Consider the following 72,089-nt stretch of genomic DNA (forward strand, 5'->3'; position numbering starts at 1 on the left):
ATTCCTGCAGCTCCCAAATTACATCAAGGGTCAGGAGCAACAAGCAGACTGGAATACCTGGTCTGGGGGTGTGTGTGTGTGTGTGTGTGTGTGTGTGTGTGTGTGTGTGTGTGTGTGTGTGTGTGTGTGTGTGTGTGTGTGTGTAAAGGTGGATGCTCACCTTGTGCCTGAACAGGTGCTGCTGGTAGTTGCCCGGGTTCTTCATCACCTTCAGGCAGAAGACGCAGAGCAGGAACGGCGTCTCTCTGTGGAAGGTGGCGAAGTGCTGCACGACGTCCGAGTAGAAGGATGAGCGAAACGAGCACACCTGGAGACACACCTGAGGTCACAGCCAGCGACCAGAGAGGGAAGCTGTGGCAGACGTGCAGACTCACCTGGCAGACGTAGGGCATTTCGCCCGGCTTGTGGTTGGACTTCATGTGGTTGAGGAAGGCCGGCTCGCTGTCGAAGGCCCACTCACAGATCCGACACAGACCTGAAGGAGAGGACAGACAGGATGAGATAGCGCCAGGAGAACACCTGGCTGCTGCAGGTGAGGCTCGTACAGGTGGACTGGGCGGAGCCGTGGACCTGGTCCTGGTGATCCCTCAGCTGGATCTGGGATGAGAACTGGCGGTAACAGAACCGACAGCACTGACGCTCTTTACTCTCCACTACGAGCTCCGAGTGGTGCAGGACGTGCTGCATCAACCTGGAGGCACAGGTAAACAGATGGGTTCCAGTGGGTTCAGGTGAGTCCAGGTGAGTCCAGGTGAGTTCAGGTGAGTTCAGGTGAGTCCCGGTGTGTCCGGGTGAGTCCAGGTGAGTTGAGGTGAGTCCAGGTGAGTCCAGGTGAGTTCAGGTAAGTTCAGGTGAGTCCAGGTGAGTCCAGGTGAGTCCAGGTGAGTTCAGGTGAGTTCAGGTGAGTTCAGGTGAGTCCAGGTGAGTCCAGGTGAGTCCAGGTGAGTTCAGGTGAGTTCAGGTGAGTCCAGGTGAGTCCAGGTGAGTCCAGGTGAGTCCAGGTGAGTTCAGGTGTACCTACCTGAGGTTGTTCTCTGCCCTGAAGCAGCAGATGTTGCATGTAAAAGAGAAGATGGCGGCTCCAGGCGGCGGCGGCCTCCTCAGGCTGACGTCTCCGCTGAACCTGCCGTAATAAAACTCCTCCACACTCATGACCACCCGGGGGGCACAGCTGCGGTTGCCGTGGTAACCACACACTGGGTGGGGCCTGGAGCTGTGGGCAAGGAATTGTTAGTCTGAACCGGTTTGGTTGTTATCGGTTACAAAACCGGATCAGAACCGCTCCAGGTCAGTCACTGGACCTGGGTGTCTCACCTGTGGTGGCACTGAAGGGCGTGGCCTTCAGGACTCCGTTGGTGGAAGCGGGCCGGAGGCCCGGCAAACCGGCAGGCTTTAGGGAGCCGGCGCCGCCCACAGGCGCCACCTGCAGGTTGACTGTAAAACAGCAGCAGAGTGGTGAGTCCAGCTGGTGGGTTCAGAATCTGGCCAAGCGTCCGCGAGGCTCACCGGATCCCGGAGCGCCGGTTCTGATGGTCAGAGTGGTGAAGCCAGATCCCGGGTGGGCTGGACTGGGTCCGGTCTGGTTCTGAGACAGCACTGTAGACACGGCCACAGCGGGTCGGACCAGCTGGCCCAGAGTTGGCGCTGTGGAGACAAGGGGCAGGTGAGCAGGGTCAGAGGTCAGCGGCGTTCGTTCCGGGCCGAGCGGACCTACACTGGATCAGCTGGACTGTCTGCAGGTTGGGCTGCAAGTTGAGAACCAGCGGCGCGCCGGGAGTCATCACTGCGGGAACCTGGAAGCCCTGCAACAGGAAGCATGCCATCAGCGTCCAGGTCGCCATGGAAATGGGTCGGTGGCCTCGGGCACGACCTGTACCTGCGCGGTCAGGAGGATCGGCTGGGTGGCACCGGCGCCGGGCCCGGCCGGCAGAAAGAACGTTCCACCGGCGGTCTGCGTCAGGATGAGGGGCGGAGCCGAAGCCCTGAGGGGCGGGGCCGAGGTAGAGGACTTGGAGGTGGAGACGGAGAGAGGAGGAGGAGGGGCCGAGGAGACGAAGGGCGGAGCGCCTGAGAGACAGACAGATGAGCACTGGTGCACCTGCACTCACCTGGGGGGCGGGGACACTCACCTGGGAGAGGTGTGCTGGGCAGGGGAGACCTTGGGGGCGGAGTCTCACAGGGTGAAGAATCCTCCACTGTGGAAATAAAGCGTCAGGTCAACCTTTGATCCCGCTGCGCCTGTCCAGATGGACCAGCGCCTCCAACCACGATGCAACCCCCTTGACCTTTGCCCCTTCTACTAAATACAATGTTGGTGTTAAGCTTTAGCGTTAGTTCCTGCTAAATCTAAAGATCATGATCAATGATCTGCTAAAAATTATTGATCAGTTAAACCTGATAGTTCCATCATTAGCTTCTGTTAAATATAATGATGATATAGCATTTTAGCATTAGCTTCTGCTAAATCTAATGATGATATAGCATTTTAGCATTAGCTTCTGCTAAATCTAATGATGATATAGCATTTTAGCATTAGCTTCTGCTAAATCTAATGATGATATAGCATTTTAGCATTAGCTTCTGCTAAATCTAATGATGATATAGCATTTTAGCATTAACTTCTGCTAAAGCTAAAGATGATATAGCATTTTAGCATTAACTTCTGCTAAAGCTAATGATGATATAGCATTTTAGCATTAACAAGCTAAAGATGATATAGCATTTTAGCATTAACTTCTGCTAAAGCTAATGATGATATAGCATTTTAGCATTAACTTCTGCTAAAGCTAAAGATGATATAGCATTTTATCATTAACTTCTGCTAAATCTAATGATGATATGGCGCGTTCCGGTTCGCAAATCCACTGTAGAAGTTCTGAAGCTGAATTGTTCTGGTGTGTAGCTGAAACCCCAGTCCGCTTAAGACCATCGCTAAAGACACAGTTCTGTTCAGATTCTTCCAAAAAATGTGTAGGTACTTGGAACCCAGCTCAGGTCCAGGAGAGTCCTGATCTGGACCAGTACCAGCAGAGCGTTTTTGTCCCACCTGGCTCTCCATAGTTGTCTGTGTACTCCATGTCGTCTTCCTCCACGCTGTCGTCCACCTGTTGCCACGGTTCCAGCTCCTCCTCCTCACTCCATAAACAGCTCAGTGTCCATGTTGCTATGGAGACAGAACAACCCGGGTCGGGCTGACCCGGTTATAACTTTATTACAAAGTAATCTGAACAAGTTCAAAGGTCATATGGAGTCAGTATAAGAACGATTAATGTCAATAAAACACAACAACATTAAACGGATCCAGACGTCTGGAAAAATCTGGAAACCTTTAACCAGCAGGAGGCGCCACAATCACGCTGAGATTGATGCTGGAAGTCACATTATTCACTACTGAGACACGAAGAATCAATCATCATCATATTACGTCACTGCAGCAGGAACCTTTTCACATTTTCTGTCAATTTGACCTGAGATCATTTCCTGAGTGGTCTGACCGTACGGCTAACAGCTGTAATCATAATAATGATTAAATCACAGAAAGAGATAGAATTACTAACCAATTTTGTGGCTCTAACCAACCTAAGACAACTCTCTTTCATGACATGAAAGGTTCTATAATGACTAATAATGTCATGTCTTCTTTGTTAATGCTGATTGAAAGAGCTGCTGTAACTCTGCACTACTGCCATCAACTGGACTGGGGGATGACAAGAAATTAATAGAAATAAGAAAAAAAGATATTTTGTCTCCTTTGTGATTCATGTGCAATATCTTCCATAAACTCATGATTATTAAGGCCTGTTCCGATACATGTAATCATTGACTCTAGCTCCATATTTCCACATTAATGCTACGGAAATGTCTCCCTGTATCAACTATGTTACAGTTTTCATGCAAGGTTTTCTTAATATTTATTAGTCATCATTTCACATCTAATTTTGAAGAAACTATGTTTGTTGTACGCCCTCACTCAGGCTGAGGTTAAACTTGTCGCTGCAGTACCAGCAGCAGCCGCAGGGGGCGCCCGCGCTCCCAACGTCCTGTTTGTTCCTTTGATTCTCCTGTAGCTTCTCTGTTCCGGCGGGAACAAACTTCCAGTCCAAACCGGAACACCATTGGAGGAGACTGCGGGTCACTGTGGACTCAGAAACGGTGCTGAGTCCGGTAGAACCGCAGCCGTACGGTTCTCCGGTCTGTGTCCGCCCGCCCCGCTCCTCCAGCGCTGTCCACATACACACCGAGTACACCCTCCCACCGCCCGGCTGGCTCTGTCCGTGAGCTCCGGGTCAAACCGAACCGCTCCTACCTGCAGCTGGGGCGTCGCTTCGGCAGTCGGACCGAACCGATTCGGACTGTTCTACTCCTTCTTCTTCACGCGCGCTGCAGTTCGACACGCAGGAGGCGGGCCTTCCTCCTCATAGTTTGTTTCAGAGCCGTGGATTGGCTCTCTGGGGTCTGACGTTACGTCCCCATCAGACAGCTCTGCCTGTGATTGGTTGATGAGAATTTTTCTGGAGGAACCAACGTGAGCTGCGGGTTTTCAGAAGATCAAGGATTACCCGGCCCGGTTCGACCGGAGCGGGTTCTGTGACCCGGAGCGGTGCAGTCCATAACCTTTTACACACAAACAAACATCAACTGTGGCCTGTATGGCGGCCTGGCAGCGCCAAAGCCCGAGCCCAGGGACATCCAGAGACGCCATATTGGTTTTGGTGTTTTGAAGGGGCGTGGTTACGAATCGCGACGTCACGAGTTAACCTGAAAAGGACTTCCTCTTGTTAAACAAAGACAAAAACACACAAATAGAAACCAGAGGCTGTTTGGTGTTTTATTCATTTGTTTTTAAAATAACTTTAAATCAAATGAAGACGAGACAACCTCAAGAAACCGATTTCAAATGGATTTTATTTGCTGGGGATAAAAAGACTCTCCAACCGGATGTTGTGTGAAAAAGTAATCACATCCTAAAACCTCTAGTGCAGGGGAGCTCAAGTCCAGTCCTGGAGAGCTACCGTCCTGCAACTTTTAGTTGCAGCCTTACTCCAGTAGACCAGGCTCAGCTCTGAACAGGCCTGGTAACGATTCATTTGATTCAGGTGTGTTGGAGCAGGGATGCATCTGACAGTTGCAGGATGGTAGCTCTCCAGGACTGGACTTGAGCACCCCTGGTCTAGTGTCACTGTGGATGAACTTTGAGGTCACTTTTTATGAGCAGATAAACCACAGATTGTCTACAAAGGGCCTAGTTAAAACCTGAACTTCCCATAAACAGGTCGGTCCTCCTGGAAAATATGTCTGATTGAAATTAATTCATCAGAGTGAGTCAAAGTCATAAAGTGAAGGTCGTCCAGCCCATAGCATGACACTGCCACCATGATGTATGACTGTTTCGTTTCACTGCAGATGAAAGTGGACTGAACTCATAGGACCACAGAACTTTCTCCCTGGTTTCTGACCAGAACCGGAACCAGATCTGACACCCTTTCCAGACTTTGTGTCTCATCAGGTCCAAACTTGTGCTGTCTGTTTCCTGTTGTCAGACGGGTTCTGGTTCTGGTGAAATGGTCACAGTTCTGCATTTACTTGTCTGATGTTATTATCTGTCTTAACATCAAAAAAAGAAAACTCAAAAGGAGATAAATAATCAGACAGGATGAAAAAGTTAAATTATTGGTTTACAAAATGCAAAAACAACATAAAACACTGACCACCCAATTATTTTTAATTTATTGTTGTAAACTACATTTAATATTTTGATTGTCTCTGAGTCTTCTTTGGATTTTACATGTCAGGATAAATCAGTTTTTAATGGAAATATAATATGTCTGTGTTAGAATCATGGCAGCAAATCAGCTGAAGGCAAAAACCTCAGCACAGGTTTTACCCCAAGCTAACAGAGAGCTGATTAATGCTGCTGGAGGAGTCCAGCATGAATAAAGATTGAATTCATATTAACTGGCGCCACCGGACGCCACCGGACGCCAGGAACCTGAACGTGCCAAGTCAGTATTTAGAGATTTATCTTTAACTGCTGTCTTGAGAAAAGTCACAAGCTAAAGCTATCTAGCTGAGTTGGCAGTGGTGGTTCTCTCATCAATCAATCAATCAACTTCATTAGTGTAGCACATTTTAGCAAAAAGGCATTTCAAAGAGCTTTACATCATAAAATCACAAAAAACAAAAGTCAGAAACGCAGGAACAAATGTCAATTTTCATCGTTAACCATCAGATGCCCAGACATTCATCTTCTGGAGGGTCAGAGGTCAAAGGTCACCAGCATGTCTGTCCAGGAGACAGCTCCGTAAATGTCCAGCAGATCCGGTTCTAGTTTGTTGTGGTACCGGTCCGGTTCTGTTTGTGTGGTTTCCTGCTGTTCTAATCCTTCCTGTTCTTCAGATGGTAACTGATCCCAGAGGAGCTCTGATCCATAATCTGCTCTAATCTGTTAATCCGTCCTCCTCTGAGCCGGTTCTGCTCTGCTCTGCTCAGTCTGCGCCAACCTGCAGGGATGGAAGCCGCTGCTCCAGAGGAGTTCCTGGTTCTGCCGTGGCCCAGCGACGGCGGGTCGGACCCGGGGCCCGGAGGCGGCGGCGTCCTGCTGACCTGTGGAGCCGCTGTGGGAGTCACTCTGATCTGTAAGAACATTTTACCGGACCGGAACCAAGAGACTAGAAAGAACCAGAATGTTTGTAAACGATACATTAATTATAAATAGGAATTATTTTTGATCTCGTTTAGATAAAAACCTTCGGAGGATTTTCTCCCTCAAAGTTTGATGACTCATGTTTTCACATCTTACTGTAATCATTGTAATAAACACATAGCCACCAGTTACAGTAGAATCTGAAAAGTGTGGCATGAGTTTATATCTAAACCATCCCATAATATCAGGCTGGTTGTCCAGTCAGCATGATGCTGCCACCACCTGCAGGCTTGTTGAGCTAATTTCTCCCTTAAAGTGTTTTCCACCATCCCGTCGAGCCGGTCCAGTCTCATATTGGTCCCAGTCTGGTCCAGTCTCATATTGGTCTCAGTCTGGTCCAGTCTCATATTGGTCCCAGTCTGGTCCAGTCTCATATTAGTCCCAGTCTGGTCCAGTCTCATATTGGTCCCAGTCTGGTCCAGTCTCATATTGGTCCCAGTCTGGTCCAGTCTCATATTGGTCCCAATCTGGTCCAGTCTCATATTGGACCCAGTCTGGTCCGGACTCATATTAGTCCCGGTCTGGTCCAGTCTCATATTGGTCCCAGTCTGGTCCGGTCTCATATTGGTCCCAGTCTGGTCCAGTCTCATATTGGTCCCAGTCTGGTCCAGTCTCATATTGGTCCCAATCTGGTCCAGTCTCATATTGGTCCCAGTCTGGTCCGGACTCATATTAGTCCCAGTCTGGTCCAGTCTCATATTGGTCCCAATCTGGTCCAGTCTCATATTAGTCCCAGTCTGGTCCGGTCTCATATTGGTCCCAGTCTGGTCCAGTCTCATATTGGTCCCAATCTGGTCCAGTCTCATATTGGTCCCAGTCTGGTCCGGACTCATATTAGTCCCAGTCTGGTCCAGTCTCATATTGGTCCCAATCTGGTCCAGTCTCATATTGGTCCCAGTCTGGTCCGGACTCATATTAGTCCCGGTCTGGTCCAGTCTCATATTGGTCCCAGTCTGGTCCGGTCTCATATTGGTCCCAGTCTGGTCCGGTCTCATATCGGTCCCAGTCTGGTCCGGTCTCATATTGGTCCCAGTCTGGTCCGGTCTCATATTGGTCTCAGTCTGCTCCAGTCTCATATTGGTCCCAGTCTGGTCCTGACTCATATCGGTCCCAGTCTGGTCCGGTCTCATATCGGTCCCAGTCTGGTCCGGTCTCATATTAGTCCCAGTCTGGTCCAGTCTCATATTGGTCCCAGTCTGGTCCGGTCTCATATTAGTCTCAGTCTGCTCCAGTCTCATATTGGTCCCATTCTGGTCCAGTCTCATATTAGTCCCAGTCTGGTCCAGTCTCATATTAGTCCCAGTCTGGTCCAGTCTCATATGGTCCCAGTCTGGTCCAGTCTCATATTGGTCCCAATCTGGTCCAGTCTCATATTGGTCCCAGTCTGGTCCGGACTCATATTAGTCCCGGTCTGGTCCAGTCTCATATTGGTCCCAGTCTGGTCCGGTCTCATATTGGTCCCAGTCTGGTCCGGTCTCATATTGGTCCCAGTCTGGTCCGGTCTCATATCGGTCCCAGTCTGGTCCAGTCTCATATTGGTCCCAGTCTGGTCCAGTCTCATATTGGTCCCAATCTGGTCCAGTCTCATATTGGTCCCAGTCTGGTCCGGACTCATATTAGTCCCGGTCTGGTCCAGTCTCATATTGGTCCCAGTCTGGTCCGGTCTCATATTGGTCCCAGTCTGGTCCGGTCTCATATTGGTCCCAGTCTGGTCCGGACTCATATCGGTCCCAGTCTGGTCCGGACTCATTTCGGTCCCGGTCTCATATTAGTCCCAGTCTGGTCCGGTCTCATATCGGTCCCAGTCTGGTCCGGTCTCATATTGGTCCCAGTCTGGTCCGGTCTCATATTGGTCCCAGTCTGGTCCGGTCTCATATTGGTCCCAGTCTGGTCCGGTCTCATATCGGTCCCAGTCTGGTCCGGACTCATATCGGTCCCAGTCTGGTCCGGACTCATATCGGTCCCAGTCTGGTCCGGTCTCATATTGGTCCCAGTCTGGTCCGGTCTCATATTGGTCTCAGTCTGCTCCAGTCTCATATTGGTCCCAGTCTGGTCCGGACTCATTTCGGTCCGGTCTCATGTTAGTCCCAGTCTGGTCCGGTCTCATATCGGTCCCAGTCTGGTCCGGTCTCATATTGGTCCCAGTCTGGTCCGGTCTCATATTGGTCCCAGTCTGGTCCGGTCTCATATTGGTCCCAGTCTGGTCCGGTCTCATATTAGTCTCAGTCTGCTCCAGTCTCATATTGGTCCCAGTCTGGTCCGGACTCATATCGGTCCCAGTCTGGTCCGGTCTCATATCGGTCCCAGTCTGGTCCGGTCTCATATCGGTCCCAGTCTGATCCGGTCTCATATTGGTCCCAGTCTGGTCCAGTCTCATATCGGTCCCTCTGGTCCAGTCTCATATCGGTCCCAGTCTGGTCCGGTCTCATATTGGTCCCAGTCTGGTCCAGTCTGATATTGGTCCCAGTCTGGTCCAGTCTCATATTGGTCCCAGTCTGGTCCGGTCTCATATCGTCCCAGTCTGGTCCGGTCTCATATCGGTCCCAGTCTGGTCCGGTCTCATATTGGTCCCAGTCTGGTCCAGTCTCATATTGGTCCCAGTCTGGTCCAGTCTCATATTGGTCCCAGTCTGGTCCAGTCTCATATTAGTCCCAGTCTCCGGTCTCATATTGGTCTCAGTCTGGTCCAGTCTCATATTGGTCCCAGTCTGGTCCAGTCTCATATTAGTCCCAGTCTGGTCCGGTCTCATATTGGTCTCAGTCTGGTCCAGTCTCATATTAGTCCCAGTCTGGTCCGGTCTCATATTGGTCCCAGTCTGGTCCAGTCTCATATTGGTCTCAGTCTGGTCCAGTCTCATATTAGTCCCAGTCTGGTCCGGTCTCATATTGGTCTCAGTCTGGTCCAGTCTCATATTAGTCCCAGTCTGGTCCGGTCTCATATTGGTCCCAGTCTGGTCCAGTCTCATATTAGTCCCGGTCTGGTCCGGTCTCATATCGGTCAAAGTCTGGTCCGGTCTCATATCGGTCCCAGTCTGGTCCGGTCTCATATCGGTCCCAGTCTGGTCCGGTCTCATATTGGTCCCAGTCTGGTCCAGTCTCATATTGGTCCCAGTCTGGTCCAGTCTCATATTAGTCCCAGTCTGGTCCGGTCTCATATTGGTCTCAGTCTGGTCCAGTCTCATATTAGTCCCAGTCTGGTCCGGTCTCATATTGGTCCCAGTCTGGTCCGGTCTCATATTGGTCCCAGTCTGGTCCGGTCTCATATTGGTCCCAGTCTGGTCCGGTCTCATATTGGTCCCAGTCTGGTCCAGTCTCATATCGGTCAAAGTCTGTTCCGGTCTCATATCGGTCAAAGTCTGGTCCGGTCTCATATCGGTCCCAGTCTGGTCCGTTCTCATATTGGTCCCAGTCTGGTCCAGTCTCATATCGGTCCCAGTCTGGTCCGGTCTCATATTGGTCCCAGTCTGGTCCAGTCTCATATTAGTCCCAGTCTGATCCAGTCTCATATTAGTCCCAGTCTGGTCCTGTCTCATATTGGTCCCAGTCTGGTCCAGTCTCATATTGGTCCCAGTCTGGTCCGGTCTCATATAGGTCCCAGTCTGGTCCAGTCTCATATTGGTCTCAGTCTGGTCCAGTCTCATATTAGTCCCAGTCTGGTCCGGTCTCATATTAGTACCAGTCTGGTCCGGTCTCATATTGGTCCCAGTCTGGTCCGGTCTCATATTGGTCCCAGTCTGGTCCAGTCTCATATTAGTCCCGGTCTGGTCCAGTCTCATATTGGTCCCAGTGGTCCAGTCTCATATTGGTCTCAGTCTGGTCCAGTCTCATATTAGTACCAGTCTGGTCCGGTCTCATATTAGTACCAGTCTGGTCCGGTCTCATATTGGTCCCAGTCTGGTCCGGTCTCATATTGGTCCCAGTCTGGTCCAGTCTCATATTGGTCCCAGTCTGGTCCAGTCTCATATTAGTCCCGGTCTGGTCCAGTCTCATATTGGTCCCAGTCTGGTCCAGTCTCATATTAGTCCCGGTCTGGCCCGGTTTCTTATCGGTCCGGTCCTGGTTGTTGTCAGCGGGGCGTGAGCAGCAGCCTTCAGGTCCTGGTTCTGATGATGTTTGATTTAGTTTTCATTCGGCCCAAACAGGATAATAAAGACTCAGATCGTTGATTATTTTGCTGTCGATGTTAATATAAAGACTTTCCAGCCCGTCTGGATTTACGTACTGTAGATAGAATGTGAACATTAGCCACACCTGGAATTTTTTAATCCAAAGGAAAACTAAAAATCACATGGAGCTGATATGATATAGTTCTGGTGTTTCACATTGTTAGGAGAAAGCTGAGCAGCTGCTCCGTTTGTCTCTTTATCCTTCAGAGCAGCTCTGCTCAGACCAGGCCGTGTTGCTGCTGTCAGCATCTCAAAGAGCGTCCAGCAGTAACTGTCTCAGCTCAGCATTTATTGTGAGCTCGTTTAAGGTATCATCACCTGTTACAGCTTGGTTGGTTCTGCTGGTGTTAATGAGTGTGGAGAAATATCCAGGTCCAGATTGGTCTTGGTTGTGTTCCTCTCCTCTGTCTCATGATCCAGATTCCCTCAATTTTTTTTTTTTGTCACAGTGACACAGTGTGGCTTTATCAATAATGACACCAGTCAACATGATCGACATCCACTGGGGTAAAATCAGCCTTGCTCTGTAGATCCAGTACAGAACAGACCTCATGACATCATCAACCCATTGGTGAAAACATGGCTGAAAGATAAAACTCATAATATACATTTTTGAAGCAATTATGAGTTTGGGATTACCACAAACAGGAATATATTACTTTTTAGGAAAATTACATCATATTTAGGCCAGCATGCCTGAGCTTTGATTTTAGGGTGCAGCTGCTCCAGGGAACTATGAAGACTCTGGTAGTAGCGCTCTGAAAAGTTCTCTGGAAGGAAGAACCACTGCCAGACCTCATCAGTCTGTCAGTGCCGTCTTTTCTCTACTACCACAGACTCAGTCAGTGGAAGGGTCAGAGGTCATCTAGAGACACAGAGCTAATCCTTTAGCATAGAGAGGTGCTGTAGTTCTGCCTGAGCTCCAGTAGGGGGAGCAGAGCTGTTGCTTCAGACTTTCGCTCCGCTTCTATTCCGCATGTGAAGCTGATTTGAGCCGAAGTTTACTGCAGAGACATCAACCTCTGCCCCCTGGTGGCTTGAAAAGGTATCTGCACATTTCTATGAGATCTGAAGCACAGAAATGTTCCAGATCCATCTGATCCAGCTGATCCTCACGATCTCACCTGTGCCTGTCTGTCCTTCTCCAGGTGTGGTGGTGCTCAGGAAGTGGATTGCTGGTGGAGTGTGCCGCTGTTCAGTCCGGCTGGATGGGAAAACAGTTCTGGTGACCGGAGCGAACGCGGGCATCGGGAAGGAGACCTGCAGAGACCTGGCAGGGAGAGGTGAGACGGCTGCTGCTCACCTGGTGGACAGGTGTGCTCCGGTTCAACCTGACTGCTTCCAAAAGATGTTCTGACTGGTCCAGAACCCAAATCAATAATTTACTCTCATTATGAACCCGGCCAGAAATGGACCTGAGAATGATGAAACGCTGTTTTTATGTGAACATTAAAATGTAACTAAACCAGATTATACTGCTGATATTTAGGGTTCTGTCTTTCCATGTCAGTTTGTTTAGTTCTGCAGGATTTTATGTAAAGCTGTCTCAGTGCTGCCCTCTTAGTGTTAAACTGAGGTACTGCAGGCGAGTCTTCCTGTTTTGAGGTGGTCCAGATTTCTAGTTCACTCACATCTGATATCTGGGAAAACATTTAATGACCTAAAAAAACTTTGAGGACACTGTATTTATCTGTGTTTATAGGAAAATGGAGATTTAGGGTTCCACGCATTACATTGTGCAACAAATGATGTGACGATATTTTCACAAACTCGGTTTGACACGATTCCTAATCGACTCATGTTGTATTAACTTTATTATGTAAAACTCAGTTTGAAAGCAGTTCAACGCATGGATGGACCTCCTGGCTCCACGTTTGATTCCTAACAGAAAGTGCTGGTTGATTTGGAGCATTCTGATTGGCTGACAGGATTTAGCTTGAAACTGCACTTCCTCCAATGGGTTTGGGATGTTTAAAGCAACGCTAAGTGGCAGATTGGGTCATGTGGATCAAAGCTTCCCGTAAACTAATCCTTTGTGTGTGATGTGATTTTCTTAAATGATGTGGTGGAGATATTTATCTTTAGAAACACCTGGCTACGTGTGGAAAGTCCCCAGATACACAGTGCCACCCTGTGGAGAGTCAGGAGGAAGCACAACTAAGAACCATATCACTAGATCAGTTGTTTTTGGTAAGAAGTCATTCGAGAGTCGTAACAAAATTTGTAAGTTTTCAACAGTCCTCTCTTGACCAGCCCCACACTTAGCCACACACCTCTGTCTCTTGGCTCCGCCCACTTTGGTGGAATGTTCACTAATTGTCAGAGGCGGATTTCCCTTTCAAAAGGGTTTAAAGTTTTGACTGGTTGTCATTGGACTCTGGTCTCCAGTCCATCACCAGCAGTTATGAGGCAAAGATCCTGAAGCTGGGATGAGTTTCCTCCACAGGAAACTCCATCATCCAGCAGGATATCAGAGCTAATCCGCTCTGCTGGGCTTATCTCCTGGGCATGAATCGCTGTCAGGTAAATCCATAATCAGCTCCTGAACAGCAGGGTATGTGGGTTCGCCAGGTGCCCGGGTGGTAATGGCCTGCAGGGATCTGAACCGGGCCGAGCGAGCAGCGGACGAGATACGGAAGTCTACCGGAAACGGGAACGTGGTGATCAGACACCTGGACCTGGCTTCCGTCTACTCTGTCTCACAGTTCGCCAAGGACTTCCTAGACAGTGAAGACAGACTGGACATCCTGGTCAACAATGCAGGTGAGCTCATCTGTCCTTTTTCTCTCCTTGTCTGTTCCTGTGCTCACCTGTCTACATTCTGCAGGTGTGATGATGTGCCCTAAATGGATCACAGAAGACGGCTTTGAGACTCAGATAGCCGTCAATCACCTGGGTCACTTCCTGTTGACCAATCTGTTGCTGCCATTGCTGAAGAGCACCACCTCCAGCCGCGTGATCAACGTGTCATCCATTGCCCACTGGGGAGGTGTGACCTCTAACCTCACCATCTTAACGTATCTGATCCCTGCAGACAATTGAAGTCTGTTCTGGTACCCAGGGAAGATCAACTTTGATGACTTGTTCTTCAGCCGGCGACCATACAGCGCGCTGGAGAGCTACAGGCAGAGCAAGCTGGCGAACGTCCTCTTCACCCGAGAACTGGCTCGACGTCTCAGAGGTTCACGCAAGTCCACACACACTAGAACAACCTTGGATCCAGAGGTGACCTGCTCTCACCTCTGGTCCAAGGTAAGAGAATATCTCCAGAGGAAGTCCAGTCCTTTAACTAGACCCTAAGAAGACTGACTACCTGCATGGCTAATGCTTCTGAGCACATTCCTCCTGTATGTCTGACAAAGTCTGACAAAATCTCCAGACAACCAACACCCTCCACCCCATCTGATTCCCTTTTCCCCCACTTCATTAACACTGAAGATGATGTGATGATGTCATCAGCACTGTGCTAAGATTGGTTCATAATTGTATCTTCACTTGTTCTACAGGATCTGGCGTGTCAACCTTCTGTCTTCATCCTGGGGTGATCCGGACTGAGCTGGGGCGGCATGTTGAGGGCTGGTTTCCCCTGCTGGGGGCGCTGCTGAGGCTTCCTGCCCTGCTGCTAATGAAGACTCCCTGGGAGGGCAGCCAGACCACCGTGTTCTGTGCCGTGACGCCAGGCCTGGAGGAACTTTCAGGCCGATACTTCAGGTAGGAGGCGGGCTTACCTGGTCAGATGGACTTTCGACTGTTTTGGGGAGGTTTTGTCCTGGTGGACCGAGTGACATTCAGAACCTTCTGTGTCCACAGTGACTGTGGAGAGAAGGAGGCGGCGCCGGAGGGACAGGACGACGAGGCAGCCCGGAGGCTGTGGGAGGAGAGCGCCCGATTGGTCAGACTGAAGGACACCTGCTGACCTGTGACCTGCTGGCTGACACACCACAAAAAGAGACAACAGCAGTGCCCCTCTGCACAGAGCGAGGAAGACCAAACAGGACCAGTGCTAGAACCTTAAGTGGTCCGGTCATCCCCAGTAAAACATCTTTTCTCTAGTCTGGTACCAAGTTGAACCCGGGGTCGTTGAACCGGCCCAGAGTTCTGACCGGCTGACAGAAAGAAACCAGCTTAACGTTACTCTGAAGCTTCCTTGTCCAGCTGTGTTTGATTCAGCATCCAAATTGCTTCGTCCAGAACTGTGGCGGCCCGTTCACCCCAGAACCGCCTGGTACCTTCAAATGGACCACAGTCTGTCCCTTCTGCTGTCTGAACCTTTGAACTCTAGTCCAGCTGAAACCTGGTGCAAGAAACAAATGGACAGGAAGTGATGTCTGATTCATCGATATAGATGTAAAACGTGGCCGGTTTCCACGGTGTGGGACATCCAGCCCGACTCTTCATGGTCCCTCCAGAATCTTCTCTTTGTCTTGCTGAACCTTTTGTTTCCTGTCATGTTTCTTTGTTCTTCTGTCTGTTTGAAACAGGAAGTCTTTAATGAGCATGCTCCAACTGTTTGTTGGTAATAAAGAGAACGAAATAAAGTTTGATTCAAATCTGTCAGGTTCTAAGCATCACATCTGGTTCTAACTTCAAATGGGAAATAATCTTCAGGGAAAGAGTCCGGACTCTAGGGGGCGCTATTACACACCAGACTCTAGGTGGTGATGCACTCTCCCACTGAGCCTGGTTCTGGTTCTGCTGCAGGTTTCTCCTTGTTCAAGTGGAGTTTTTCCCCTCCACTGTTGCCTGATGCATGTTCAGGTCTGTCCCTTTGTAAAAACACTGACATTAGAACTAGATAGAAAGAAAGAAGTAGCTGGTTCAGTTTCAACTTTTCCTTTTTAGTTTCTGTTCCTGAACTCCGATTAGTCGGATCAACATTTCCCTCCAGTCTGAATCAACAACTGGATGTGGTAGCAATGTGGGTTCTGGTTCTGGATCTCATCAGAACATCTGTGAGCTCTTTAACTCTCCCCAGAAACAGTGAGAGTACCTGGAACCTGGTCTGGAAAACCAGGTCAGGTTTGTTCTGATGGAGCAGAAATCAAATATTTTCCAGAACCAAGTGTAGGAGGATCAGACTGGGCCTCTGGTTCCGACCAGGGCCGAACCTCCGGTTCTGGACCTCTGGTCGTGATGAGCAGGACGGTGGTCCATCTTGACAGACCGGACGGGCCAGACTGGACCTGCAGGATAGCTACACCGGCCGGTCTTGGTGTCTGACAGAGTTTGGGATCCGGGCCGACCCTGAAACCGACTCGGGTCGACCAGAACCGGATCTGAGAACAAATCTGCTGCTGCACGGAACCAGGGGTCCAGTTGGGTTCCATCTGAGTCGGACCAGAACCGCCGTCTGGTCATGGTCCAGATTTCAGAACCTCCAGCTGATGCCTTCATCCAGCGGGGGGCGCTGTGATGCTGCCGAGGAGCCGCTGAGCCAGCGGGGAGTCCGCGGGAGGAGGAGGAGGAGGAGGAGTAATCGGACACCGACCCCTAGAGCTGCTCAGAGAGAAGCGGAGCCCGGCGGGTCGGTCAGTCTGTCAACCCCGCGGACAGCGAGCGGAGGAGCGGCGGAGCAGAGCGGGACTCTCCGGCCTCCCTGCGGAACTTTCCCGGCTTCAGCGGCTCCATCGCGGCTGCCGCTCCGCAGCGCTGCGTGGACGAATAACGGAGTTGCATGAAAGTGGGAGAAGTTGCGTTTCAGCTCCACGATGAAGAAGAACAGCTCCGGGAAACGGGTGAGTCCAGACGGAACCGGTACTGGTTGCTTGTTACAGTTAAGCTGAATCTGGAGGAACAAAAGCCCCAGGATTAGGTTGAACTTTTATTCTGAAGGCCGTAAAAGCCGCTATTTGCTGCGGACTCTGTTTCCGACTTTCAGAAGAAAGGTACGGTTTGTTATTGTGCAGTTTAAAGAGGTCGGGTTCTGCTAGGTTCGGTGTAAAGACTTTGAAAAGTTATTAAAAACAAATAGTCTCCCTGCAGAGAAGGGTGATGCGTTCAGGTGTAAACAGATGTGTCAGTGAATCAGGAAGCTGAGGGGGAACCCAGAGCAGAGTGACAGTTAATCTGCCAACAGCTTAAGGCTCATGTTACACGTTAGATAACTAACATCTGACACCTGAACGCACCACAGACCCATTGGAATAAACCAGGGCCCTGAACGCATCATAGGCTGGTAAGAATAATGACTGGTAGCCTGAACGCACCACCTGTCAGATCTCTTTCTTCTGCTGATGGACTCATGTTCTAATCAGAACCACGCAGGTCAGAGGTCAGCACTAGAGTTTAGCTTCCTGTTTCAGGTCCGGCGGAGCCCGGCCAGCAGAACTCAGCGCCGGACAAAACGGGCTGGATCAGGAAGTTCTGTGGGAAGGGGATCTTCAGGGAGATCTGGAAGAACCGCTTCGTGGTTCTGAAAGGAGACCAGCTGTTCATCTGTGAGAAGGAGGTGAGTCCGGGGGCGGGGCCTATTGAGGAGAGGGCGTGGCTTATAGATAACTGGGCGGGGCTTGTACAGGACTGGGCGGGGCTTAGAGCAGTGGCCGGGGTTCTCTGGACACATTCTGCACGCTTCAGTCTGAAGAACATTCAGAACCTCAGAGTTCGACTGGACCCGGCAGAACCTGATGTTCCTCTGCGATCTGGTTTGGTTCCATCCGGTTCTCCTTCACTTCCTGCTGCTGACAGGAGTCCAGTTTCAGTCTGAGAGGAACACAGAAAGATCAGGTTTCACTGTGGAGCTGAACCCGCCTCACAGAACCAGAGATTAGAACCTTCTGGTCTCACTGCAGTGAGTTCGAACCCAAAGTGTCTGGTACCGTTGGTTCTTCTCTTAAACCAGTCCCAGATCCTGCAGGGAACTGGAGAACAGAGCTGGTTCTGGTTCTGTGATGCGTTCATGTTCTCTTCCTGTCGGCACCATATTAGGCCTGGTGCGTTGGTTCAGAGCGTTACCGTGGCAACCAGCCTCTTCCTGTCAGCGGCGGCCGTCTTCCTGTCCGATCAGAAATAACTTGATCAGAACCACAGAGGAACTGAAACCGAGCCGGTCGGACCTTCACAACCTTTAGAGGTCCGATCTGGGAGGAAAGTTTTTCCAGTTCCCACTTCAGTTAGCCTCTGCAGGGTGGGCAACTCCAGGAGGGGCTCCTGTTTTCCTGCAAGGACTCTGCAGTCTTCTCTACTTCATGCAAATGATGAGGTCATTAGCAGGACTCTGGAGACCTGGACTGCATTCAGCTGTTGGACCAGGAGACACTGCAGGACACCGGCCCTCGAGGACCAGGATGTCCTCCCCTGAGTTAGAGGGGTAGCGGATCACCAGAACCATTCTGGTGGTTCTGATCCGGTTTCAGATCAGCCGGTCTGAAACCGGTCTGTGGGGGCCTGCTGGTTTCCACGGTAACCACGGTAGCTCCTGAAGTAACCAATGGCAACCAGCCGGAAGCGGGTCGGGCCGACTCGTTCTGGATTTCAATTTGTTTCTCAAATCAGTTCCTCACAGACTTGCAAACAATCCGAGGAGATCGGCACCTGAGGTCACACGGGGTCAACAGGGTCACCTGGGGTCACGCAGGTCAGAAGCAGCTGACTCTTGTCTTTGTCTAAAATCATCAGAACTTCAGACAACGTTCTGGATCCATGTGATTCCACCAGGCGGTTCTGATTCTGGATCAGAAGCACGCTGCTGGACAGCCAGAGGTCAGCGCGGCTCATTATGTAACCATTCTCAGAGAGTATTGATTATCGATCGATGATGCAACATCGGCGGGAACAAACGCCCCAGGATGCAGACGGACTCAGAGCAGAGGTTCTGGTTCTGATCAGTCCAGACGAGTTTAACAGGAGACAAAAAGAATCTCCTTGGCAACAATAATATTATTCAAGTAAAAGAAAAAGGCACAGAGCAGTAAAATGGTAAATGGACTGAACATATATAGCGCGTTTCCAGTCATTTGACCACTCAAAGCGCTTTACACTGGAGTCACATTCACCCATTCACACACACATTCATAAATCGATACGCAGACCGGTAGGCAATATAAAACTACTCTGATATGAACCTTTTTTCCAAAAAAGTTACTCAAGTGAATGTAACCAGCACTCCTCACTTCATGAACATAAACACCAGTAGCCTACAGGCTGCTAGTTAACAAGCTAAAGGTGCTGTTCTGGTGTTACCTAGTCATCTCTTAGCTAACATTAGCTAGACATCTTTAGCTAACATTAGCTAGACATCTTTTAGCTAACATTATTTAGGCATCTTTTAGCTAACATTATCTAGTATTCTTTTAGCTAACATTATCTAGTCATCTCTTAGCTAACATTAGCTAGACATCTTTTAGCTAACATTAGCTAGACATCTTTTAGCTAACATTATTTAGGCATCTTTAGCTAACATTATCTAGTATTCTTTTTAGCTAACATTATCTAGGCATCTTTTAGCTAACATTAGCTAGTAATCTTTTAGCTAACATTATCTAGTCATCTTTTAGCTAACATTATCTAGGCATCTTTTAGCTAACATTAGCTAGTCATCTTTTAGCTAACATTAGCTAGACATCTTTTAGCTAACATTATCTAGGCATCTTTTAGCTAACATTAGCTAGACATTTTAGCTAACATTAGCTAGACATCTTTTAGCTAACATTAGCTAGACATCTTTTAGCTAACATTATCTAGGCATCTTTTAGCTAACATTAGCTAGTCATCTTTTAGCTAACATTAGCTAGGCATCTTTTAGCTAACATTATTTAGACATCTTTTAGCTAACATTATCTAGTCATCTTTTAGCTAACATTATCTAGTCATCTCTTAGCTAACATTAGCTAGACATCTTTTAGCTAACATTAGCTAGACATCTTTTAGCTAACATTATTTAGGCATCTTTTAGCTAACATTATCTAGTATTCTTTAGCTAACATTATCTAGGCATCTTTTAGCTAACATTAGCTAGTAATCTTTTAGCTAACATTATCTAGTCATTTTTTAGCTAACATTATCTAGGCATCTTTTAGCTAACATTAGCTAGTCATCTTTTAGCTAACATTAGCTAGACATCTTTTAGCTAACATTATCTAGGCATCTTTTAGCTAACATTAGCTAGACATCTTTTAGCTAACATTAGCTAGACATCTTTTAGCTAACATTAGCTAGACATCTTTTAGCTAACATTTAGGCATCTTTTAGCTAACATTATCTAGTATTCTTTTAGCTAACATTATCTAGGCATCTTTTAGCTAACATTAGCTAGTAATCTTTTAGCTAACATTATCTAGTCATCTTTTAGCTAACATTATCTAGGCATCTTTTAGCTAACATTAGCTAGTCATCTTTTAGCTAACATTAGCTAGACATCTTTTAGCTAACATTAGCTAGACATCTTTTAGCTAACATTAGCTAGACATCTTTTAGCTAACATTAGCTAGACATCTTTTAGCTAACATTATCTAGGCATCTTTTAGCTAACATTAGCTAGTCATCTTTTAGCTAACATTAGCTAGGCATCTTTTAGCTAACATTATTTAGACATCTTTTAGCTAACATTATCTAGGCATCTTTTAGCTAACATTAGCTAGTCATCTTTTAGCTAACATTATATAGGCATCTTTTAGTTAACATTATCTAGGCATCTAGCTAACAGTATCTAGTCATCTTTTAGCTAACATTATCTAGTCATCTTTTAGCTAACATTAGCTAGGCATCTTTTAGCTAACATTATCTAGTCATCTTTTAGCTAACATTATCTAGTCATCTTTTAGCTAACATTAGCTAGACATCTTTTAGCTAACATTAGCTAGACATCTTTTAGCTAACATTATTTAGGCATCTTTTAGCTAACATTATCTAGTATTCTTTTAGCTAACATTATCTAGGCATCTTTTAGCTAACATTAGCTAGTAATCTTTTAGCTAACATTATCTAGTCATCTTTTAGCTAACATTATCTAGGCATCTTTTAGCTAACATTAGCTAGTCATCTTTTAGCTAACATTAGCTAGACTTTTAGCTAACATTAGCTAGACATCTTTTAGCTAACATTAGCTAGACATCTTTTAGCTAACATTAGCTAGACATCTTTTAGCTAACATTATCTAGGCATCTTTTAGCTAACATTAGCTAGTCATCTTTTAGCTAACATTAGCTAGGCATCTTTTAGCTAACATTATTTAGACATCTTTTAGCTAACATTATCTAGGCATCTTTTAGCTAACATTAGCTAGTCATCTTTTAGCTAACATTATATAGGCATCTTTTAGTTAACATTATCTAGGCATCTAGCTAACAGTATCTAGTCATCTTTTAGCTAACATTATCTAGTCATTTTAGCTAACATTAGCTAGGCATCTTTTAGCTAACATTATCTAGTCATCTTTTAGCTAACATTATCTAGTCATCTTTTAGCTAACATTAGCTAGTCATCTTTTAGCTAACATTATCTAGTCATCTTTTAGCTAACATTAGCTAGTCATCTTTTAGCTAACATTATCTACTCATCTTTTAGCTAACATTATCTAGTCATCTTTTAGCTAACATTAGCTAGTCATCTTTTAGCTAACATTATCTACTCATCTTTTAGCTAACATTAGCTAGTCATCTTTTAGCTAACATTATCTACTCATCTTTTAGCTAATAGAAGGCACAGATAGGACATCCGCCCATCCCACCTGTATCTGGCGGTTCTGCCTGGCAGCAGTGTCGGGTCAGAGCCCAGTAGAACCGGCAGGGGGCTGGTTCCCAGGAAGTCTCAACTTAAGGCTGCTCAATAATAGATGCTGTTTCCATGGAGACAGACGGGATGGGATGAAGCTGGAGGTGATCAGAGGGAGGACTGGGTCTGGTTCTGACCCAGTGAAGGTTCAAGAGGTTCCAGAGTGGTTGTGGTTCTGCTGCTGTGTTCGGAACCTGCTGTTCTGTTGATGACGTTGTTCGGACCCAGCTTCAGATCCTGATCCAGCCAGTGAGCGGTTCTGGTTCTGGAGCAGCCCAGCAGGTCCACATCACCACCTGCCACCACTGTGCCTCATTCATGGTTACCATGATAACCGGCCTCACCTGGCCTGATCTAACCTTGAACTGTCGCCCCTCCTGGTGACCTGGTGTTGATCCTCCAGGCTCCGCCTCCTCAGTCAGTTACCGGTACTTCCTGTGTGTGTCCAGGTGAAGGAACTGGGCCGGGCCGATGAAGTTCTGGACCTGTCCGACTATGAACGCTGCGAAGAGATCAGGAAGAACAAGAGCCGCAGCAAGAAGAACCACAGCAAGTTCAGACTGCAACGCTGCAGCTCCCCAGGCAACATGGTACATGCCTGCAGACAAGGCTAGACGCCTGCAGACAGGCTACACGGCTGGAGACAGGCTACACGCCTGCAGACAAGGCTAGACGCCTGCAGACAGGCTACACGCCTGCAGACAAGCTACACGCCTGCAGACAGGCTACACGCCTGCAGACAGGCTACACGCCTGGAGACAGGCTACACGCCTGCAGACAAGCTACACGCCTGCAGACAGGCTACACGCCTGCAGACAGGCTACACGGCTGGAGACAGGCTACACGCCTGCAGACAGGCTACACGGCTGGAGACAGGCTACACGCCTGCAGACAAGGCTAGACGCCTGCAGACAGGCTACACGCCTGCAGACAAGCTACACGCCTGCAGACAGGCTACACGCCTGCAGACAGGCTACACGCCTGGAGACAGGCTACACGCCTGCAGACAAGCTACACGCCTGCAGACAGGCTACACGCCTGCAGACAGGCTACACGGCTGGAGACAGGCTACACGCCTGCAGACAGGCTACACGGCTGGAGACAGGCTACACGCCTGCAGACAAGGCTAGACGCCTGCAGACAGGCTACACGCCTGCAGACAAGCTACACGGCTGGAGACAGGCTACACGCCTGCAGACAGGCTACACGGCTGGAGACAGGCTACACGCCTGCAGACAGGCTACACGCCTGGAGACAAGCTACAAGCCTGCAGACAAGCTACACGCCTGCAGACAGGCTACACGGCTGGAGACAGGCACGCCTGCAGACAGGCTACACGCCTGCAGACAGGCTACACGCCTGTAGACAGGCTACACGCCTGGAGACAGGCTACACGCCTGGAGACAGGCTACACGCCTAGAGTCAGGCTACACGCCTGGAGACAGGCTACACGCCTGCAGACAGGCTACACGCCTGCAGACAGGCTACACGCCTGGAGACAGGCTACACGGCTGGAGACAGGCTAGACGCCTGCAGACAGGCTACACGGCTGGAGACAGGCTACACGCCAGCAGACAGGCTACACGCCTGCAGACAGGCTACGTGCCTGGAGACAGGCTACACGGCTGGAGACAGGCTATACGCCTGCAGACAGGCTACACGCCTGGAGACAGGCTACACGGCTGGAGACAGGCTATACGCCTGCAGACAGGCTACGTGCCTGGAGACAGGCTATACGCCTGCAGACAGGCTACACGCCTGGAGACAGGCTACACGCCTGGAGACAGGCTACACGCCTGGAGACAGGCTACATGCCTGGAGACAGGCTACATGCCTGCAGACAGGCTACACGGCTGGAGACAGGCTATACGCCTGCAGACAGGCTACGTGCCTGGAGACAGGCTATACGCCTGCAGACAAGCTACACGCCTGGAGACAGGCTACACGCCTGGAGACAGGCTACATGCCTGGAGACAGGCTACACGCCTGCAGACAGGCTACACGCCTGCAGACAGGCTACACGGCTGGAGACAGGCCACATGCCTGCAGACAGGCTACACGGCTGGAGACAGGCTACACACCAGCAGACAGGCTACACGCCTGTAGACAGGCTACAAGGCTGGAGACAGGCTACACGCCTGGAGACAGGCTACACGGCTGGAGACAGGCTATACGCCTGCAGACAGGCTACGTGCCTGGAGACAGGCTATACGCCTGCAGACAAGCTACACGCCTGCAGACAAGCTACACGCCTGGAGACAGGCTACACGCCTGGAGACAGGCTACATGCCTGGAGACAGGCTACACGCCTGCAGACAGGCTACACGCCTGCAGACAGGCTACACGGCTGGAGACAGGCTGCACGCCTGAAGACAGGCTACGTGCCTGGAGACAGGCTATACGCCTGCAGACAAGCTACACGCCTGGAGACAGGCTACACGCCTGGAGACAGGCTACATGCCTGGAGACAGGCTACACGCCTGCAGACAGGCTACACGCCTGCAGACAGGCTACACGCCTGCAGACAGGCTAAACGCCTGCAGACAGGCTACACGCCTGGAGACAGGCTACATGCCTGCAGACAGGCTAAACGCCTGCAGACAGGCTACACGCCTGGAGACAGGTTACACGCCTGGAGACAGGCTACATGCCTGCAGAAAGGCTACACGCCTGGAGACAGGCTACACGGCTGGAGACAGGCTATACGCCTGCAGACAGGCTACGTGCCTGGAGACAGGCTATACGCCTGCAGACAAGCTACACGCCTGGAGACAGGCTACACGCCTGGAGACAGGCTACACGCCTGGAGACAGGCTACACGCCTGGAGACAGGCTACATGCCTGCAGACAGGCTACACGGCTGGAGACAGGCTATACGCCTGCAGACAGGCTACGTGCCTGGAGACAGGCTATACGCCTGCAGACAGGCTACGTGCCTGGAGACAGGCTATACGCCTGCAGACAAGCTACACGCCTGGAGACAGGCTACACGCCTGGAGACAGGCTACATGCCTGGAGACAGGCTACACGCCTGCAGACAGGCTACACGCCTGCAGACAGGCTACACGGCTGGAGACAGGCTGCACGCCTGGAGACAGGCTACACGCCTGGAGACAGGCTACAAGCCTGGAGACAGGCTACACGCCTGGAGACAGGCCACATGCCTGCAGACAGGCTACACGGCTGGAGACAGGCTACACACCAGCAGACAGGCTACACGCCTGTAGACAGGCTACAAGGCTGGAGACAGGCTACACGCCTGGAGACAGGCTACACGGCTGGAGACAGGCTATACGCCTGCAGACAGGCTACGTGCCTGGAGACAGGCTATACGCCTGCAGACAAGCTACACGCCTGGAGACAGGCTACACGCCTGGAGACAGGCTACATGCCTGGAGACAGGCTACATGCCTGCAGACAGGCTACACGGCTGGAGACAGGCTATACGCCTGGAGACAGGCTACACGCCTGCAGACAGGCTACACGCCTGCAGACAGGCTACACGCCTGAAGACAGGCTACACGCCTGGAGACAGGCTACACGCCTGGAGACAGGCTACACGCCTGGAGACAGGCTACACGCCTGGAGACAGGCTACACGCCTGCAGACAGGCTACAAGGCTGGAGACAGGCTACACGGCTGGGGACAGGATACACGCCTGCAGACAGGCTACACGCCTGGAGACAGGCTACATGCCTGGAGACAGGCTACACGCCTGCAGACAAGCTCCACGCCTGGGGACAGGATACACGCCTGCAGACAGGCTACACGGCTGGAGACAGGCTACACGGCTGCAGACAGGCTACACGCCTGCAGACAGGCTACACGCCTGGAGACACGCTACATGCCTGGAGACAGGCTACACGCCTGCAGACAAGCTCCACGCCTGGGGACAGGATACACGCCTGCAGACAGGCTACACGGCTGGAGACAGGCTACACGCCTGCAGACAGGTTACACGGCTGGAGACAGGCTACACGGCTGCAGACAGGCTACACGCCTGCAGACAGGCTACACGCCTGGAGACACGCTACATGCCTGGAGACAGGCTACACGCCTGCAGACAAGCTCCACGCCTGGGGACAGGATACACGCCTGCAGACAGGCTACACGGCTGGAGACAGGCTACACGCCTGCAGACAGGTTACACGGCTGGAGACAGGCTACACGCCTGCAGACAGGATACACACCTGGAGACAGGCTACACGCCTGCAGACAGGCTACACGCTTGGAGACATCCTACACGCCTGGAGACAGGCTACACGCCTGCAGACAGGCTGCACGCCTGGAGACAGGCTACACGCCTGCAGACAGGCTACACGGCTGGAGACAGGCTACACGCCTGCAGACAGGCTACATGGCTGGAGACAGGCTACACGCCTGCAGACAGGCTACATGGCTGGAGACAGGCTACACGCCTGTAGACAGGCTACACGCCTGGAGACAGGCTACATGCCTGGAGACAGGCTACAAGCCTGCAGACAAGCTACCCGCCTGGGGACAGGATACACGCCTGCAGACAGGCTACACGGCTGGAGACAGGATACACGGCTGGAGACAGGCTACACGCCTGCAGACAGGCTACATGCCTGGAGACAGTCTATACGCCTGCAGACAAGCTACACGCCTGGAGACAGGCTACAAGGCTGGAGACAGGCTACACGCCTGCAGACAGGCTACACGCCTGCAGACAGGCTACACGCCTGGAGACAGGCTACACGCCTGCAGACAGGCTACACGCCTGCAGACAGGCTACACGCCTGCAGACAGGCTACACGGCTGGAGACAGGCTACACGCCTGCAGACAGGCTACACGGCTGGAGACAGGCTACACGCCTGGAGACAGGCTACACGCCTGCAGACAGGCTACACGCCTGCAGACAGGCTACACGGCTGGAGACAGGCTACACGCCTGCAGACAGGCTACACGGCTGGAGACAGGCTACAAGCCTGCAGACAGGCTACACGGCTGGAGACAGGCTACACGCCTGCAGACAGGCTGCACGCCTGGAGACAGGCTACACGCCTGGGGACAGGATACACGCCTGCAGACAGGCTACACGGCTGGAGACAGGCTACACGCCTGCAGACAGGCTACACGGCTGGAGACAGGCTACACGTCTGCAGACAAGCTACACGACTGGAGACAGGCTACACGCCTGCAGACAGGCTACACGCCTGCAGATAGGCTACACGCCTGGAGACAGGCTACACGGCTGGAGACAGGCTACACGCCTGCAAACAGGCTACACGCCTGGAGACAGGCTACACGCCTGCAGACAGGCTACACGCCTGGAGACAGGCTACACGTGCAGACAGGCTACAAGGCTGGAGACAGGCTACACGCCTGCAGACAGGCTACACGCCTGGAGACAGGCTACACGCCTGCAGACAAGCTACACGCCTGGAGACAGGCTACACGCGTGCAGACAGGCTACACGCCTGGAGACAGCCTACACACCTGGAGACAGGCTACACGCTGCAGACAGGCTACACACCTGCAGACAGGTTACACGCCTGCAGACAGGCTACACACCTGCAGACAGGCTACACCTGCAGACAGGTTACACGCCTGCAGACAGGCTACAAGGCTGGAGACAGGCTACACGGCTGGAGACAGGCTACACGCCTGCAGACAGGCTACACGCCTGGAGACAGGCTACACGCCTGCAGACAGGCTACACGGCTGGAGACAGGCTACATGCCTGCAGACAGGCTACACGCCTGCAGACAGGCTACACGCCTGGAGACAGGATACACGCCTGGAGACAGGCTACACGCCTGCAGACAGGTTACACGCCTGCAGACAGGCTACAAGGCTGGAGACAGGCTACACGGCTGGAGACAGGCTACACGCCTGCAGACAGGCTACACGGCTGGAGACAGTCTACATGCCTGCAGACAGGCTACACGCCTGGAGACAGGATACACGCCTGGAGACAGGCTACACGCCTGGAGACAGTCTACATGCCTGCAGACAGGCTACATGCTGGGGACAGGATACACGCCTGCAGACAGGCTACACGGCTGGAGACAGGATACATGCCTGGAGACAGGCTACACGCCTGGAGACAGGATACATGCCTGGAGACAGGCTACACGCCTGGAGACAGGCTACACGCCTGGGGACAGGCTACACGCCTGCAGACAGGCTACACGGCTGGAGACAGGCTACACGCCTGGAGACAGGCTTCACCCCTGAATCATAATCAGTTAGCATTAGCTGTGAGTCACCTGTACGGTGCTGCGTCCATTATGACATCATTCAGGTGGGCGGGGCCGAACCAGGTGGACTGACAGGCAGAAATATTTTGATTTCTGACAGACAATAACAGCTCATCATCATGAAATAATTGATTATCATCATGAACCACATCAACACTGGCACACCCGGTGGACAGTAGCCCCCCTGACCAGGTGTGCCTCTGTCCTGCAGGTGCCCAACCAGGTGTTCCTGGCTGTCAGCCCGGAGGAGAAGGAACTCCTGGATCAACATCCTGAACACGGCCATCACCAGAGCCAAGAACCGGATCCTGGATGAGGTACCAGCAGAACCACAACAGAATCGCCCTCCATTTGGCCCAGTTTAACCTGATCCAGTCTCTGGTTCTTCTCCTCAGGTGATGGTGGATGACTCCCAGCTGTCTCACCTGACCAGAGACCGAGTGAAGATCCCTCACAACCGCCGGCTGCCCACCAGAGGCCACCTGCTGGCTGTGGTCAGTATGACGCCTTCCTGTAGGTCCCACATCCGTCCAGAACCCAGAACATTCCGGCCCGCCCAAGGGCCCGCATGTTTGGGCTCATCGGTTCCTCAGAACCAGCTGTGACCCGTTTCCTGTGTGTCCGCCAGGCGTCCACCTCCTCCTCAGATGGGATGCTGACCCTTGACCTCATCCAGGAGGAGGACTCAGTGTCTCATAAATGCGTGGCTTTGGAACCGCCGGCCCGGTCCAGACTGTCCCAGATGGATGGGTCGCTGGCAGACCGGACTGCTGAGTCTTCCTCCAAGTCCCAGAGCGAGACGGCCGTGTGGCAGAGGACGGGTTCGGCCCAGAGCCCCCAGCCAGACCGGCGGCTGTGCGCCGTGGAGAAGAACTGCTGCGTCTCCATGGACGAGATCCTGAACCCGGACGCCAAGAACCAAACCCCGACCGGAACCTGCAGAACCGCGGCACCGCTCTGCCGGCTGCAGGAGCTCATCGACCAGAAGCTGCAGCGGACGGAGCAGCTCCTGCTGGAAATCCAGGCCGAGCCGGGCGGCGCCAAGGGCGGGATGCCAGCACCGGATGGCCCGCGGGCCGAGGCGCAGCGGCTCCTGGAGGAGGCGGCGGCCGTCTGGACCGAGGCCCGGCAGGTTCTGGACGAGGTCCAGGAGCTGAAGGCGCTGTACCGCCAGCTGGAGCCCGGCTGCCTCAACAGCACCAAACCCAACCGCAAGAGCCTGATGTGAATCAGCCAGACAAGAACCACAGCCCGGTTCTGGACTCTGCTGGGTCATAAAGACTTCCTGTGGTTCCGTTTCCCTCATCAACCCTGTCAGAAGTTCCTGTTCTGTTGAACCTGGCTGGGTCTCTGAAGCTCCGCCCACAAACACCTGAACATCAGGTGTCCTCTCAGGTATCTGTGGCTTCAGGAAGAACTTTGACCTGAGGTTCTGGTTGGATAACTCCTGGGTTTGGACCCGTCTAAAGATCTGCTGTAAAATATTGAAATGCTGCTTTTTATGTTTTTATTTTAAAGTTGATGGACATCAACGTCTATGCAGATGATGTGGTTCTGTTGGCTATAGGTCCGATTGGCTCCAGGGGAGCAGGTTCTGGTGGAGAAGGAAATTATCTGGACCTTCAGCCACCTTCCAGTTCTCAGCTCTGGACCAGAACCAACAGTATCTGGTTCTGGACGGAGGCAGATAGAAGCGGGTCAGGCGTTCTGCCTCAGTCAGGACCGGATCAGGAGAATTCTTCTCATTCAGCTCATTACTGTGAAAATCATTCAGGTATGGCTATAGCATTAGCATTTCCCATCAGCCACTTGAATTTCAGGATGACGGCCATCTTTCAAGATGGCTGCTGTTTTTTACACCCTTTTATGTTTGCCATAAAACATTTCCCATTTTCATGACTTGGATTAATTTTATGTGACATGGTGTTTCAGTTGTCGCTTCATGAATCGTTGAAGCGATAAGGCGTCACGTTGTGCCTGGAGAGAAGTATGGGCGTTTCAAAACAGGAGACTTGAAGACTAGAGACAGTCAACATAACGTTAGTTTTTTTTTTTTTGTTTAGCAGTTTAGCTTATGTTTATGGTTTTAAAGCATTTAGCAGGTGACAAGGCTGATGTTGAGGTATGTTCATGAGACAGGTGTTAACCGTAAGTCCCCCAGGCAGACAGGAAGAGGCTGGGTATTCAACAACAACCACCTTCTCTTCCTTCAGTGACTGTGTGGTCAAACATCCCTCAAGGACAACAGTTTGGCCAGATAATATCATTTGTAGTTGGTCAGGCTGCAGAGTTAGGACAACTGGATGTTCAGATGCAGTTTGACTATGCCTGTGCTGCAGGATCTTCTTGATACCCAAAGGGTTAGGGTATCAAGAAGGGTTTAAATGGGTTTAAAAGTAGTAGCCTTGCTCTCAAGGTGCTTCTTATAAGCAATGTCAAGGGTATTTGTGCCTAATAGAAGTGGATGTGTGGTTTTGGTATCTGGAACCACCAGAGCTAGGGTGTCCACTTCAGTTGGTGAGCCAAGAAATTCGGGTGGAAAAGTCACATTTAATTCAATGTACCCAAGGTATGGTACATTTTGGCCATTGGCACCCTCAACTTCCAACAGATTGTTCAGAGGCATAATTTCATGGTCAAAAAGGTGCATATTATAAAATGAATGGGGTACTGTAGTGACTTGCGACCCACTGTCAAGAAGACAGCTGAAGGGTGTTCCTTTGATTTGAATCTGGCCCATGCTCTTCATACCAATGAGACCCTTGGGTAATACACAGGACAATTCAGAATGGGATTCGGGACAGCTGATGGTAGCAGCTCCTGAGTGTCCCTCAGCAGGAACTGCATTTAGTTTAACTGCTGGCTCGATTTTTTTCCATCCCACGTTTGTTGTTTCTGACGAAGCTTCTTCTTCTTTGGCTTGGAGTCGCTTTGTTACTACAATGGGAAGAAATATGGCATCTTCACCACAGTTAAAACAGTGTCCTGCCTTTGGTCTTCCAGCGGTCTGAAGTGAGGTATAGCTAGTACTTGGTTTAGACTTGGTCTGCTGCAGCTCTGATTTTTTTCTAACAGGTGTCTTTCTGGACATGAGGGAAGACATCTGCCTTTGGAGTTGTTGAATCTGCTGTTTTAATGCTTTCAGTTCTTCATTAACTGTCTCATGACCACAAGAGCAAGTACTCTGAGACTGAATGGTCACTTTTTGTTTAGATGACTGAATGTGCTTTCTCATTAGAGATTCTTTAGCAATTTGTCTGTCCTCTTCTGTCTGGAGTGACAACAAGAGTTCAGAAAATGGTGGGGGATTGCTTTCTTCTCCTCAAGCTGCAACTTAGAGATGACTGAATTGTCCCAGCATCCACGACAGAACTGCTTAAGTAAATATGTGTCCTTGTCTCCTGGTAATATTCCTCCTCTTTTTATTACTGTGCTGAGGGTAAGCTGTAATCGCTGCAGGTAAGAGGATGGCCACTCTCCAGGATTCTGAAAACTGTTCAAAAACTGAGCCAAAAGCTCCTCTCCATCCTGTACCGTCTGAAAAGCTGAATCAAGGACTTCAAGAAGAGTGGAAGGTGATGCACCAGGGCTCAAACATTTAATCAAATCAGCAGCTGGTGATAACAAACTTTCAACAATTTGCCGATTAATATGCAATCTGGAAAGGCTGGGATCAGCAAGCAGCAATTCAATCTGGGATCGCCATGAGTCATAATCCGCTTCATTGCTTGGTTTAGGAATTTTTCCTGAAAATGAGCGGAGTCTAAGTGAAGATGTGGAAAAGTCACTATTTTTTACAACATGCTCCACCACCACTTTTTGAACATTCTGCGGAATAAGGTCATTCCCCGACAAAGAGACCCTCTGGGTTGGCGGTGTAAGGGGCGGCTAAATCCAGGTGGCGCCCCCTGCCAATTAGTGGACGAATGGGGTGGAGGGGCTGAAAACGCTTGAGGCACAGCTAGCAGCGTCTGCTGACTTTGGGCTATGTTGAGGATTTCATCTTTCTTATCTTTCTCCTTTTCATCACCACCATCATCATCCTCATCTCCATCATCGCCTCCTGCATTCTCCAAATGTGTGCTTATTTAATCCATCACACCTTCGAGAACCTCCTCAAATTGTTTTCCGCTTCGTTTAGCTATGTTCTTCAGCTCATCAATGTAGTCCATGGAAGGGCTGCTGCTACTCACTGAGGCTTCATACTCTGAAGCAAGAGAGGTAATACAAAATATCACATCTAGTCCACTTCGGGAAGGATAATTATATGGGGAAATGGGTTGTAATGCAATTAATGTAGAATCTTCTACAAACTCGACAATCAGGTTTTTATAAAATGCACTTTGTGGATCACTAACATGAAAAACCTCTCTTACTGCACCATAACATTCTAAACGTTCAATGATCTCTTTTTCATCATCACAGCTCTGAGTGCCAGTAACTAACACAGATCGTTGGATGTTTAAACCCAACTGAGTAACAACATCTATTGTTTCTTTTTGTTAAAGATAATACATCCAAAATCAAAGCGCTGTGGAATTGTTCAATTATTCACCCGTTACAAGACTCCTGGCTGGCTCGCCACATGTAACGCTTTCTTTAGATGCGCAGATCTGACTGCGAGGTGTAGGGTTAACCAGTTTGTAGATCAGAAGTAGGTACGACATGGAGTCATGATTAGGTGAATAATTAATACAATTGATGCCAAAAAAGGTTTGTTAATACTGCTATTTATTGTAGTGGCAATAATAATAATAATACCAAAAAAATAAATAATGTTCTCAAAAGAAACAGAAAAAGAGAAAACAAACCATCAAAACAATTATAATAATAATCTGTGACACTTCAAAACCTAATAGAGTCCACAAGAGGTCCAAAAATGAAGGGAGAATAGTTATTTTCCCTTTTTAATACTCCTTAGAGTCTGTTCAGTTCCTACATGGAAGGTGTAGTTCTGTTTCCTACCACCAGAGGGTGGGTGGGTAGCTCGCCATCTTACGTCATCAAGTGTGTCAGTGAAAAAACCTGACCTAAAAGGCCAGTAAACACACATTAAGTTCAAATGTAAATGTTATATTTAAACAAGTAGAAAACAAATACATACTTACTATGTTTTGACAACTTCATAATAATAAGAAAAAAATCCTTTTAAAAAGTGCACTTCATAATTCAAGTTCAAAATTACTTGACATAATTAGTAGTCGTTACAAACAACAACTAATATTGAATCAAATCAATCAATTTAAAAATGTGATTGATCAAAATAGCTACAAACTAAATCATGTTGGATACCAAACTTCATTGCTGCACCAGGATAGAAATCATGAAAAACAATCAACTCTAAAGTTGAAGGGGAAACCCTTAAGTATTAAAGGTGTGGTCTTTACTCCCGCTGCAACAGTGTGACTGTTCATTAAGTTAGTAAGTAATGTTAATGTTAATGAGTCACAACCTGGCGAATATTGCAATGGGAGGGAAATATTAGCGGCACTATTATTGCAGATACAATACAACGTCAAGTCAGATGGTATTTGACAACTCACCGCAAATCTCCAAAGCTTAGAGATTAAATGATGAGTCGATTTAGAAACTTCAAGTTGTTTTATCAACAACCAACAGTGAGCAGCAGCCAACCTGGAAACACGGGACAATGAACTGAAAGATGATTGGGTCATGTCGGTCACATGGGTTACAATAGCATTTAGCAATAGAATCTGCTATTTTTTAAATTCACCTCGTGGTTCAGCATTAGCATAGCTAAGGTTCTTGTTCAGGGAATTATTAGTTATTGAAGCTAACATTTCAGTTAGCCCGCTACTGGCAATAACTGATATTATTCCAACCATATACTATCCAACGACCACGACGGCCATTTTGAAACACAGAGGAAGAAAATATGATGCTAATGTCTCAAAATACGTAGGATGTGATTTGACACCAAATACAATGGCGGCCATCTTGAAAAATTTATTTTAAAAAAATAACTATCAGTAAATATGGGTTCATTTGTACATGATTTGACACCAAAGTATGCATCTGTGATAAATATTTTCAGTTTTAGTGAAAAAAATTGAATTGACAACAGTGGTGGCCATCTTGAAAGATGGCAGCCATCTTGAATTTTTCAGTGGCAGTTTTTTGTTTTGTTTTTCGAAGAAGCAAGCCCTGGTGACATCTGTGCCAAGTTAAGTTGTAGCATCCGCATGCTACCTGTTGCTCTGTGGCTTTTTCACTGGGCGGAGAACCCGGCCGCCCAGAACCACTCAAAGGTTCTGCTGGATCCACAGAGGAGACAGGAGGTCCATTTGAGTTTTGGCTTTCTGTAGAACAGAACTGACCTGTTCACACCCACCTGCAGGTTTTCTAGAAGGTCCTGCTGAAAACAGCTGGTTCTGACAGTCCCGAGGCGTTCAGAACCAGAACCAGCAGGTTCTGAGGTAGATTTAAACGGACCTGCCAGACCACCAGGCTAAATGTGCCAACCGTTCTTTGGTTCTTTGTTCCATGGAGATCTGGTTCGATCCAGAGTGTAGAGTCGGATCTCCCATGTGGCGTTTCTTCCTCGGACTGATGGTTCCTGTGGAGCAGTCGGTACCGGCGGATCCATTCCAGAGTTCTAACAGAACCGCTGACTCCAGCTGATGGACCGACTGGAGAAGGTTCCTTAAGCAGGATAATTGTCTCTTCCTCCTGTCCAGTTCCGTTTCTTTGGTTCGACCCAAACAGCTCCAACACACAGGAACCAGAACAGCAGCACTGGTTCTGGTTCTGTTACGTACCGGTACGATGTTGGTCTGAGCCTGGTGGATTTTTCTCTGGATAGAAACTTTTTCACAGCGGGAAACTCAGGGGAACCAGAGACTGGATTTGATCAGAACTGAATCATCTCAGACCCAAACTGATTCTGGAGCAGACCAGAATCGAACCGGGTCAGACCAGAACCAGAAAACAACCAGACTGAAACCCAACTGCAGCATGCCTGGTTCAGACTGGAACTGGACCGGAACCAGAACATGGACCACTGGTCCCTGGTGACTCCATCGGGTTCGTTTCGCTGATTTCCTCCGTCGCTCATTTTCTAAATGTTTTCCTTTGGCCTTAAACCCTGCAGGGCATCATGGGAGATGTAGTTCAGCTGAGAGTTCTGACCTGTTAATGTGCTAAAATAAAATCTGTAAAGTGAACAGTGTGGCGTCACTGCGGGGGCTTTATCATACTGCTAAATATAGAAAACAGTCACAGATAATCAATAATCAAAGCTGAATATTATCTTAACTGGTTTGAAGTCATTTAGGTGGAAAGTAAATATTTAGATTCCTGTTTAAACATTTAGTTGAGAAACTAAATGTTACGTATCGGTACGATGTTGGACTGAGCCCTCGTGGATTTTTCTCTGGATAGAAACTTTTTCAAAAAACAAAATGTTTAATTTGAAGATCAGTATTTGGCTTACAAACTAAACATTTAGCTTGTTGATTAAATCTTTAGGACGTTAATAAGACATTGTTTCAGGATAATGTGAAGCGGTTCTGGTTCTGGATCAGAATTCTGCACCAGAAGCTCCTCAGACCTGTTTAGGTCAGAGTTTCCCAACCCTTGTCCTCAAGGCTTGACATCCTGAACTGAAGCAAGGAAATACCTGAAACATGCAGGGCCCAGAACACGCCTGCCGTGGACAGGTTGAAACCAGTCCAAACTGGGTTGAAACCAGTCCAAACTGGGTTGAAACAACCAGTCTAAACTGGGTTGAAACAACCAGTCTAAACTGGGTTGAAACAACCAGTCTAAACTGGGTTGAAACCAGTCTAAACCAGTCCAACTGGGTTGAAACCAGTCTAAACTGGGTGGAAACCAGTCCAAACTGGGTTGAAACAACCAGTCTAAACTGGGTTGAAACCAGTCTAAACCAGTCCAAACTGGGTTGAAACCAGTCTAAACCAGTCCAAACTGGGTTGAAACCAGTCTAAACCAGTCCAAACTGGGTTGAAACCAGTCTAAACCAGTCCAAACTGGGTTGAAACCAGTCTAAACCAGTCTATACTGGGTTGAAACCAGTCCAAACTGGGTTGAAACCAGTCTAAACCAGTCTATACTGGGTTGAAACCAGTCCAAACTGGGTGGAAACCAGTGTAAACTCCAGTCTGGTTTCACTAATTTGCAGTCTGAAACCAGTTTAGCTCTAACCTGAACCTAAACAAAGTTGAAAGTTGATCAAACTCTGGAGTCTGGAGTGTGAACGCAGCCTGAGCTGCACCAGTTCAGAAGTGGGTTGCTTTAAACTGGTTTAAACTGGTTTAAACTGGTCCTGTGAGTTTCTCAGCTCCAGTCTGGACCCGGTGGTATTCAAACTGAATGCAAACTCCTTAATGTCTGTTTCCATGACAAACAGGTGCGGCTGATTTGTTTGTTGGGACATCCAGCTGGCCAAACTGGGACATCCAGCTGGCCAAACTGGGACATCCAGCTGGCCAAACTGGGACATCCAGCTGGCCAAACTGGGACATCCAGCTGGCCAAACTGGGACAGACGCTGCGCTCGGTCCAACAGTCCGGATAACCTTTGGCCTCCGCGCACCGTCTCAGCCAAGCCACAGCATAACTCTGCCACCGCTGTACTGAGCTGTGATGTACTGGTTCTGGAAGTTCCTGATGGACCCGACCAGAACCATCATGGTAACGGTGCGGCAGGGCGCCATTAAAGGGCCGGTGTCTGAAAACTCCCTCTGTGCTTCTGTGTGTCTTCATCTCTTTCTTCCTTATAAGGAGATCAGGAAGTTCATCTCCTCTGTGAAGTGTGTATGTGGGGGGAACGCACACACACATACATACACACTCACACACACACACAACACACACCGACAAGGACTGATTCTGATTCTACATCAGGACGTCATGTGACCAGCAGGTCATGTCACTGTTGCAATTTACCCAATTTAGAAATCAACTGCTATTATTTCCTAACGATGAGCCAGGTTGTGAAGGTAACGCCCTGGCATACTAGCACAGTGCCGCCCTCTGCAGGAGAAACTGTGGCACTGCAGCAGTTCAATAATCAACTGGTAGGAGAAAAAGTTGAACTTTAAATTATGAATGTTTAGACCAGAAGCAACAAACTGGGTCCTACGGAAGAGGATTAGGGCCACTGGAAAAAAAAAAAAATGTCCGAAATATTTTTTTCAGTGGTTCAGAATAGGTTAAAAAAGAAGAAAAAAAAAAATTTGTGGCCCAAAAAAAAAAAAAAAAAAAAAAAAAAATTGTGGCCGAGAAAAAAAAAATATCCGGGACAAAAAAAAAAAAAAAAAAAAAAAGAATCTGTGTCAGAAAAAAAAAAAATCTGTGACAGAAAAAAAAAAAAAAAATATTGGTCCAGAAAAAAAAAAAAAAAAATTGTGGGCCAGAAAAAAAAAATTAAAAAAAAAATCTGTGACAAAAAAAAAAAAAAAAAAAAATGTCACAATTCGGACTGATGGGCGCCAGCAGCAACCACACAGACGCGAGTTGTAGCGGACAGCCAATGTTCTGGAGAAAATGTCTGATTTAAGCGACTTTTTACGTGCCAGAAGAGTACCAGAAGCGTCCATTGCACTAATGGAAGAACAAAAGGTGAGTAAATCAAATGGGATAGTTCAGTGTCTAAAGCCGAACGGTTACGGCTAGCTGTTAGCATGTTTGTTAGCATACGCGGTTAAAGGAATAAGCTGATTTACAATGTTAGATCACACGGATGAATAAAGGATATAACAGCTGTTAATTGCTGGAATTGTCTCTAAAGTGTTTGGTATGTTTATTTTATTGTTATTCTGTTTGAATGTTTTACAATTAAACTAAGGTTAGCTGTATATGTCAGCCACCTTCTAAATAAGATGTCTGCTGTGTTAAACTGCAACTTTTAGTTCAGTAGAGGACAGAAACTATAGTACAAAGTGACAGACGTTTATATATGCATATATTTAAAAGGAAAATATCATAGCCTTATCCAATTTGATCGACCCTCCATAAACAGAGTGCACAGTTTTGGATGAACTTATTTCAAGCCTTTCTGGTTGATGGTCACTTTACAGGAGATTTTTGGATAAAAGCCTTATCCAATTCTGCTTTCTTAATCTTATTCAGGTAAAGGTGTATACTGGTACACTGTAATGTTTTTGTTTTATATGAAAAGCATATCTTCTGGTATGTTTACTAGAAATAAAAATGGTTTAAATTACTTGGGAATGTGTTCCCCTACACTTCTTTTGGTGTAGTTTTTTAAAAATAAGTTTTATCTGTAAATTTTACCATACATTGGGGAATCATTTTATGTGCAGAATAAAATGTTTTGGAATTGCTATTTTGTTCTTGCTGCTTGGTTTTGATTAGAGGTCACTTTCTATAAATGCTGATTAATATATGCCTCATCTTTAGCAAAAGCTACAGTTACATTTTTAGTTTTAAACATTTATGGTTTGTTTTCATGCAGGATGACCTTGATGATGTTGTGAACACATGGAACTCACAAAATCCGGGCAAGTGGGGGTGCAGTATCGGGCCGACCTGTGGTGATGTACTCATTTCCAGAGCTGCACAAAACTGACAGACTCAAACCTGTTTCTCTGGATGAGGTCACTGTGTGTATGGAAGAGTGTACACCAAAAGGTCCATATCCCTGTGATGAAACAGTCTTTGAACTTTGTTGTCTGCTTATGGTAGAACGCAACTTGGAGGCCTCAAGAGATCCACTTATTGCTGCTGATTTGTATATAAGGTTAAGAGAAGAAATTCTTCAAAGTATTTAGCAACTTTCAGTGTGCATAAAGATCATTTAAAAAGTGTTGCTATTTATCTCCATCATGCCATTGGATAGTGTTTGCAATGTGATAGGTGCTCTCTAAACAGGGCTTCCTGCTCTACATCTAATTAAAGAATGAAAAGTATGCAAGCAAACAGAACCTTTTTGACATCATTTTACCAGAACATGAAAGTTTATTGCTGTCATTGTTTGTTGAGTTCTGATATGACCTGACATTAATGTACAAGTGTTACTGTGCTGATAAAAATTAAAATTGCAGTTTGGTTGACAAGATTTCCTAACCCATAGTTTGTTTTGCTTTCAGTCATTTGAAGGAACAATGCTGAGCAAAGTTATTCAATGATAATCAGTTATAAACCAAATGTCAGTCCTTTTAAACGGGTATGCATTGTGATTCATATATTTTTTTTGTTTAAAACAAAATGCTGTTCTGTTAAAGATATTGTAAGTGTATGGTTGAGATGTGAACAAAATGGCAGAAGAGCAAAAAGGATGTCATAAATTGAACACAAGGAAAACAATTGTGTGTGAAATAAAAATGAACTTCAATGTTTTGTTTACCAAGTCTTTTCATAATACAATTGATTACAGATATTTAGGAACAGCTGATAAAAAGTCATTTTTTTATCACTATCTGAAATTAGCTAAGACAGTGGTCAGACCGGAAAGTGAGTAATAAGAGAAAGGAAACTGTGCAACTAAGGTCATCAGGTCGTGTCTCGAACGTGTGATGTCCACGTTCAGGACTGAGGTCTCCATACATGACTTGTGCTTTTCCACCACAGCACCCCAACTGTTATTGTTTTAAATTTGTTAAAATTAGCAAATTGTATTTGCTAAATTTCAAAAAACAAGAATATTTTTTTTAGTTTTTATAACTATCTTCAAATTCAGCAATTTAAATACTTTTGGTTTTTAGACCTTTTCAAATAAAAGCCAAGCTTAGTTAACATGTTGAAAACCATAACAGAAAAGTATTGGGTAAAGTAACATTTTATTAGCAAAATATTACAAAAAAACCATGGCCATTACAATGACCTAACTTTTTAAAACAAACTTTCAGATTGATATAACCTTGTATACATCTGTAAGTTAGTATAAAATATATTAAAGCTTATATGGTATCAAAAATAACGTCATCTCAGATGCACAGATAGAACAAGTGCTAATTGATAAAATACACATACAAAAAATCTGTATGTTAACGAAATTTGTACAGGTGTCAGATCAATACCTAATTTTTGAACATGACAATATTGCATAAATTTGTTCAAATAACCTCAGCTTTTCCATTGCATTGTTTTTTTTTTCTAACATTAGGAACAAGTGGTTTTCTTCAAAACATACTGAAATAATCTCACAGCTTGATTGATGACAGATGAACAGCACATATGCTTAGTGACAACATTTATAAATTAAGGAAAATGTTTTCTATAACTTTCAATTGTATTGTTGGATTCAACACCAAATACAAAAGACTGACACCTCAATGTCAATGTGCCAATGTCAAAATCTGTTTCAGAGATGCGCCCTCAGGACAAAAAAGTGTCTTTCCTTCTTGAAGAATGTCTTCTAATCCAGAATCAGTGGCCATTTTAAATTTTCTAGTGCCACCTCCCTGCTTTGCTCTCACCTGTTTGGTAGTTTTCCATCACTATGTATCCATCCAATCTCAACATTTTTGTTCCTTTTGGCTTCTTTTTCTGTCTTGTACTTTCATGTGTCATGGTCTCCTGTGGACTTTCATTTCTGTTCTTCATTTTGTCCAGAAGCTTTTGAAGAAGTCCTTGTTTCTTTTTGACAATGGCTGTTTGCTTTTGCAGTAGTTGAAAACAGCAATTCTGTTTCCATATGAAGATAAGTAGTTTTCAAGTGTTGCATCGTCCATGAGACCTACTGCATCACAGTCAATCTGCACAGAAAAAGATGAGAAAGGACAATTATTTACTCTGCAAATCAACATCAAAGTTACATTTAAGATTGTACCCTTACGCTTCTGCTTAAAGCAATTTACTGTTTGGGGAGAATTACAATAATAGCAGCAGTAAATGTTAAATCCTCTATTTTACTGAAAAAGAGGAAGGACTGAATTGATTAGCATGCAAGTAAGTATAAAACACAGATTCATAAATATATAGTCTACTTAAGATAACAGGTATCAAGCATAAAAACACACAAGGAAATATTAACAGTTCCTTTTTATTACAAAAATTAAATATCACATTAAGTTTGATTTAGTCAAATGAAGCCTATCGTTTCTGCACCTGAGCAATAAATGTGCAGATAGTTTAGGGATTGACATGCAATATCAGTCTTGAGCTGACACATCACACGATGCAGCAAAATGATTTAGTTAAGCTCATAATGTCACTTTTTCCAACGTCGTAACACAAACATATAATAAACATAAATAAAATAGCAGATAGGCGCGTTAGTTGGTGTTGATAAATATAATGATCAGATCTACAACCAGCCGTATATCGGTGGCTGTATGATATTTTCCTTTTAAATATATGCATATATAAACGTCTGTCACTTTGTACTATAGTTTCTGTCCTCTACTGAACTAAAAGTTGCAGTTTAACACAGCAGACATCTTATTTAGAAGGTGGCTGACATATACAGCTAACCTTAGTTTAATTGTAAAACATTCAACAGAATAACAATAAAATAAACATACCAAACACTTTAGAGACAATTCCAGCAATTAACAGCTGTTATATCCTTTATTCATCCGTGTGATCTAACATTGTAAATCAGCTTATTCCTTTAACCGCGTATGCTAACAAACATGCTAACAGCTAGCCGTAACGTTCGGCTTTAGACACTGAAACTATCCCATTTGATTTACTCACCTTTTGTTCTTCCATTAGTGCAATGGACGCTTCTGGTACTCTTCTGGCACGTAAAAGTCGCTTAAATCAGACATTTTCTCCAGAACATTGGCTGTCCGCTACAACTCGCGTCTGTGTGGTTGCTGCTGGCGCCCATCAGTCCGAATTGTGACATTTTTAGGCCCGAGCAGCTAAGCGCTGCGAAGGCCTATTGTTTTCCTACTGTTTCTTATTAGGCCCGAGCAGCTAAGCGCTGCGAAGGCCTATTGTTTCTGTACTGTTTCTTATTAGGCCCGAGCAGCTAAGCGCTGCGAAGGCCTATTGTTTCTGTACTGTTTCTTATTATTAGGCCCGAGCAGCTAAGCGCTGCGAAGGCCTATTGTTTCTGTACTGTTTCTTATTATTAGGCCCGAGCAGCTAAGCGTGCGAAGGCCTATTGTTTTCCTACTGTTTCTTATTCTTATTATTCTTCCACCCAAATGAATTGGCTTTTTTGAGGGCTTTATCATATTCAAAAACTCACCAAACTTGGCGGACGCATAAAGGGAGTTTCAAAATTTTGTATTTTAAGGTCATTGCAAAAATCGCACAAGAAACGGCTCAAGAGCGCCACCTTGAAATTTTCAAAGGACCCTTTGCTATTCACTTACTTTATCCTAGAGACATGAAATTTGGTACACTTGTAGAGCTCCCAAGACGCTCAAAATTTACAATTAATGTCATAGTGCAAGTATCACAGGAAGTCGGCCATTTTGGATAGAAGTTCGGATTTTGAGCCCATTTTTGCCGTTTACAGCCTTCATATTTGATCTATCTCCTCCTAGGGATTTTGATTGATCGGCTTCAAACTCGGTCAGTCTGTCATAAGGCATGTCCCATCTAAAGTTATCTAAACGGTGAGTTTTTGAGTATGCTGAAGGGGGTTAGCAGGGTCAAAGTTCACCTACTCGCCGTAAAAAAATAAACTGTTATATCTCCTACACAGAAACTCACACAGGCACCAAAATTACTGTTGTTGATCATCATCGGGTCTACTACAATACCTATGGTCGAATGATGACATCACTTAGGCCACGCCCCCTGAACAGGAAGTGTCATGTTTTACTGTCAACGGTCGCTATCTCACCCCTTGACCTCATCAACATGAAACTGTGCCCAGACACAGAAAACATGTTGGTGTATTGAGGATTCCAACCCGACCAGCTACGATGGAGCAGGAGGGCGTGGTGGCGTGGCGAAGTGACCTCTAACGCCATCGCCATACGTTTGGCTCTAAATTCCACATTTTTGGGCCAGCTGCTGCAAACTCACAAGGATGGATCTTCATCCACTCCCCGACAGGAATCCATCACAATATTTGTTGGTCGTAGCCTAATTTCTCTATAGCGCCCCCTAGAAAACTTTAAATGATCAGCCCCAAGCCATGCTTTAACCTACAAATACGAAACTTTGTACACATGTGTACCTTGTCAGGACATACAAAAAAGTCTCTTGGAGCCATGGTCTAAACCCCACAGGAAGTCGACCATTTTGGATTCAAGTTCGGTTTTTTACTCCATTTTTGCCGTTTACAGCCTTCATATTTGATCTATCTCCTCCTAGGGATTTTGATTGATCGGCTTCAAACTCGGTCAGTCTGTTCATAAGGCATGTCCCATCTAAAGTTATCTAAACGGTGAGTTTTTGAGTATGCTGAAGGGGGGTTAGCAGGGGTCAAAGTTCACCTACTCGCCGCAAAAAAATAAACTGCTATATCTCCTACACAGAAACTCACAGAGGCACCAAAGTTTGAGTGATTGATCATCATCGGGTCTCCTACAATACCCTATGGTCGAATGATGACATCACTTAGGCCACGCCCCCTGAGAACAGGAAGTGTAATGTTTTACTGTGAATGTTCGCTATCTGACCCCTTTGACCTCATCAACATGAAACTGTGCCAGACACAGAAGACATGTTGGTGTATTGAGGATTCCAACCCCGACCAGCTAGGATAGAGCAGGTGGGCATGGCGGCGTGGCGAAGTTACCTGTAACGCCATCGCCATACGTTTGGCTCTCAATACCACATTTTCGGGCTCAGCTGCTGCAAACTCACAAGGATGAATATTTATCCGCTCCCCGACTGGAATCCATCACAATATTTGTAGGGCGTGGCCTAATTTCTCTATAGCGCCCCCTAGAAAACAGCAGCCCATAGGTTATGTTGTTATTAATTATTTAAATATACATTATTATAACTTTTTATATATATAAGTTTATTTTGTGGGTTAAAGTACAAACATTCATTCATTTTTGCTAGATATAATACAAACAAAGTCATTCAGCAAAACTTAACACACAGCGAAGTAAGAACACACTGGGGTCAGTGTTGATGGAGTACCGCTGGCACCTTGTGGCGAAGTACTGGTACTGCTAGTGCAATACCAGTATTGCACCAGCAGGAGGCAGTGGTACTCCATCAATGAGAAAACAGAGACGCTACGTAATAACAGTCAGCCGGCGACAGCTGGAGCTGCGACGTTTTCCTGAACATTTTGCCTGCTTTTTGGAGCCACAGAACTGGACTATGCTCAACATTTTGCTTGGATTTTGGAGTTGCAAATCCGAACCACGCTTTTGAGCAAGAAGTCTCTGTTGGACCGGAGTTGGAGAAGTTTAATGGGCTCTTTGCACCTCAGCTTACACGTTCGGGAAAAACGGCTGAAATGTTTTGCCAAGGTAACAATGGATTCGCCAAACAAGTAAGGCAAGTTTTAAGATGTTCGCCTCGTTATACATTCACAAATATGAAGGTGAGTTTTATTTTCTTTAAACTGCTAGCACAAGCCTGCTAGCTTTCTAGGAAAAATCTGCTATTTAATTATCTAAAGATTTCTCAGCCATTCTAACAGACACTGTTTGTGCCTTATTTTCAAGCATATTACGTGTGTTTATTGTTAACGACAATAAAGCAGCGGGGAGGGGGGGGGGGGCAGATTACAGTTCTGAGTTTTTGTTTGAAGTATGACGAAGAAAAACGAGCACAGAGCTTACTGTGGTATCGGAGTTCTAGTTCAGCTGACTGTTCAGATTCAGAGTTATTACTTTTAGAAAAATATGGCCGTGTTGCTTAAGGTTTCTGTGTTATTTCGTTTTATTACTTTTGCATGCTTGTTGTGAAGGGCTCATTAAGACGGTGTTTAGAGCGGTGTGTACGGCGTTAGCTTCAAGTGGTAGCTTTAACTTGTAGCAACGAATATTTACAAGCTGTCTTAATTGAGGATGGCTTGGAAATCCATGAAAACTTAAACAAAGTACATAGTATTGTTTTATTTGTGTCTTAAGTACGACTTTGTCTTTTATAGCAGTCATAGTTTCTGAAAGTGGAAAAAAGAGCCGCATTCGGGTATACAGTTGTGACGTCAGCGCGGCAGGTGCAAAGAGCCCATTGTTGTTCGTTTAAACAGTCGTAACTCGCGGTGCGGTGAGTAATTTATTCCTTCCTGCTGGTTCTGGAAGCCGTCATGTTTGGAACAGTTATTCTGAGGAGGATGCTAACCCAATGCCTGAGGCCTGCAACGTTTTTAATGCTAACGAAGCGTTTACTAATTCAATAAACTGAATAGTGTGTTTGATACATCCAGTTTCATACATTCAGAGTTGTTTGTTATTATGTATAGAAGATGTTTAAAATGTCGTTTGAAAGAGCTCTGACAAAATGCTAAGTATCTTTTTACCGATCCAATGGGGTTGTAATATTTAGTTGCACCACTTCCTGTGATTAATACCTAATGAATGGGTGGGATTGAGCCTGTGCTATTGTTCTAAAGTGCTGAAAGTTAACTGTGCTCTCTTAATGTGCATTGCCATTGGTTTATTACTGAACAGTGCGGTTTATTAAACTGATACATCTTAACCTTCACCATTTCCTGACTCATTTCACGATAACGTCAAAGTTGCACTGCATTTAGATCTCAGTTGTAGTTAACATCAAGCATGTGGGTGTGGCTTAGTGTAAAACTTTCACTATTTACCATGAAACATCAACATTAAATGACTTCCAAATGCAAGATCACAGCTGCATCATCACACTTCCTCTGTTTCTAGAGAACAGCCTGAACACATTTCCATGGTCACTTGATGACCTCACTGTAGCCCCGCCCACTTTTAAGAGGCAGTCATGTTTTTTCTGCTGTATGTTTTACTGTTATTCTATAATTTATATGGGTTTCATCATGTGAATACTGACTAAAAACGATAACATGATTAACTCTATGAATGCTGGCTGCTGACCGAACCGCATTGGGGTGTAGAAATGACGAACTGCAGTTCTTCGCCACGTGCATATGATCGGCTCTAAATGACACGTGGATCATCCGACTGGCGCCAATTTGGATACGTATGACCTTTGTTGACCTCTAAAGAGCAAAACAGCATTGAAATGTATTTTGACTCCATTGCGCACCTACATTAATCGGCCAGCTATATTTCCTCGCTAAACCCATGAATCTATACCACATTTTTTTGCATCGTGAAGGATAGCCGCCGAACGCATCAATGCGTACTGCCTGGTGGACGGGCGCGGAAACTGCGCAACAACTTCTGTCTTAGCACGTGCGCAGCGTTGATGGAAACTGAGCAACAGCTTCCGCGGTGTGGGCGGAGGCGCTGAAAACTGCATGAGAGCTTCTGTGGTGGCTGGCGTGAGGCGGCGGTTGCTCGTACCCCGCGGTGGCAATAGGCCGGAGCGGCGCTTGGCTGCGAGGGCCGTTCGAGGCTGCTTGCAGCTTTAATTATTATTACGATTCTCCCTCCAAATGAATTGGCTTTTTGGGGGCTTATCATATTCAAAAAACTCACCAAACTTGGCGGAGGCCTTAAGCCTGTTTCAAATTTACGTATTTTAAAGTCGTCGCAAAAATTCCACAAGAAATGGCTCAATAGCGCCACCTAGAAATTTTCAAAGGACCCTTTGCTATTCACTTACTTCATCGTAGAGACATGAAATTTGGTACACTTGTAGAGCTCCCCAAGATGCTCAAAATTTACAATTAATGTCATAGTGCAAGTATCACAGGAAGTCAGCCATTTTGGATTGAAGGTCAAATTTTCACCCCATTTTTGCCATTTACAGCCTTCGTATTTGATCGAACTCCTCCTAGGGATTTCCATTGATCGGCTTCAAACTCGGTCAGTCTGTTCATAAGGCATGTCCCATCTAAAGTTATCAAAACTGTGAGTTTTTGAGTATGCTGAAGGGGGGTAAGCAGGGGTCAAAGTTCACCTACTCGCCATAAAAAAATAAACTGCTATATCTCCTACACAGAAACTCACAGAGGCACCAAAGTTACTGTGATTGATCATCATCGGGTCTCCTACAATATCCTATGGTCAAGTGATGACATCACTTAAGCCACGCCCCCTGAGAACAGGAAGTGTAATGTTTTACTGTGGTCGGTCGCTATCTGACCCCTTTGACCTCATCAACATGAAACTGTGCCCAGACACAGAAAACATGTTGGTGTATTGAGGATTCCAACCCCGACCACATTCGATGGAGCAGGTGGGCGTGGCGGCGTGGCGAAGTGACCTCTAACGCCATCGCCATACGTTTGGCTCTCAATTCCACATTTTCGGGCCCAGCTGCTGCAAACTCACAAGGATGGATCGACATCACCTCCCCGACAGGAATCCATCACAATATTTGTGGGGCGTGGCCTAATTTCTCTATAGCGCCCCCTAGAAAAATTTAAATGATCAGCCCCAAGCCATGCTTTAACCTACAATTACGAAACGTTGTACACGTGTGTACCTTGTCAGGACTTACAAAAAGTCTCTTGGAGCCATGGTCGAAACCCCACAGGAAGACGGCCATTTTAGATTGAAGTTCAGATTTTGACCCCATTTTTGCCGTTTACAGCCTTCCTATTTGATCGAACTCCTCCTAGGGATTTCGATTGATCGGCTTCAAACTCGGTCAGTTTGCTCATAAGACATGTCCCATCTAAAGTTATCAAAACGGTGAGTTTTTGAGAATGCTGAAGGGGGTTAGCAGGGGTCAAAGTTCACCTATCCCCATAAAAAATCAACTGCTATATCTCCTACACAGAAACTCACAGAGGCACCAAAGTTTCTGTGATTGATCATCATCGGGTGTCCTACAATACCCTATGGTCGAATGATGACATCACTTAGGCCACGCCCTGAGAAAAGGAAGTGTCATGTTTTACTCTGAACGGTCGCTATCTGACCCCTTTGACCTCATCAACATGAAACTGTGCCCAGACACAGAAGACATGTTGGTGTGTTGAGGATTCCAACCCCGACCAGCTTCGATGGAGCAGCTGGGCGTGGCGGCGTGGCGAAGTGACCTGTAACGCCATCGCCATACGTTTGGCTCTCAATTCCACATTTTTGGGCACAGCTGCTCCAAACTCACAAGGATGGATCTTCATCCACTCCCCGACAGGAATCCATCACAATATTTGTAGGGTGTGGCCTAATTTATCTATAGCGCCCCTAGAAATTTTAAATGATCAGCCCCAAGCCATGCTTTAACCTACAATTACGAAACTTTGTACACGTGTGTACCTTGTCAGGACTTACAAAAAAAGTCTCTTGGAGCCATGGTCTAAACCCTAGAGGAAGTGAGCCATTTTAGATTGAAGTTCAGATTTTGATCCCATTTTTGGCGTTTATAAACCATTTCAGTAATTCGCCACTTGGGGTCAGTATTGCTCCACAAATGAAACAGCAGATAAACAGAATGAAGAACAATATCAGTATTTCGCCAGTAGGTGTCAGTGTTCCTCCACCAATGACAAACAGATCCACGGGCCGATGGGCGTGAAAACTTTGTGAGAGCGTTGCCATGAAATTTCTAAAAGGATAGAAATGTCTCAGATAATTTTTGTTGAATTAAATCATGCAGTAAATGTAGCGTTTCTTACTTCTTACAAACCATTTCAGTAATTCGCCACTCTGAGTAAGTATTACTCCAACAATGAAATAGAGTTCTTTAGAAACACAGCTGAAAATGATGAAAAATGACGAACTGTAATACTTCGTCATGTGCATATGATCGGCTGTAAATGACACGTGGATCATCCGACTGACGCCAAATTGGATACGTATGACCTTTGTTGACCTCTAAAGAGAACAACAGCATTGAAATATATTTTGACTCCACTGCGCGTCCTACATTAATCCGCCAGCTATATTTCCTCGCTAAACCAATGAATCTGCACCACATTTTTTGCATCGTCAAGGAGCGCATCCGAACGCATCAGTGCGTACCACCTGGTGGACGGGCGCGGAAACTGCGCAACAACTTCTGTGTTAGCACGTGGCCAGCGTTGATGGAATCTGAGCAACAGCTTCCGCGGTGCGGGCGGAGGAGCTGAAAACTGCGTGAGAGCTTCTGTGGTGGCTGGCGTGAGGCGGCGGTTGCTCGTACCCTGCGGTGGCAATAGGCCGGAGCGGCGCTTGGCTGCGAGGGCCGTTCGAGGCTGCTTGCAGCTTTAATTATTATTACGATTCTCCTCCAAATGAATTGGCTTTTTGGGGGCTTTATCATATTCAAAAACTCACCAAACTTGGCGGAGGCCTTAAGCCTGTTTCAAATTTACGTATTTTAAAGTCGTCGCAAAAATTCCACAAGAAATGGCTCAATAGCGCCACCTAGAAATTTTCAAAAGACCCTTTGCTATTCACTTACTTCATCGTAGAGACATGAAATTTGGTACACTTGTAGAGCTCCCCAAGATGCTCAAAATTTACAAATTAATCATAGTGCAAGTATCACAGGAAGTCAGCCATTTTGGATTGAAGGTCAAATTTTCACCCCATTTTTGCCGTTTACAGCCTTCGTATTTGATCGAACTCCTCCTAGGGATTTCGATTGATCGGCTTCAAACTCGGTCAGTCTGTTCATAAGGCATGTCCCATCTAAAGTTATCAAAACGGTGAGTTTTTGAGAATGCTAAAAGGGGGTTAGCAGGGGTCAAAGTTCACCTACACGCCATAAAAACATAAACTGCTATATTTCCTACACAGAAACTCACAGAGGCACCAAAGTTACTGTGATTGATCATCATCGGGTGTCCTACAATACCCTATGGTCGAATGATGACATCACTTAGGCCACGCCCCTGAGAAAAGGAAGTGTCATGTTTTACTCTGAACGGTCGCTATCTGACCCCTTTGACTCATCAACATGAAACTGTGCCCAGACACAGAAGACATGTTGGTGTGTTGAGGATTCCAACCCCGACCAGCTTCGATGGAGCAGCTGGGCGTGGCGGCGTGACGAAGTGACCTGTAACGCCATCGCCATACATTTGGCTCTCAATTCCACATTTTTGGGCGCAGCTGCTCCAAACTCACAAGGATGGATCTTCATCCACTCCCTGACAAGAATCCATCACAATATTTGTAGGGTGTGGCCTAATTTCTCTACAGCGCCCCCTAGAAAATTTTAAATGATCAGCCCCAAGCCATGCTTTAGTCTACAATTACGAAACTTTGTACACGTTTGTACCATGTCAGGACTTACAAAAAAGTCTCTTGGAGCCATGGTCTAAACCCCAGAGGAAGTCGGCCATTTTAGATTGAAGTTCAGATTTTGATCCTATTTTTGGTTATAAACCATGTCAGTAATTCGCCACTTGGGGTCAGTATTGCTCCACAAATGAAACAGCAGATAAACAGGATGAACAACAATATCAGTATTTCGCCAGTAGGTGTCAGTGTTCCTCCACCAATGACAGATCCATGGGCGGATGGGCGCGAAAACTTTGTGAGAGCGTTGCCATGAAATTTCTAAAAGGATAGAAATGTCTCAGATAATTTTTGTTGAATTAAATCATGCAGTAAATGTAGCGTTTTCTGACTTCTTACAAACCATTTCAGTAATTCAGTAAGAATTACTCCAACAATGAAATAGAGTGCTTTAGAAACACAGCTGAAAATGATGAAAAATGACGAACTGTAGTACTTCGCCATGTGCATATGATCGGCTGTAAATTACACGTGGATCTTCCGACTGACGCCAAATTGGTACGTATGACCTTTGTTGACCTCTAAAGAGAACAACAGCATTGAAATATATTTTGGCTCCACTGCGCGTCCTACATTAATCCGCCAGCTATATTTCCTCGCTAAACCAATGAATCTGCACCACATTTTTTGCATCGTCAAGGAGCGCCTCCAAACGCATCAGTGTACCGCCTGGTGGACGGGCGTGGAAAACTGCGCAACAACTTCTGTGTTAGCACGTGGCCAGCGTTGATGGAAACTGAGCAACAACTTCCGCGGTGCGGGCGCAGGAGCTGATAACTGCGTGAGAGCTTCTGTGGTGGCTGACGTGAGGCGACGGTTGCTCGTACCCCGCGGTGGCAATAGGCCGGAGCCGCGCTTGGCTGCGAGGGCCGTTCGAGGCTGCTTGCAGCTTTAATTATTATTATTACGATTCTCCCTCCAAATGAATTGGCTTTTTGGGGGCTTTATCATATTCAAAAACTCACCAAACTTGGCGGAGGCCTTAAGCCTGTTTCAAATTTACGTATTTTAAAGTCGTCGCAAAAATTCCACAAGAAATGGCTCAATAGCGCCACCTAGAAATTTTCAAAGGACCCTTTGCTATTCACTTACTTCATCGTAGAGACATGAAATTTGGTACACTTGTAGAGCTCCCCAAGATGCTCAAAATTTACAATTAATGTCATAGTGCAAGTATCACAGGAAGTCAGCCATTTTGGATTGAAGGTCAAATTTTCACCCCATTTTTGCCATTTACAGCCTTCGTATTTGATCGAACTCCTCCTAGGGATTTCCATTGATCGGCTTCAAACTCGGTCAGTCTGTTCATAAGGCATGTCCCATCTAAAGTTATCAAAACTGTGAGTTTTTGAGTATGCTGAAGGGGGGTAAGCAGGGTCAAAGTTCACCTACTCGCCATAAAAAAATAAACTGCTATATCTCCTACACAGAAACTCACAGAGGCACCAAAGTTACTGTGATTGATCATCATCGGGTCTCCTACAATATCCTATGGTCAAGTGATGACATCACTTAGGCCACGCCCCTGAGAACAGGAAGTGTAATGTTTTACTGTGGTCGGTCGCTATCTGACCCCTTTGACCTCATCAACATGAAACTGTGCCCAGACACAGAAAACATGTTGGTGTATTGAGGATTCCAACCCCGACCACATTCGATGGAGCAGGTGGGCGTGGCGGCGTGGCGAAGTGACCTCTAACGCCATCGCCATACGTTTGGCTCTCAATTCCACATTTTCGGGCCCAGCTGCTGCAAACTCACAAGGATGGATCGACATCACCTCCCCGACAGGAATCCATCACAATATTTGTGGGGCGTGGCCTAATTTCTCTATAGCGCCCCCTAGAAAAATTTAAATGATCAGCCCCAAGCCATGCTTTAACCTACAATTACGAAACGTTGTACACGTGTGTACCTTGTCAGGACTTACAAAAAAGTCTCTTGGAGCCATGGTCGAAACCCCACAGGAAGACGGCCATTTTAGATTGAAGTTCAGATTTTGACCCCATTTTTGCCGTTTACAGCCTTCCTATTTGATCGAACTCCTCCTAGGGATTTCGATTGATCGGCTTCAAACTCGGTCAGTTTGCTCATAAGGCATGTCCCATCTAAAGTTATCAAAACGGTGAGTTTTTGAGAATGCTGAAGGGGGGTTAGCAGGGGTCAAAGTTCACCTACTCCCCATAAAAAATCAACTGCTATATCTCCTACACAGAAACTCACAGAGGCACCAAAGTTTCTGTGATTGATCATCATCGGGTGTCCTACAATACCTTATGGTCGAATGATGACATCACTTAGGCCACGCCCCTGAGAAAAGGAAGTGTCATGTTTTACTCTGAACGGTCGCTATCTGACCCCTTTGACCTCATCAACATGAAACTGTGCCCAGACACAGAAGACATGTTGGTGTTGAGGATTCCAACCCCGACCAGCTTCGATGGAGCAGCTGGGCGTGGCGGCGTGGCGAAGTGACCTGTAACGCCATCGCCATACGTTTGGCTCTCAATTCCACATTTTTGGGCACAGCTGCTCCAAACTCACAAGGATGGATCTTCATCCACTCCCCGACAGGAATCCATCACAATATTTGTAGGGTGTGGCCTAATTTATCTATAGCGCCCCCTAGAAAATTTTAAATCATCAGCCCCAAGCCATGCTTTAACCTACAATTACGAAACTTTGTACACGTGTGTACCTTGTCAGGACTTACAAAAAAGTCTCTTGGAGCCATGGTCTAAACCCTAGAGGAAGTGAGCCATTTTAGATTGAAGTTCAGATTTTGATCCCATTTTTGGCGTTTATAAACCATTTCAGTAATTCGCCACTTGGGGTCAGTATTGCTCCACAAATGAAACAGCAGATAAACAGAATGAAGAACAATATCAGTATTTCGCCAGTAGGTGTCAGTGTTCCTCCACCAATGACAAACAGATGCACGGGCGGATGGGCGTGAAAACTTTGTGAGAGCGTTGCCATGAAATTTCTAAAAGGATAGAAATGTCTCAGATAATTTTTGTTGAATTAAATCATGCAGTAAATGTAGCGTTTTCTTACTTCTTACAAACCATTTCAGTAATTCGCCACTCTGAGTAAGTATTACTCCAACAATGAAATAGAGTTCTTTAGAAACACAGCTGAAAATGATGAAAAATGACGAACTGTAATACTTCGTCATGTGCATATGATCGGCTGTAAATGACACGTGGATCATCCGACTGACGCCAAATTGGATACGTATGACCTTTGTTGACCTCTAAAGAACAACAGCATTGAAATATATTTTGACTCCACTGCGCGTCCTACATTAATCCGCCAGCTATATTTCCTCGCTAAACCAATGAATCTGCACCACATTTTTGCATCGTCAAGGAGCGCATCCGAACGCATCAGTGCGTACCACCTGGTGGACGGGCGCGGAAACTGCGCAACTTCTGTGTTAGCACGTGGCCAGCGTTGATGGAATCTGAGCAACAGCTTCCGCGGTGCGGGCGGAGGAGCTGAAAACTGCTGAGTGAGAGCTTCTGTGGTGGCTGGCGTGAGGCGGCGGTTGCTCGTACCCTGCGGTGGCAATAGGCCGGAGCGGCGCTTGGCTGCGAGGGCCGTTCGAGGCTGCTTGCAGCTTTAATTCTTATTATTCTTCCACCCAAATAAATTGGCTTTTTGAGGGCTTTATCATATTCAAAAACTCACCAAACTTGGCGGACGCATAAAGGGAGTTTCAAAATTTTGTATTTTAAGGTCATTGCAATAATCGCACAAGAAACAGCTCAAGAGCGCCACCTTGAAATTTCAAAGGACCCTTTGCTATTCACTTACTTCATCGTAGAGACATGAAGTTTGGTACACTTGTAGAGCTCCCCAAGACGCTCAAAATTTACAATTAATGTCATAGTGCAAGTATCACAGGAAGTCGGCCATTTTAGATTGAAGTTCAGATTTTGACCCCATTTTTGCCGTTTACAGCCTCCGTATTTGATCGAACTCCTCCTAGGGATTTTGATTGATCGGCTTCAAACTCGGTCAGTCTGTTCATAAGGCATGTCCCATCTAAAGTTATCTAAACGGTGAGTTTTTGAGTATGCTGAAGGGGGTTAGCAGGGGTCAAAGTTCACCTACTCGCCGTAAAAAAATAAACTGTTATATCTCCTACACAGAAACTCACACAGGCACCAAAATTACTGTTGTTGATCATCATCGGGTCTACTACAATACCCTATGGTCGAATGATGACATCACTTAGGCCACGCCCCCTGAGAACAGGAAGTGTAATGTTTTACTGTGAACAGTCGCTATCTGACCCCTTTGACCTCATCAACATGAAACTGTGCCCAGACACAGAAAACATGTTGGTGTATTGAGGATTCCAACCCTGACCAGCTTTGATGGAGCAGGTGGGCGTGGCGGCGTGGCGAAGTGACCTGTAACGCCATCGCATACGTTTGGCTCTAAATTCCACATTTTCAGGCCCAGCTGCTGCAAACTCACAAGGATGGATCCTCATCCACTCCCCGACAGGAATCCATCAGAATATTTGGTGGGCGTAGCCTAATTTTTCTATAGCGCCCCCTAGAAAACTTTAAATGATCAGCCCCAAGCCATGCTTTAACCTACAAATACGAAACGTTGTACACATATATACCTTGTCAGGACATACAAAAAAGTCTCTTGGAGCCATGGTCTAAACCCACAGGAAGTCGGCCATTTTGGATTCAAGTTCGGTTTTATACTCCATTTTTGCCGTTTACAGCCTTCATATTTGATCTATCTCCTCCTAGGGATTTCGATTGATCGGCTTCAAACTCGGTCAGTCTGTTCATAAGGCATGTCTCATCTAAAGTTATCTAAACGGTGAGTTTTTGAGTATGCTGAAGGGGGGTTAGCAGGGGTCAAAGTTCACCTACTCGCCGTAAAAAAATAAACTGCTATATCTCCTACACAGAAACTCACACAGGTACCAAAATTACTGTTGTTGATCATCATCGGGTCTACTACAATACCCTATGGTCGAATGATGACATCACTTAGGCCACGCCCTGAGAACAGGAAGTGTAATGTTTTACTGTGAACGTTCGCTATCCGACCCCTTTGACCTCATCAACATGAAACTGTGCCCAGACACCGAAGACATGTTGGTATATTGAGGAATCCAACCCCGACCAGCTACGATAGAGCAGGTGGGCATGGCGGCGTGGCGAAGTTACCTGTAACGCCATCGTCATACGTTTGGCTCTCAATACCACATTTTCGGGCTCAGCTGCTGCAAACTCACAAGGATGAAATTTATCCACTCCCCGACTGGAATCCATCACAATATTTGTAGGGCGTGGCCTAATTTCTCTATAGCGCCCCTAGAAAACAGCAGCCCATAGGTTATGTTGTTATTAATTATTTAAATATACATTATTATAACTTTTTATATATATATAAGTTTATTTTGTGGGTTAAAGTACAAACATTCATTCATTTTTGCTAGGAATAATACAAACAAAGTCATCAGCAAAACTTAAGACACAGCGAAGTAAGAACACACTGGGGTCAGTGTTGATGGAGTACCACTGGCACCTTGTGGAGAAATACTGGTACTGCTAGTGCAATACCAGTATTGCGACAGCAGGAGGCAGTGGTACTCCATCAATGAGAAAACAGATCGACGCTACGTAATAACAGTCAGCCGGCGACAGCTGGAGCTGCAAAGTTTTCCTGAACATTTTGCTTGCTTTTTGGAGCCACAGAACTGGACTACGCTCAACATTTTGCTTGGATTTTGGAGTTGCAAATACGAACCACGCTTTTGAGCAAGAAGGCTCTGTTGGACCGGAGTTGGAGAAGTTTAATGGGCTCTTTGCACCTCAGCTTACACGTTCGGGAAAACGGCTGAAATGTTTTTCCAAGGTAACAATTAATAATGTACATCGATCCGAAACCCCAACAAGTAAGGCAAAGAAAGGTTTTAAGATGTTCGCCTCTTTATACATTCACAGATATGAAGGTGAGTTTTATTTTCTTTAAACTGCTAGCACAAGCCTGCTAGCTTTCTAGTAAAAATCTGCTATTTAATTATCTAAAGATTTCTCAGCCATTCTAACGGTCACTGTTTGTGCCTTATTTCAAGCATATTATGTGTGTTTATTGTTAACTGGAGAGGGGGTGGGGGGCAGATTACAGTTCAGACTTTTTGCTTGAAGTATGACGAAGAAAAACGAGCACAGAGCTTACTCTGGTATCGGAGTTCTAGTTCAGCTGACTGTTCAGATTCAGAGTTATTACTTTTAGAAAATATGGCCGTGTTGCTTAAGATTTCTGTGTTATTTCGTTTTATTACTTTTGCATGCTTGTTGTGAATGGCTCATTAAGACAGTGTTTAGAGCGGGTGTACGGCGTTAGCTTCAAGTGGTAGCTTTAACTTGTAGCAACGAATATTTACAAGCTGTCTTAATTGAGGATGGCTTGGAAATCCATGAAAACTTAAACAAAGTACATAGTATTGTTTTATTTGTGTCTTAAGTACGACTTTGTCTTTTATAGCAGTCATAGTTTCTGAAAGTGGAAAAAAGAGCCGCATTCGGGTATACAGTTGTGACGTCAGCGCGGCAGGTGCAAAGAGCCCATTGCTGTTCGTTTACTTTAAACAGTCGTAACTCGCGGTGCAGTGAGTAATTTATTCCTTCCTGCTGGTTCTGGAAGCCGTCATGTTTGGAACAGTTATTCTGAGGAGGATGCTAACCCAATGCCTGAGGCCTGCAACGTTTTTAATGCTAACGAAGCGCTTGACTAATTCAATAAACTGAATAGTGTGTTTGATACATCCAGTTTCATACATTCAGAGTTGTTTGTTATTATGTATAGAAGATGTTTAAAATGTCGTTTGAAAGAGCTCTGAGAAAATGCTAAGTATCTTTTTACCGATCCATTGGGGTTGTAATATTTAGTTGCAGCACTTCCTGTGATTAATACCTAATTAATGGATGGGATTCAGCCTGTGCTATTGTTCTAATGTGCTGAAAGTTAACTGTGCTCTCTTAATGTGCATTGCCCTTGGTTTATTACTGAACAGTGCGGTTTATTAAACTGATACATCTAACCTTCACCATTTTCCTGACTCATTTCACGATAACGTTAAAGTTGCACTGCATTTACATCTCAGTTGTAGTTAACATCAAGCATGTGGGTGTGGCTTAGTGTAAAACTTTCACTATTTGCCATGAAACATCACCATTAAATGACTTCCAAATGCAAGATCACAGCTGCATCATCACACTTCCTCTGTCTTTCTAGAGAACAGCCCTGAACACATTTCCATGGTCACTTGATGACCTCACTGTAGCCCCGCCCACTTTTAAGAGGCAGTCACATGTTTTTTCTGCTGTATGTTTTACTGTTATTCTATAATTTATATGGGTTTCATCATGTAAATACTGACTAAAAACGATAACATGATGAACTCTATGAATGCTGGCTGCTGACCGAACAGCATTGGGGTGTAGAAATGACGAAATGCATTACTTCGCCACGTGCATATGATCGGCTCTAAATGACACGTGGATCATCGAAACTGGCGCCAAATTGAAAACGTATGACCTTTGTTGACCTCTAAAGAGCAAAACAGCATTGAAATGTATTTTGACTCCACTGCGCCCCTACATTAATCCGCCAGCTGTATTTCCTCGCTAAACCAATGAATCTATACCACATTTTTTTGCATCTTGAAGGATAGCCGCCGAACGCATAGATGCGTACCGCCTGGTGGACGGGCGCGGAAACTGCGCAACAACTTCTGTCTTAGCACGTGGCCAGCGTTGATGGAAACTGAGCAACAGCTTCCGCGGTGCGGGCGGAGGCGCTGAAAACTGCGTGAGAGCTTCTGTGGTGGCTGGCGTGAGGCGGCGGTTGCTCGTACCCCGGTGGCAATAGGCCGGAGCGGCGCTTGGCTGCGAGGGCCGTTCGAGGCTGCTTGCAGCTTTAATTATTATTATTATTTTTCTTCCCACCTCTTTGGGGGGCTTTTTGGGGGCCTTATCATATTGGAAAACTCACCAAACTTGGCGGAGGCCTTAAGCCTGTTTAAAAATTTTGATTTTTAAGGTCATCACAAAAATCCCACAAGAAATGGCTCATTAGCGCCACCTAGAAATTTTCAAAGGACCCTTTGCTATTCACTTACTTTATCCTAGAGACATGAAATTTGGTACACTTGTAGAGCTCCCCAGGACGCTCAAAATTTACAATTAATGTTATAGTGCAAGTATCACAGGAAGTCAGCCATTTTGGATTGAAGGTCCAATTTTGAGGCCATTTTTGCCATTTACAGCCTCCGTATTTGATCGAACTCCTCCTAGGGATTTCGATTGATCGGCTTCAAACTCGGTCAGTCTGTTCATAAGGCATGTCCCATCTAAAGTTATCAAAACGGTGAGTTTTTGAGTATGCTGAAGGGGGGTTAGAAGGGGTCAAAGTTCACCTACTCGCCGTAAAAAAATAAACTGCTATATCTCCTACACAGAAACTCACAGAGGCACCAAAGTTTCTATGATTGATCATCATCGGGTGTCCTACAATACCCTATGGTCGAATGATGACATCACTTTGGCCACGCCCCCTGAGAACAGGAAGTGTAATGTTTTTACTGTGAACTTTCACTATCTGACCCCTTTGACCTCATCAACATGAAACTGTGCCCAGACACAGAAGACATGTTGGTGTATTGAGGATTCCAACCCCGACCAGATTCGATGGAGCAGGTGGGCGTGGCGGCGTGGCGAAGTGACCTGTAACGCCATCGCCATACGTTTTGCTCTGAATTCCACAGTTTCGGTCACAGCTGCTCCAAACTCACAAGGATGGATCCTCATCCACTCCCCGACAGGAATCCACCACAATATTTGGTGGGCGTGGCCTAATTTCTCCATAGCGCCCCCCTAGAAAACTTTAAATGATCAGCCCCAAGCCATGCTTTAACCTACAATTACAAAACGTTGTACACATGTGTACCTTGTCAGGACTTACAAAAAAGTCTCTTGGAGCCATGGTCTAAACCCCACAGGAAGTCGGCCATTTTAGATTGAAGTTCAGATTTTGACCCCATTTTTGCCATTTACAGCCTCCGTATTTGATCGAACTCCTCCTAGGGATTTCGATTGATCGGCTTAAAACTCGGTCAGTCTGTTCATAAGGCATGTCCCATCTAAAGTTATCAAAACGGTGAGTTTTTGATTATGCTGAAGGGGGCTTAGCATGGGTCAAAGTTCACCTACACGCCATAAAAACATAAACTGCTATATTTCCTAAACAGAATCTCACAGAGGGACCAAAGTTACTGTGATTGATCATCATCGGGTGTCCTACAATACCCTATGGTCGAATGATGACATCACTTTGGCCACGCCCCCTGAGAACAGGAAGTGTAATGTTTTACTGTTAACGGTCGCTATCTCACCCCTTTGACCTCATCAACATGAAACTGTGCCCAGACACAGAAGACATGTTGGTGTATTGAGGATTTCTAATCCCGACCAGCTACGATGGAGTAGGTGGGCGTGGCGGCGTGGCGAAGTGAACTCTAACGCCATCGCCATACGTTTGGCTCTCAATTCCACATTTTCGGGCCCAACTGCTCCAAACTCACAAGGATGGTCCCTCATCTACTCCCCGACAGGAATCCATCACAATATTTGGTGGGCGTGGCCTAATTTCTCTATAGCGCCCCCTAGAAAACTTTAAATGATCAGCCCCAAGCCATGCTTTAACCTACAATTACGAAACTTTGTACACGTGTGTACCTTGTCAGGACTTACAAAAAAGTCTCTTGGAGCCATGGTCTAAACCCCACAGGAAGTCGGCCATTTTGGATTGAAGTTTGGATTTTGACCCATTTTTGCCGTTTACAGCCTTCCTATTTGATCGAACTCCTCCTAGGGATTTTGATTGATCGGCTTCAAACTCCGTCAGTCTGTTCATAAGGCATGTCCCATCTAAAGTTATCAAAACGGTGAGTTTTTGAGAATGCTGAAGGGGGGTTAGCAGGGGTCAAAGTTCACCTACTCCCCATAAAAAATAAACTGCTATATCTCCTACACAGAAACTCACAGAGGAACCAAAGTTTGAGTGATTGATCATCATCGGGTCTCCTACAATACCCTATGGTCGAATGATGACATCACTTAGGCCACGCCCCATGAGAACAGGAAGTGTAATGTTTTACTGTGAACGTTCGCTATCTGACCCCTTTGACCTCATCAACATGAAACTGTGCCCAGACACAGAAGACATGTTGGTTTATTGAGGATTCCAACCCCGACCAGCTACGATAGAGCAGGTGGGCATGGCGGCGTGGCGAAGTTACCTGTAACGCCATCGCCATACGTTTGGCTCTCAATACCACATTTCGGGCTCAGCTGCTGCAAACTCACAAGGATGAATATTTATCCACTCCCCGACTAGAATCCATCACAATATTTGTAGGGCGTGGCCTAATTTCTCTATACGCCCACTAGAAAACAGCAGCCCATAGGTTATGTTGTTATTAATTATTTAAATATACATTATTATAACTTTTTATATATATATAAGTTTATTTTGTGGGTTAAAGTACAAACATTCATTCATTTTTGCTAGAAATAATACAAACAAAGTGATTCAGCAAAACGTATGACACAGCGAAGTAAGAACACTGGGGTCAGTGTTGATGGAGTACGACTGGCACCTTGTGGCGATATACTGGTACTGCTAGTGCAATACCAGTATTGCCCCAGCAGGAGGCAGTGGTACTCCATCAATGAGAAAACAGATCGACGCTACGTAATAACAGTCAGCCGGCGACAGCTGGAGCTGCGAAGTTTTCCTGAACATTTTGCCTGCTTTTTGGAGCCACAGAACTGGACTACGCTGAACATTTTGCTTGGATTTTGGAGTTGCAAATCCGAACCACGCTTTTGAGCAAGAAGGCTCTGTTGGACCGGAGTTGGAGAAGTTTAAACTGAGCAACAGCTTCCGCGGTGCGGGCGGAGGCGCTGAAAACTGCGTGAGAGCTTCTGTGGTGGCTGGCGTGAGGCGGCGGTTGCTCGTACCCCGCGGTGGCAATAGGCCGGAGCGGCGCTTGGCTGCGAGGGCCGTTCGAGGCTGCTTGCAGCTTTAATTATTATTATTATTAGGCCCGAGCAGCTAAGCGCTGCGAAGGCCTATTGTTTCCTACTGTTTCTTATTATTAGGCCCGAGCAGCTAAGCGCTGCGAAGGCCTATTGTTTTCCTACTGTTTATTATTATTATTATTATTATTATTATTATTATTATTATTTTTCTTCCCACCTCTTTGGGGGCTTTTTGGGGGCCTTATCATATTGGAAAACTCACCAAACTTGGCGGAGGCCTTAAGCCTGTTTAAAAATTTTGATTTTTAAGGTCATCACAAAAATCCCACAAGAAATGGCTCAATAGCGCCACCTAGAAATTTTCAAAGGACCCTTTGCTATTCACTTACTTTATCCTAGAGACATGAAATTTGGTACACTTGTAGAGCTCCCCAGGACGCTCATAATTTACAATTAATGTCATAGTGCAAGTATCACAGGAAGACAGCCATTTTGGATTGAATGTCCAATTTTGAGGCCATTTTTGCCGTTTACAGCCTTCGTATTTGATCGAACTCCTCCTAGGGATTTCGATTGATCGGCTTCAAACTTGGTCAGTCTGTTCATAAGGCATGTCCATCTAAAGTTATCAAAACGGTGAGTTTTTGAGTATGCTGAAGGGGGGTTAGCAGGGGTCAAAGTTCACCTACTCGCCATAAAAAAATAAACTGCTATATCTCCTACACAGAAACTCACAGAGGCACCAAAGTTTCTATGATTGATCATCATTGGGTGTCCTACAATACCCTATGGTCGAATGATGACATCACTTGGCCACGCCCCCTGAGAACAGGAAGTGTAATGTTTTACTGTGAACTTTCACTATCTGACCCCTTTGACCTCATCAACATGAAACTGTGCCCAGACACAGAAGACATGTTGGTGTGTTGAGGATTCCAACCCCGACCAGCTTCGATGGAGCAGGTGGGCGTGGCGGCGTGGCCAAGTGACCTGTAACGCCATCGCCATACGTTTTGCTCTCAATTCCACAGTTTCTGTTCCAGCTGCTCCAACAAGGATGGATCCTCATCCACTCCCCGACAGGAATCCATCACAATATTTGGTGGGCGTGGCCTAATTTCTCTATAGCGCCCCCTAGAAAACAGCAGCCCATAGCTTATGTTGTTATTAATTATTTAAATATACATTATTATAACTTTTTATATATATATATGTTTATTTTGTGGGTTAAAGTACAAACATTCATTCATTTTTGCTAGAAATAAATACAAACAAAGTCATTCAGCAAAACTTATGATACAGCGAAGTAAGAACACAGTGGGGTCAGTGTTGATGGAGTACCACTGGCACCTTGTGGCGATATACTGGTACTGCTAGTGCAATACCAGTATTGCCCCAGCAGGAGGCAGTGGTACTCCATCAATGAGAAAACAGATCGACGCTACGTAATAACAGTCAGCCGGCGACAGCTGGAGCTGCGAAGTTTTCCTGAACATTTTGCCTGCTTTTTGGAGCCACAGAACTGGACTACGCTCAACATTTTGCTTGGATTTTGGAGTTGCAAATCCGAACCACGCTTTTGAGCAAGAAGGCTCTGTTGGACCGGAGTTGGAGAAGTCTAAACTGAGCAACAGCTTCCGCGGTGCGGGCGGAGGCGCTGAAAACTGCGTGAGAGCTTCTGTGGTGGCTGGCGTGAGGCGGCGGTTGCTCGTACCTCGCGGTGGCAATAGGCCGAGCGGCGCTTGGCTGCGAGGGCCGTTCGAGGCTGCTTGCAGCTTTAATTATTATTATTATTATTATTAGGCCCGAGCAGCTAAGCGCTGCGAAGGCCTATTGTTTTCCTACTGTTTATTAGGCCCGAGCAGCTAAGCGCTGCGAAGGCCTATTGTTTCTGTACTGTTTCTTATTATTATTATTATTATTCTGCCCCCCTAAAGAGGGGCCTTTTTGGGGGCTTTATCATTTTCAAAAACTCACCAAACTTGGCGGACGAGTAAAGGGAGTTTCAAATTTTTGTATTTTAAGGTCATTGCAAAAATCCCATAAAAAATGGCTCAATAGCGCCACCTACAAATTTTCAAAGGACCCTTTGCTATTCACTTACTTTATCCTAGAGACATGAAATTTGGTACACTTGTAGAGCTCCCCAAGATGCTCAAAATTTACAATTAATGTCATAGTGCAAGTATCACAGGAAGTCAGCCATTTTGGATTGAAGGTCCAATTTTGGGGCCATTTTTGCCGTTTACAGCCTTCGTATTTGATCGAACTCCTCCTAGGGATTTCGATTGATCGGCTTCAAACTCGGTCAGTCTGTTCATAAGGCATGTCCCATCTAAAGTTATCAAAACGGTGAGTTTTTGAGTATGCTGAAGGGGGGTTAGCAGGGGTCAAAGTTCACCTACTCGCCATAAAAAAATAAACTGCTATATCTCCTACACAGAAACTCACAGAGGCACCAAAGTTTCTGTGATTGATCATTATCGGGTCTCCTACAATACCCTATGGTCGAATGATGACATCACTTAGGCCACGCCCCATGAGAACAGGAAGTGTCATGTTTTACTTTGAACGGTCGCTATATGACCCCTTTGACCTCATCAACATGAAACTGTGCCCAGACACAGAAGACATGTTGGTGTATTGAGGATTCCAAGCCCGACCAGCTTCAATGGAGCAGGTGGGCGTGGCGGCGTGGCGAAGTGACCTCTAACGCCATCGCCATACGTTTGGCTCTCAATTCCACATTTTCGGGCCCAACTGCTCGAAACTCACAAGGATGGATCCTCATCCACTCCCGACAGGAATCCATCACAATATTTGGTGGGCGTGGCCTAATTTATCTATAGCGCCCCCTAGAAAACTTTAAATGATCAGCCCCAAGCCATGCTTTAACCTACAATTACGAAACGTTGTACACATGTGTACCATGTCAGGACTTACAAAAAAAGTCTCTTGGAGCCATGGTCTAAACCCCACAGGAAGTCGGCCATTTTAGATTGAAGTTCAAATTTTGACCCCATTTTTGCCATTTACAGCCTTCGTATTTGATCGAACTCCTCCTAGGGATTTCGATTGATCGGCTTGAAACTCGGTCAGTCTGTTCATAAGGCATGTCCCATCTAAAGTTATCAAAACGGTGAGTTTTTGAGAATGCTGAAGGGGGGTTAGCAGGGGTCAAAGTTCACCTACACGCCATAAAAACATAAACTGCTATATCTCCTACACAGAAACTCACAGAGGCACCAAATTTTCTGTGATTGATCATCATCGGGTGTCCTACAATACCCTATGGTCGAATGATGACATCACTTAGGCCACGCCCCCTGAGAAAAGGAAGTGTCATGTTTTACTCTGAATGGTCGCTATCTGACCCCTTTGACCTCATCAACATGAAACTGTGCCCAGACACAGAAGACATGTTGGTGTGTTGAGGATTCCAACCCCGACCAGCTTCGATGGAGCAGCTGGGCGTGGCGGCGTGGCGAAGTGACCTGTAACGCCATCGCCATAAGTTTGGCTCTCAATTCCATTTTTGGGCGCAGCTGCTCCAAACTCACAAGGATGGATCTTCATCCACTCCCCGACAGGAATCCATCACAATATTTGTAGGGTGTGGCCTAATTTCTCTATAGCGCCCCCTAGAAAATTTTAAATGATCAGCCCCAAGCCATGCTTTAACCTACAATTACGAAACTTTGTACACGTGTGTACCATGTCAGGACTTACAAAAAAGTCTCTTGGAGCCATGGTCTAAACCCCAGAGGAAGTCGGCCATTTTTGATTGAAGTTCAGATTTTCATCCCATTTTTGCCGTTTATAAACCATTTCAGTAATTCGCCACTTGGGGTTAGTATTGCTCCACAAATGAAACAGCAGATAAACAGGATGAAGAACAATATCAGTATTTTGCCAGTAGGTGTCAGTGTTCCTCCACCAATGACAAACAGATCCACGGGCGGATGGGCGTGAAAACTTTGTGAGAGCGTTGCCATGAAATTTCTAAAAGGATAGAAATGTCTCAGATAATTTTTGTTGAATTAAATCATGCAGTAATGTAGCGTTTTCTTACTTCTTACAAACCATTTCAGTAATTCGCCACTCTGAGTAAGTATTACTCCAACAATGAAATAGAGTGCTTTAGAAACACAGCTGAAGATGATGAAAAATGACGAACTGTAGTACTTCGCCATGTGCATATGATCGGCTGTAAATGACACGTGGATCATCCGACTGACGCCAAATTGGATACGTATGACCTTTGTTGACCTCTAAAGAGAACAACAGCATTGAAATATATTTTGACTCCACTGCGCGTCCTACATTAATCCGCCAGCTATATTTCCTCGCTAAACCAATGAATCTGCACCACATTTTTTGCATCGTCAAGGAGCGCCTCCGAACGCATCAGTGCGTACCGCCTGGTGGACAGGCGCGGAACTGCGCAACAACTTCTGTGTTAGCACGAGGTCAGCGTTGATGGAAACTGAGCAACAGCTTCCGCGGTGCGGGTGGAGGAGCTGAAAAACTGCGTGAGAGCTTCTGTGGTGGCTGACGTCAGGCGACGGTTGCTAGTACCGCGGTGGCAATAGGCCGGAGCGGCGCTTGGCTGCGAGGGCCGTTCGAGGCTGCTTGCAGCTTTAATTATTATTATTTTTTCTTCCCACCTCTTTGGGGGCTTTTTGGGGGCCTTATCATATTGGAAAACTCACCAAACTTGGCGGAGGCCTTAAGCCTGTTTAAAAATTTTGATTTTTAAGGTCATCACAAAAATCCCACAAGAAATGGCTCAATAGCGCCACCTAGAAATTTTCAAAGGACCCTTTGCTATTCACTTACTTTATCCTAGAGACATGAAATTTGGTACACTTGTAGAGCTCCCCAGGACGCTCAAAATTTACAATTAATGTCATAGTGCAAGTATCACAGGAAGTCAGCCATTTTGGATTGAAGGTCCAATTTTGAGGCCATTTTTGCCATTTACAGCCTCCGTATTTGATCGAACTCCTCCTAGGGATTTCGATTGATCGGCTTCAAACTCGGTCAGTCTGTTCATAAGGCATGTCCCATCTAAAGTTATCAAAACGGTGAGTTTTTGAGTATGCTGAAGGGGGGTTAGCAGGGTCAAAGTTCACCTACTCGCCGTAAAAAAATAAACTGCTATATCTCCTACACAGAAACTCACAGAGGCACCAAAGTTTCTATGATTGATCATCATCGGGTGTCCTACAATACCCTGTGGTCGAATGATGACATCACTTTGGCCACGCCCCCTGAGTACAGGAAGTGTAATGTTTTACTGTGAACTTTCACTATCTGACCCCTTTGACCTCATCAACATGAAACTGTGCCCAGACACAGAAGACATGTTGGTGTATTGAGGATTCCAACCCCGACCTGCTTTGATGGAGCAGGTGGGCGTGGCGGCGTGGCGAAGTGACCTCTAACGCCATCGCCATACGTTTGGCTCTCAATTCCACATTTTGAGGCCCAGCTGCTCCAAACTCACAAGGATGGATCCCCATCAACTCCCCGACAGGAATCCATCATAATATTTGGTGGGTGTGGCCTAATTTCTCTATAGCGCCCCCTAGAAAACTTTAAATGATCAGCCCCAGCCATGCTTTAACCTACAATTACAAAACTTTGTACACATGTGTACCTTGTCAGGACTTACAAAAAAGTCTCTTGGAGCCATGGTCTAAACCCCACAGGAAGTCGGCCATTTTAGATTGAAGTTCAAATTTTGACCCCATTTTTGCCATTTACAGCCTTGGTATTTGATCGAACTCCTCCTAGGGATTTCGATTTATCGGCTTCAAACTCGGTCAGTCTGTTCATAAGGCATGTCCCATCTAAAGTTATCAAAACGGTGAGTTTTTGAGAATGTTGAAGGGGGGTTAGCAGGGGTCAAAGTTCACCTACTCGCCGTAAAAAATAAACTGCTATATTTCCTACACAGAAACTCACAGAGGCACCAAAGTTACTGTGATTGATCATCATCGGGTGTCCTACAATACCCTATGGTCGAATGATGACATCACTTAGGCCACGCCCCCTGAGAACAGGAAGTGTAATGTTTTACTGTCAATGGTCGCTATCTGACCCCTTTGACCTCATCAACATGAAACTGTGCCCAGACACAGAAGACATGTTGGTGTGTTGAGGATTCTAATCCCGACCAGCTACGATGGAGTAGGTGGGCGTGGCGGCATGGCAAAGTGACCTGTAACACCATCGCCATACGTTTGGCTCTCAATTCCACATTTTTGGGCACAGCTGCTCCAAACTCACAAGGATGGATTCCCATCAACTCCCCGACAGGAATCCATCACAATATTTGGAGGGCGTGGCCTAATTTCTCTATAGCGCCCCTAGAAAACAGCAGCCCATAGGTTATGTTGTTATTATTATTTAAATATACATTATTATAACTTTTTATATATATATAAGTTTATTTTGTGGGTTAAAGTACAAACATTCATTCATTTTTGCTAGAAATAATACAAACAAAGTCATTCAGGCAAAATTTATGACACAGCGAAGTAAGAACACACTGGGGTCAGTGTTGATGGAATACCACTGGCACCTTGTGGCGATATACTGGTACTGCTAGTGCAATACCAGTATTGCCCCAGCAGGAGGCAGTGGTACTCCATCAATGAGAAAACAGATCGACGCTACGTAATAACAGTCAGCCGGCGACAGCTGGAGCTGCGAAGTTTTCCTGAACATTTTGCCTGCTTTTTGGAGCCACAGAACTGGACTACGCTCAACATTTTGCTTGGATTTTGGAGTTGCTAATCCGAACCACGCTTTTGAGCAAGAAGGCTCTGTTGGACCGGAGTTGGAGAAGTTTAAACTGAGCAACAGCTTCCGCGGTGCGGGCGGAGGCGCTGAAAACTGCGTGAGAGCTTCTGTGGTGGCTGGCGTGAGGCGGCGGTTGCTCGTACCCCGCGGTGGCAATAGGCCGGAGCGGCGCTTGGCTGCGAGGGCCGTTCGAGGCTGCTTGCAGCTTTAATTAGGCCCGAGCAGCTAAGCGCTGCGAAGGCCTATTGTTTCTGTACTGTTTCTTATTATTATTATTACGATTCTCCCTCCAAATGAATTGGCTTTTTGGGGGCTTTATCATATTCAAAAACTCACCAAACTTGGCGGAGGCCTTAAGCCTGTTTCAAATTTACGTATTTTAAAGTCGTCGCAAAAATTACACAAGAAATGGCTCAATAGCGCCACCTAGAAATTTTCAAAGGACCCTTTGCTATCACTTACTTCATCGTAGAGACATGAAATTTGGTACACTTGTAGAGCTCCCCAAGATGCTCAAAATTTACAATTAATGTCATAGTGCAAGTATCACAGGAAGTCAGCCATTTTGGATTGAAGGTCAAATTTTCACCCCATTTTTGCCGTTTACAGCCTTCGTATTTGATCGAACTCCTCCTAGGGATTTCGATTGATCGGCTTCAAACTCGGTCAGTCTGTTCATAAGGCATGTCCCATCTAAAGTTATCAAAACGGTGAGTTTTTGAGTATGCTGAAGGGGGTTAGCAGGGGTCAAAGTTCACCTACTCGCCATAAAAAATAAACTGCTATATCTCCTACACAGAAACTCACAGAGGCACCAAAGTTACTGTGATTGATCATCATCGGCTGCCCTACAATACCCTATGGTCGAATGATGACATCACTTAGGCCACGCCCCTGAGAACAGAAGTGTAATGTTTTACTGTGAACTGTCGCTATCTGACCCCTTTGACCTCATCAACATGAAACTGTGCCCAGACACAGAAAACATGTTGGTGTATTGAGGATTCCAACCCCGACCAGCTTCGATGGAGCAGGTGGGCGTGGGGGCGTGGCGAAGTGACCTAACGCCATCGCCATACGTTTGGCTCTCAATTCCACATTTTTGGGCCCAGCTGCTCCAATTTCACAAAGATGGACCCTCATCTACTCCCCGACAGGAATCCATCACAATATTTGGTGGGTGTGGCCTAATTTCTCTATAGCGCCCCCTAGAACACTTTAAATGATCAGCCCCAAGCCATGCTTTAACATACAATTACGAAACTTTGTACACGTGTGTACCTTGTCAGGACTTACAAAAAAGTCTCTTGGAGCCATTGTGTAAACCCACAGGAAGTCAGCCATTTTGGATTGAAGTTTGGATTTTGACCCATTTTTGCCGTTTACAGCCTTCCTATTTGATCGAACTCCTCCTAGGGATTTCATTGATCGGCTTCAAACTCCGTCAGTCTGTTCATAAGGCATGTCCCATCTAAAGTTATCAGAACGGTGAGTTTTTGAGTATGCTGAAGGGGGTTAGCAGGGGTCAAAGTTCACCTACTCCCCATAAAAATAAACTGCTATATCTCCTACACACAAACTCACAGAGGAACCAAAGTTTGAGTGATTGATCATCATCGGGTCTCCTAGAATACCCTATGGTCGAATGATGACATCACTTAGGCCACGCCCCCTGAGAACAGGAAGTGTAATGTTTTACTGTGAACGTTCGCTATCTGACCCCTTTGACCTCATCAACATGAAACTGTGCCCAGACACAGAAGACATGTTGGTGTATTGAGGATTCCAACCCCGACCAGATTCGATGGAGCAGGTGGGCGTGGCGGCGTGGCGAAGTGACCTGTAACGCCATCGCCATACGTTTGGCTCTCAATTCCACATTTTTGGGCGCAGCTGCTCCAAACTCACAAGGATGGATCTTCATCCACTCCCCGACAGGAATCCATCACAATATTTGTAGGGTGTGGCCTAATTTCTCTATAGCGCCCCCTAGAAAATTTTAATGATCAGCCCCAAGCCATGCTTTAACCTACAATTACGAAACTTTGTACACATGTGTATCATGTCGGACTTACAAAAAGTCTCTTGGAGCCATGGTCTAAACCCCAGAGGAAGTCGGCCATTTTAGATTGAAGTTCAGATTTTGATCCCATTTTTGGCGTTTATAAACCATTTCAGTACTTCGCCACTTGGGGTCAGTATTGCTCCACAAATGAAACAGCAGATAAACAGGATGAGAACAATATCAGTATTTTGCCAGTAGGTGTCATTGTTCCTCCACCGATGATAAACAGATCCACGGGCGGATGGGCGTTTAAAACTTTGTGAGTGTGTTGCCATGACATTTCTAAAAGGATAGAAATGTCTCAGATAATTTTTGTTGAATTAAATCATGCAGTAAATGTAGCGTTTTCTTACTTCTTACAAACCATTTCAGTAATTCAGTAAGAATTACTCCAACAATGAAATAGAGTGCTTTAGAAACACAGCTGAAAATGATGAAAATGACGAACTGTAGTACTTCGCCATGTGCATATGATCGGCTGTAAATTACACGTGGATCTTCCGACTGACGCCAAATTGGATACGTATGACCTTTGTTGACCTCTAAAGAGAACAACAGCATTGAAATATATTTTGGCTCCACTGCGCGTCCTACATTAATCCGCCAGCTATATTTCCTCGCTAAACCAATGAATCTGCACCACATTTTTTGCATCGTCAAGGAGCGCCTCCAAACGCATCAGTGCGTACCGCCTGAAGGACGGGCGTGGAAACTGCGCAACAACTTCTGTGTTAGCACGTGGCCAGCGTTGATGGAAACTGAGCAACAGCTTCCGCGGTGCGGGCGCAGGAGCTGAAAACTGCGTGAGAGCTTCTGTGGTGGCTGACGTGAGGCGACGGTTGCTAGTACCCCACGGTGGCAATAGGCCGGAGCGGCGCTTGGCTGCGAGGGCCGTTCGAGGCTGCTTGCAGCTTTAATTATTATTATTATTATTATTCCCTCCAAATTAAAATGGCTTTTTGGGGGCTTTATCATATTCAAAAACTCACCAAACTTGGCGGAGGCCTTAAGCCTGTTTCAAATTTACGTATTTTAAAGTCGTCGCAAAAATTCCACAAGAAATGGCTCAATAGCGCCACCTAGAAATTTTCAAAGGACCCTTTGCTATTCACTTACTTCATTGTAGAGACATGAAATTTGATACACTTGTAGAGCTCCCCAAGATGCTCAAAATTTACAATTAATGTCATAGTGCAAGTATCAGAGGAAGTCGGCCATTTTGGATTGAAAGTCCAATTTTGAGGCCATTTTTGCCGTTTACAGCCTTGGTATTTGATCGAACTCCTCCTAGGGATTTTGATTGATCGGCTTCAAACTCGGTCAGTCTATTCATAAGGCATGTCCCATCTAAAGTTATCAAAACGGTGAGTTTTTGAGTATGCTGAAGGGGGTTAGCAGGGGTCAAAGTTCACCTACTCGCCATAAAAAAATAAACTGCTATATCTCCTACACAGAAACTCACAGAGGCACCAAAGTTTCTGTGATTGATCATCATCGGGTGTCCTACAATACCCTATGGTCGAATGATGACATCACTTAGGCCACGCCCCATGAGAACAGGAAGTGTAATGTTTTACTGTGGAAGGTCGCTATCTGACCCCTTTGACCTCATCAACATGAAACTGTGCCCAGACACAGAAGACATGTTGATGTATTGAGGATTACAACCCCGACCAGATTTGATGGAGCAGGTGGGCGTGGCGGCGTGGCGAAGTGACCTCTAACGCCATCGCCATACGTTTGGCTCTCAATTCCACATTTTCAGGCCCAGCTGCTCCAAACTCACAAGGATGGATCCTCATCCACTCCCCGACAGGAATCCATCACAATATTTGGTGGGCGTGGCCTAATTTCTCTATAGCGCCCCCTAGAAAACTTTAAATGATCAGCCCCAAGCCATGCTTTAACCTACAAATACGAAACTTTGTAAACATGTGTATCATGTCAGGACTTACAAAAAGTCTCTTGGAGCCATGGTCTAAACCCACAGGAAGTCGGCCATTTTAGATTGAAGTTCAGATTTTAACCCCATTTTTGCCGTTTACAGCCTCCGTATTTGATCGAACTCCTCCTAGGGATTTCGATTGATCGGCTTCAAACTCGGTCAGTCTGCTCATGAGGCATGTCCCATCTAAAGTTATCAAAACGGTGAGTTTTTGAGA

General features: G+C 46.3%; 2 protein-coding genes across 2 annotated transcripts; both read left to right on the forward strand.

The window, feature by feature from the left end:
- Nucleotides 1–6,328: 6,328 nt before the first annotated feature.
- On the forward strand, nt 6,329–15,412 carry LOC129380026 (retinol dehydrogenase 12-like). The gene is made up of 7 exons (XM_055060993.1): nt 6,329–6,635; nt 12,017–12,151; nt 13,440–13,631; nt 13,696–13,857; nt 13,930–14,049; nt 14,375–14,579; nt 14,679–15,412. The coding sequence occupies exons 1-7, from the start codon at nt 6,509–6,511 to the stop codon at nt 14,782–14,784; spliced, it is 1,047 nt and encodes a 348-aa protein (XP_054916968.1). The 5' UTR covers nt 6,329–6,508; the 3' UTR covers nt 14,785–15,412.
- A 1,164-nt stretch (nt 15,413–16,576) lies between these two features.
- On the forward strand, nt 16,577–29,697 carry LOC129380013 (pleckstrin homology domain-containing family O member 1-like). Its single transcript, XM_055060978.1, is given in 8 exon segments — nt 16,577–16,603; nt 16,747–16,753; nt 17,171–17,316; nt 22,028–22,168; nt 28,015–28,059; nt 28,061–28,120; nt 28,199–28,297; nt 28,432–29,697. Coding segments are annotated over 8 exon segments (1,125 nt in total). The 3' UTR covers nt 29,032–29,697.
- Nucleotides 29,698–72,089: the final 42,392 nt, after the last annotated feature.

Source organism: Poeciliopsis prolifica, unplaced genomic scaffold, assembly GCF_027474105.1.
Source record: "Poeciliopsis prolifica strain line A6 unplaced genomic scaffold, Auburn_PproV2 SCAFFOLD063, whole genome shotgun sequence".
NCBI lineage: Eukaryota > Metazoa > Chordata > Actinopteri > Cyprinodontiformes > Poeciliidae > Poeciliopsis > Poeciliopsis prolifica.

Excerpts from the sequence above, each read along its gene's own strand:
- LOC129380026 (XM_055060993.1), top strand. The coding sequence starts at position 6,509 with ATGGAAGCCGCTGCTCCAGAGGAGTTCCTGGTTCTGCCGTGGCCCAGC. Across the intron at positions 14,050-14,374 it reads ACTGGCTCGACGTCTCAGAG|GATCTGGCGTGTCAACCTTC; the intron begins GTTCACGCAAGT and ends CTTGTTCTACAG. Across the intron at positions 14,580-14,678 it reads CTTTCAGGCCGATACTTCAG|TGACTGTGGAGAGAAGGAGG; the intron begins GTAGGAGGCGGG and ends CTGTGTCCACAG.